General features: G+C 36.5%; 5 protein-coding genes and 3 pseudogenes across 6 annotated transcripts; 7 read left to right on the top strand and 1 right to left on the bottom strand.

Annotated features, from left to right (window-relative positions):
• Positions 1–131: 131 nt before the first annotated feature.
• Positions 132–2,052, top strand: LOC125197183 (stemmadenine O-acetyltransferase-like). Its single transcript, XM_048095894.2, has 3 exons — positions 132–403; positions 601–814; positions 1,045–2,052. The coding sequence occupies exons 1-3, from the start codon at positions 192–194 to the stop codon at positions 1,894–1,896; spliced, it is 1,278 nt and encodes a 425-aa protein (XP_047951851.1). The 5' UTR covers positions 132–191; the 3' UTR covers positions 1,897–2,052.
• Positions 2,053–7,851: 5,799 nt separating this feature from the next.
• Positions 7,852–9,588, bottom strand: LOC148927113 (uncharacterized). The gene is given in 2 exon segments (XM_089056020.1): positions 7,852–7,889; positions 8,424–9,588. Coding segments are annotated over 2 exon segments (1,203 nt in total).
• A 7,401-nt stretch (positions 9,589–16,989) lies between these two features.
• LOC125197837 (protein NRT1/ PTR FAMILY 6.3-like) lies at positions 16,990–20,723 on the top strand. Its single transcript, XM_048096353.2, has 4 exons — positions 16,990–17,373; positions 17,445–17,484; positions 17,786–18,363; positions 19,755–20,723. Exons 1-4 carry the CDS (start codon positions 17,069–17,071, stop codon positions 20,608–20,610), a joined length of 1,779 nt encoding a protein of 592 aa, XP_047952310.1. The 5' UTR covers positions 16,990–17,068; the 3' UTR covers positions 20,611–20,723.
• Positions 20,724–30,581: 9,858 nt separating this feature from the next.
• LOC125197836 (cytochrome P450 714C2-like) lies at positions 30,582–32,531 on the top strand (annotated as a pseudogene).
• Positions 32,532–34,076: 1,545 nt separating this feature from the next.
• Positions 34,077–34,861, top strand: LOC148927112 (uncharacterized). The gene has a single exon (XM_089057738.1). The coding sequence runs from the start codon at positions 34,095–34,097 to the stop codon at positions 34,569–34,571; it is 477 nt and encodes a 158-aa protein (XP_088913864.1). The 5' UTR covers positions 34,077–34,094; the 3' UTR covers positions 34,572–34,861.
• A 7,596-nt stretch (positions 34,862–42,457) lies between these two features.
• On the top strand, positions 42,458–45,068 carry LOC125196746 (cytochrome P450 714C2-like). Its single transcript, XM_048095360.2, has 5 exons — positions 42,458–42,743; positions 42,815–43,041; positions 43,550–43,800; positions 43,868–44,222; positions 44,474–45,068. The coding sequence occupies exons 1-5, from the start codon at positions 42,476–42,478 to the stop codon at positions 44,897–44,899; spliced, it is 1,527 nt and encodes a 508-aa protein (XP_047951317.1). The 5' UTR covers positions 42,458–42,475; the 3' UTR covers positions 44,900–45,068.
• On the top strand, positions 44,971–46,814 carry LOC125196748 (cytochrome P450 714C2-like; annotated as a pseudogene). The gene is made up of 4 exons (XR_016128661.1): positions 44,971–45,102; positions 45,464–45,568; positions 45,658–46,011; positions 46,362–46,814. The product of XR_016128661.1 is annotated as a cytochrome P450 714C2-like (transcript).
• Positions 46,815–54,339: 7,525 nt separating this feature from the next.
• LOC125191939 (cytochrome P450 714C2-like) lies at positions 54,340–62,529 on the top strand (annotated as a pseudogene).
• Positions 62,530–72,089: the final 9,560 nt, after the last annotated feature.

The raw sequence follows: 72,089 nt of genomic DNA, 5'->3' as shown, positions 1-72,089 counted from the left end.
ACATTTATTTAATTATCTCCTAGCAAAAACTTCACTTGCATGCTAGCTATGTGTATGTTATTAACATTACATATATAAAGGCTGCTTTTGTTCACTTTTGCTTCTGTCTATATAAACGTCCCACGCAATGACAAAAAATATAAAAAGTAGATCACTCATCTACTATAGTAAACCTCAAGAAGCTAAAAGAAATGCAAGGTGGTGTGCAAGTAATCTCCAAGGAAGTGATGAAGCCAACACCTCAATATCCCTTCAAAAACCTCAGACTTTCATACATAGACAGATCATTACCATCTATGTACATTCCTCTCATCTTCTTCTACAACGCCGATGAATCAACCGGCCTCAACACCTCCAACCATATCCAAATATCTCAAATCTTGAAAAACTCTCTCTTAGCTACATCATGGGCGTAGCCACCTTATACCCACATGGGGCAATTGCCCCTCCTCATCCACTCAATTTCTTATATATTTATATATAAATTTTAAATTATATGCTTCAATCATACTAAATGCCCCTCCTCAAATATATAAAATTTCCCATGTATTATATTTGTGCCCCTTCTCCGATAAAATCCTGGCTCCGCCCCTGAGCTACATTGCCTTCTTTCTACCCATTAGCCGGTAAGCTCAAACACAATACATCCGTAGATTGCAACAACGCCTCCGCTGGCTCCGAATTCGTCCAAGCCAAGGTTCACGCTCAACTCAAAACCGCCTTGCAAGGATCCACCGTGAAAGATATGAAGCTTCTCCTCCCTTCGGAATGTTGGGCGTTCGACAATGCTCGACGCCCACTTCTCGTCGTGCAGGTACACCGATATGGGATATTTTTTTATATTTATTTTATAAAGTTACATATATTTTTCTATTTTGGTCTAGATATATTGTTAAGTCTGGTCAGTTAAAGTTTTAGTTCAATTGACATACTCATTTTGATACTAGTAAAATAATGTACGATGTTCCATCTTAAAATCAATTAGTTTTATATATCTAACTTTACAGTAACGCGAGATATTGTTATATTTATCTGTCAACGCAGGTCACCTACTTTGACTGCGGAGGGATCGCCGTCGCTATCTGCGTCTCCCACAAGATAGCCGATTTCGCCTCGGCAATGTCGTTCGTGGCCGCCTGGGCGGCCAAATGCCGAGGCGAAAAAACGGAACTCCCTCCGCCCATAATGGGCTCATACCCGTATTTCGGGCCCATGAGGTACATCCCGTTTTCGGTGTTCACAAACTATTTCAAGGTAACCGATGACTTCGTGACCGACCGGTTCGTTTTCGATAAGGAGAAAATCGAGATTCTGCGACGCGCGGCCACGGCCTGGCCGGAATGCGCCACGAAAGACCCGACGCGGGTGGAGCTGGTGTCGGCGTTCATATGGAAGCATTTCATGGCTGCGAAGTCGAAGAACAAGCTGTTCGCCGCTATCATGGCGGTGAGCCTGCGGCAGAGGACGAACCCGCCCGGGATTCTGGAAAACGTGTTCGGAAACTGCTTCATGTCGCCGCTGGCGTTCGCGGATCCTTCAAGAGAGTTCCACGAGCTGGTGAGCAGGCTGAGGAGGGCGATAAAAAGAGTGAGAGACGGATACATTACTAATGTGATGAGTACAGATTGTTATATGAGGGAGCTGGTGATGCTGGCGGTGCTGATGGTGACGGGGAAAATGGAGTGGTGCTACTTCACGAGCTGGCGGGGTTTCTCCGCGTACAAGGTGGACTACGGGTGGGGCCAGGCGTGCCGGTTTGCGACGCCGTCCATGCCGGTCAAGAATATGGTGATTTTGGTTAACAGTGGAGATGATATTGAGGTCGTAGTTACTATGCAGCCGGAGGTGGTGCAGGAGGTTGGGGCACAACTCAAGCTCATTTCGATCCCTAAATGAGAATTTAGGTTGATGTTTTTGGATCATTAATTTGGTTGCTACATATCTTAGTACATTCCATAATGTCCACGGATCATTGTGAATTAATTATTTTACTATTATGTACGTTGTTGGAGTGTTAAATTTGAATAATGCAATTTCATTATAGTGCCCCTTTAAGGCGTGTACGGACATCCCATTATAACATTAAAGTGGGGTTAGGTTCCTTTCATAAATAATACTGCTAAAATGAGATATTTCTATGATTAAATTAGTTATAAAGGTGGGAGTGAGATGGTTAATAAGTGAGAGTAAGAAACTTGAGTTTCTCTATCGATTGATTTCATTTCTCTCATATTTTGTTCATTATCGAGAGCGACTTGGCATCACTAAAGTTCCGATTCATTTAAATAAATGATAAATTACCCTATACTGTTTTTTTATATCTATTTGAAAGCTAATCTTTATTGGGAAATTCACTAGGTGGTAATAGCGGTGGTTGGATATATTTATGCTCATCAATAGGGTTTCTCAATCCTAATCCTTTCAGTACGGCCGACTAGGTAATTCGGATATTGGATTTCGGGTTTTACCTGACGCGATCCAACCCGAGACTAGCCGAGTATCAGGTGTCCGATACACATTAATGTGAGTCTCGGGTATGGGTAACCTGGTCGGGTATCGAGTATTACGTACCCTCACTGAGCCGTCTCCCTCTCGCGACTGCGTCGGTTTTGTTATCCTATTCCATGTTACCATCATGTGATGATGTTCCAAGATCGATGTTGTGTAATTTGTTATGATGAATCTCAAAATTATGTGACACACACCTTGTTCTTGAAAAGGATTTTACGGAGAGATTGATTTGCAAATATTTATGTAGGCCACTTTCAATAATGGATACCAGCGCCAGCTATTTGTTGCAGAACAACTGCATTACAGATAGAAATTACTTATCTTAAAAATATGAATTTTTGAAAAAGAAATGCATTCTTAAAAACAAAAATTAAAAAATAATAATTAAAGATTATTAGTGGAAAATGAATTTCATCTTATTAGAAATATTTTTTTCTAAAATAAAAATTATAATTTTAAGGGACATTAAAATAAAAATAATTCTTATTTGTAAGAGATATGAAATATTGTTAAAATAAAATTAAAAATCGGGATTTAGATATTTGATTTGGTTGGGCTCAGAATGATTTGACACCTAGAATAATATTTGGGTTGGGTATCGAATCGAGTTGATGGTCCAGCCCTTTTTACGCGTGGTATCTAACACGCCTAACTTTTAGTTGAAAATAGATTAAGCAAGTTAGATTGTTTTAAATTCATCTTAAAATTTATCAAAAACCTTGACAACATTGCAATTCAATCCGAAGAAAGAATGGATTAATATTATACTCCCTCCGTCCCAAAGAAGATGGCATATTTAGGAGATGATATGGGATTTTAGGAGATGTTGTTTTGTGTATTAAGTGTTGATGGAAAATATAATTTTATAGTTGATGTGAGAGGAAATATTTTGAAAAACAGGAAATGTGACATCTTTTGTGGGACAAACTAAAAAAAAATTATGAGACGGAAGGAGTACTCCGTGCTACTTTCTTTTTCTTATACTCCATGAACTAATTATCAATGGTAAACATCAAAACTTGTAATTTTGATGAAAGTGAAGCAAATTAATAAACTTGTAATTTTGGTGATCGCATCAAAACTCATGTAGTTGTAAACTTGAAAATATTTTATTAGTATTTTTATTTTACCATTTCATTATCTCCTTTACTTTATTTCTATGTAAATAGTTTGAAAATGCGAAAGGCCACTTGTATAGCAAGAACAGCAATAATAGCTACAATACCTTGTATCATTAATAAAACTAATTTCTCCACCACAACCTTTAAATTATAGTACTAAGATTTCGGTAAATCCTGATTACGATTTTAAATAAAACATTAAATAGTAGTATAAGTTTTTAATTATCTTATTCATATACAAAATGACATTTTGATGATACTCAACACAATAGTATTATTTTATTAAAATAATAGAAAAAAACGTAAGAAAATAAAATACGTATTTTATTCAAATGAGATCGTTTGAGTGTCAAAAGGACATAACACTATACAGTAGTAGTAATTGATAAGAATTTGAAATATTGACAATTTAATATTTTATTTTTAAAATTTTTGTACTATAAATTTAATACTCCAAATCTATTATTCTTGACAATAGTACAAGTAATAGCCAAAAAAGGCAGCGCCAAAGCCTGCAGCCTCATGTGTGCGACGTGTTCGATTCAATGCGCCTAGGATGCCATCGCCATCAACAGTGTTAAAGTCTTAAGAATTTTCAACCAATTCTTTAAATTTTTTGTTGAATTTAGCAAAAAAAATTCGACGATAGTAATGCAGATTGTGAAATTGGTTAGCAATTTCAAACAAAATAGGCCCAAAAATTCAACCAATGTTTGAAATTGAATACCAAATTCGACAGCTTGAAAGATCAATTACCAAAATGAGATATTTCGACAATGCGGCAATTTTAGCTAAACAATAAGTAACAAAAGTTCAAATTCCTAAATCAACAATCAATGATACTTCATTTGGTCCATATTCATTGTATCACATTGATTGATGTGATTTTTAAAAAATTATTTAATTTTATTGAGAAAAGTAGAAGAAAAAATAAAGAAAAAAAATAAACAGAACATATGGTTTACATGGGAAATTGATACGAGTAAACTTGTATCAGGGGATAACTGCGAGAGATCGCGGAGAAGATATTGGTTCGTTCGCAGGGAGAATCCCGTCGAGCAGCCAATTATCGTTCAACTAGGGTTTTGAGCAAGAAAATAAATTGCATGTGATAAAAGAGATCGAGATCGGTAGAAAAGAGTTTGTATTATTTGCTTCTGCTTTGATTTAGATAGGTACAAGGATTATATAGACTTAGGAGTATTCACATAAGGAAAACCTAATTAGCATAATTACAGTGATTGATATCTTCTAAGTATGGTATAGAATAAATCAATATCCTCTAATTGTGATCTTCCGGATCTCACATGATTTTCTTCCAACACTCCCCCTCAAGTTAAGTAACGGGATTACCGATACATAACTTGCACAGTACTTCACGAAAGGACTTCGAGTTTACCGCCTTCGTTAAAATGTCAGCCAGTTGATCTTCGGATTTCACAAATGGTATTTCCACCACTTTTGCGTCAATATTCTCCTTAATGAAATGTCTGTCCACCTCTACATGCTTGGTTCGATCATGTTGTACTGGGTTCTCCGAGATACTGATTGCCGCCTTGTTATCACAAAAAAGTCTGCATGGTTGTGACGAGTGGAGATCTAATTCAGTCATAAGTCTTCTTAGCCACAATATCTCTGTCAGTCCACTCCTGATTCCCCGAAATTCAGCTTCTGCACTAGATAGTGCCACCACCTTCTGTTTCTTGCTTCTCCACGTAACAAGGTTTCCTCCTACAAAGGTGAAATATCCGCCAGTCGATCTCCTATCAACCGGATTTCCTGCCCAGTCAGCATCTGTGAAACCATGTATCTCCATATGACCATGTTTCTCAAATAGTAACCCATGTTCTGCAGTTCCCTTTAAATACCGTGCATAAACTGACTCACTACTCCTACAACATAGGCAATGTCTGGTCTCGTATGAGATAAATAGATCAATTTACCTACCAGCCTTTGATATCTCCCCTTGTCCGCCAACTTTCCTTCTTTGCGAATCTGAAGTCCATGATTTTGCACCATCGGAGTCTCCGCAGGTTTGCAATCTAGCATCCCTACTTCTGCCAAAAGATCAAGTACATATTTCTTTTGATTGATAAAGATTCCTTTCTTCGACCTCAATACTTCGATCCCCAGGAAGTACTTGAGCTGCCCTAGATCCTTCATCTCAAATTCTCTGAAAAGGTTCTTTCTTAGCTCAGCTATTTCTTCTTCGTCATCTCCAGTGATAATCATGTCGTCTACATAGATGATCAAACAAGTGATCTTGCCATTCCTCTTCTTGAGAAACAAGGTATGATTCGAGTTGCTTTGCTTGTATTCGTACTTTTTCATCACTTCAGTAAATCTTCCAAACCACGCTCTCGGAGATTGTTTCAACCCATACAATGTTCTCTTGAGCTGACAGACTTTCCCATCCTGAAACTCTTCCGAAAAACCAGGTGGAGGTTCCATATACACAGACTTCGGCAGTTCTCCGTGTAAAAAGGCATTAGTTACATCGAACTGATGCAATGGCCACTCCTTGTTGGCTGCAATGGAGAACAGGACTCTCACGGTGTTTATCTTTGCCACTGGTGAGAAAGTTTCGGCATAGTCTACGCCGTATGTCTGGGTGTACCCTTTCGCCACAAGTCTGGCTTTGTAGCGATCTATCGTGCCGTCTGGTCTCCGTTTGATCGTGAAGACCCATCTACACCCGACAGTTTTTGCACCATCTGGTAGCTTGCCTTTCACCCATGTACTATTCTTCAATAAGGCCTTCATCTCAATAAACATCGCCTCTCTCCAATGCTTATGCCTCATGGCTTCCTCTGCTGTCTGTGGAATTTCCTCATCTTCATATAGTGCTGCCTCAAAGGCTCGAGCCATCTTGGTCAGGTTTCCTTGCACAAAGTTTGTCACTCCGTATCTGCTTTTCTTTCCAATCTTCTCAGGTGAGTACCATTTTGGTGGCACTCCCCGTGTACTCCTATACGGAAGTCTGTACTGTCCTGTGTCACTATCAATAGTGTTGTCTTCTTCTGTGCCAACACGATTAGTGGAAACCGTATTCTCACCAGAGTTTGAGTCTAGAGTTACCTCGGATATCGTCTGAGGAGGATCAGGGGGAGATGGATGAGCTGACTCAGGTGGAGATGAGACGTGCTCGGCGGTAGTGACGACCACTGGCTCGGTTGGTTCCTCAATAGAGGGACTTGGCAATGGCACGACCCAACTTAGATAGTCCGTAGAACTACCTGAATCACTCTCCCCCTGACTACTAAGGTGGGTGAGGTAAAAGAATTCGGTTTCCAAAAAATTGCAATTCATGGTGGTGATGATTTTTCTAGTGACAGGGTCATAGCAGCGGTATCCCTTTTGGTTCTGCCCATACCCCACAAAAACACATTTGGCTGCACAAGGGGATAATTTGGATCGTTCATGTTTTGGGATGTAGACGTATACTGTACATCCAAAGACTTTGGGTGAGAGGTTTAGGTGGTCAGGGATTTTGGCCATTTTGGATAAGGTATCGAGGGGGGTCTTTTTGTTTAGGATTTTTGTCGGTAATCTATTCATGAGGTAGACAGAGGTAGCAATAGCTTCAGGCCAAAAATGTTTGGGTACCTTGGATTCGATCATTAGGGCACGGGTCATTTCTAGAATCGTTCTATTTTTCCGTTCAGCTACCCCATTTTGTTCGGGTGTGTAGGCACAAGAGGTTTGGTGGTGTAAGCCCTTTTCCTTAAAGAAATCGGTCATAGCACTGTTCACAAATTCCCTCCCATTATCGGATCTGAGTGTTTTGATTGTGGTGTGGAATTGTGTTTGGATCATTTTAAAGAAAAGGATGAACCTATCAACTACTTCAGACTTATGTTTCAAAAAATAAATCCATGTCATTCTCGTGCAATCATCAATAAATATCACAAAATAACGAAAGCCATTCACCCTAACAATAGGTGCAGGTCCCCACACATCAGCATGTACTAAAGAAAATATGGAATTCATACGAGTGTCTGTAAGTTTAAAAGACTGTCTGTGGCTCTTGGCCAAAACACAAGTTTCACAACAAAAATCAGAAGGAATAGATAGTTTTGGAAAAAGGAGCTTAAAGTAACTAGGAGAGGGGTGTCCTAGTCTTCGGTGCCATAGCCAAGTCTCTTGTCTCGTGGATCCGTGAGCCAGCATTGCAGTACCAGTTTGAGCTATCTCGTCCACGTAGTAGAGTCCTTGGTTCTCAGTGCCACGCCCAATAATCCTCCTCATCCGAATATCCTGTAAAATGCAGAAACTGGGTTGCATTAGAAGTGTACAATTCAACTCTCTCGTTACATGGCTAATAGACATCAATCTCTGTGACAAGGTCGGGACATATAAACAATTCGTAAGTTTTAGAGTGGGGGATATTTCAATGGTGCCCGACCCCTCAACTATAATCAAATCACCACTTGCAGTTCTAATATATGATTTTGTTATTCCACCCAGGCTGCTAAAATCAGTTTTAAACGGAGTCATAGTGTCAGTTGCCCCACAATCAAAAATTCATCCCGTATTAGTACTCTCAGCCCCGTTTTGAACGTGAAATGCAGCGGAAAATTGTTCTAGTGGTGCAAAGGGGTTTTTGGATTCAAATATACTAAGCCTAGGGGTCAATTCATGTTTTTCAAGAGTCTGGGGTTCAAATTTTAATTTCAGCAAGTCTGGGGGGCGGATATTCATAAAATGGGGGTGATATTTGAGATTTAAGTATATTTGGGGATTTAAAAGCAAAAGGTGAAATAGGGTTTGGTTTATAACCAAACCCTTTACCTCCGCCGCCGCCACTCCCCCTTTGTGAGGATTCTCCGGTCACCATCTCCGTCCTCTGGGCCAAATTTTCGGCTCCCCACACGTTGCCCCCACCGGGATTGCCTTCCAGATATGTCGGCATTCCCTGTCCGCCGCTTGGTTCTCTGTTTCCGGCTGTGATTTGGCGCGGCTGTCCTGCCCCGTCAGCGACGGCGAACTTCGCCATCGCCGCCCTCGCCTTCTGCCTTTCCTCCCACCATTCAGGGTATCCTACCCTCTGAAAGCATGTTTCCCAGGTGTGTTTTTGTTTGCCGCAATGGGAACACCATAGCTTGGATGTATCTGGGCGATTTCCCGGTCAATTGGTGGTTCACGGTCGGTTGGTGGCGGTGGGGCGCTGAGACGGTCTGCTCCGTTGCGGCGGGCGACTGTTCTGGGCGGCGAGACCAAGTCCGATTTCCCCAAGTGATGAGTTCCCGGCGTTATCGCCGGCGGCATCTATGGTGGGCAGAGGCGATGCCGGTGGCATGATTTGACGTTGAGCCGCCTCCGTCTTCACCCACCCGTAGGCCGATTCAATTGATGGGTAGGGATCTTCTTTGAGGATATCCCGTTTGATCGAATCATACTCTCGATTGAGTCCAGTCAGAAACTTGATCAGCCTCTTCTCATTCGAATGCGTTCTATATTGGTTAACTCCTTTGTCGCAACACGTAATGGGCTGCTTCTGGCAGCGATCGATGTTGATCCACAACCCTTGGATCCTCCGGTAATATGTTTCCAAGTTCAGGTTCCCCTGTTTTAACTCGATTACCTTTTCTTCCAGGTCGTAGATCAAGTACTTGTCTGCCTTGTTCTTGAATGTCACAGCGAGACTATCCCAGAGTGCTTTTGATGTCTGGTGGTGAGCGAAATCGGCGATAATTTCGTTCTCGATGTTATCGACGATCCATGAAAATACCACCAAATCGTCTTCTTCCCAGTCGTCGTACCCTTTGCTCCCGGGTACAGGGGGTTCGTTTCTGATATGCGAATAGGCCCCTCGGCCTCCGATCTTGACTTTCATAAGTCTTGACCATAATGGGTAGTTTTTTCCATTGAGCTTGAATGCCACGATGACATTCTTGCTATTCTTCAACTTCGTTGGCTGTTCTGGATCGTGTTTGGTGTCTTCGGTATCTGACATATTTCTGGTATTGTAGGGTTCTGGCTATTCTGGTCGGTTGGGCTTAAAAAAAAGGTCGAGATTGGTATTCTCCGGCTATGATGAATGTTTTCTGAGCCAAAAAATTTCCTGCTCTGGCGCCATGATAAAAGAGATCGAGATCGGTAGAAAAGAGTTTGTATTATTTGCTTCTGCTTTGATTTACATAGGTACAAGGATTATATAGACTTAGGAGTATTCACATAAGGAAAACCTAATTAGCATAATTACAGTAATTGATATCTTCTAAGTATGGTATAGTATAAATCAATATCCTCTAATTGTGATCTTCCGGATCTCACATGATTTTCTTCCAACAGCATGAATGAAAGAGATGATAAAAATAAGATAATTCTGATATATTGATTGAATAGAATAACAATGTCTACTATTTATAATAGGAGTATTCTAACTTAATGAGCAATAAAATAAACCTAACTTACTGAAAAAGAAATAAATATGCTAGAAAGATATGATAGCTAAATAATTAATAAGATATGAGGGATATTCTTGAAGATATTCCCGTATCAGAAATGCATTGGTAGAATAGAGTGTCTACTTATATGCAATTTTTATTTTTTTTGGGATGTCCAACTAAAAGCATGTTATTTTCTTTTTTGACAAAAATATAAATAAGACATTTAATAAGAATCTAATGAAAATGATAAAAATGAGATAACTAATATGGACCGCATTATATATTGGTGAAACAAAATGTGTATTTAAAGCTTCTAAATATGATGGGTCGAACAGTCTGGGCCGTAAGAGCCCGTTTGTTTATGGGCATCATGATTGTAGCTCGAAATCTGATGGGCTGAACTATTTTGGGTCTATTTTTGACAGCTAATGACAATAATCACGTTGAATGCTTTACCACTAATAGAATTAAGACTAGAAGCAATCATACAAAAAAAATTATTGAAAGCGGCAACAATTCTTCACAAATTTTTATTAACTTAACACTAGAAGTCTATAACTCTTAGATCGATGCACTTAGAAAAGTTGGGATTTTACCCATTCAGATTTCAATTTCGAGAAAAAAAAAACTATACAACTACAATTCATTCATATTTTATAAAGAAATTTGGGTTTTTGGTAGTTGGGCTTGTGTGTGCGAAGCCTAGTTATTGTGTATCACTATTTAAATACGTTCAAGACTAGCGTAGTATTTTTAAATACACCAGAGAGATATATAATGACATTTTTGGACTTCATATCTCACCATAAAAAAGAATATAAACATTTTTTTGTTAATTTGATTCATTTCTATAAAATAAAAGCCAAATTTATTGTTGATTTAGAGTTATATTTCTATAAACTTATTGTAGCATTTTATCCAAACTTATAATAAAGGCTGAATTGGAAGCTAATTAGAACATGTTGATTTAGAGTTATATTTCTACAAACTTATTGTAACATTTTGTCCAAACTTATAATAAAGGCTGGATTTGAATCTAAGAACATTTTATTTATCGCTCATTTTCTTTGGTGTTCATGTGTTATCTTCTCAACTTTGATATTTGAATTGGGTTTGTGTGCACTCTTGCTGCTATAGAGCTGCCGTTTTTTTTTTTTTTTTTGAAAAATAATCTTGTTGTAATGTTTTTTTGCTTGCTAGTGTTTAGTGCTTATTTATTTTCTATAGGACTATGTGGTTTTGCAAACTCTTGCTTGCTTTTTTAGAACTAAGAATTTTCTTCTTTTCTAAAAAGGCCTATTAGTTCATGCTATATATATATTTTCAAATTAATCACCATATTTCCTTTTCTCTTTTAATTTTACTTTCTTTCTCTCTTTCTTGGAAGCTATAGTTACCACTTCATTCAATTATTAGTTGTAGTTCATCATTCACCAATCACCATCATCCAATGATGTTTTATTTTATCATTTAAGCACCATGTTGGTGCAAATTCTTTGCAAATTCAAATTTCTTAATCATGCCACGCGGGATAGCATAATACGTGTGTTTCTTTATCAAGAATCAATATAAAATTATTATTTTAATGATTGAGATCTGAGACGAGGAAATTGGGATGGATATCCTAAAACAAATTATTAGTTGCATGTTCGGAATAAGATAAGATAGTTGGCAATTATTTGTATCATTTATTAAAATTTAATTAGGAAATACTAAAGAAGATAAATAATTGCCGACAAATTCCAACACCCTCGGGAATTATATAGACAAGATTGGAACATATTTTGGCCCATAATTTAATGCAAGTAACACCTACACCGGATATCTGTTCAGTAATTAATTATACGATGAAATAATTAAGACCTACACTACACCAGCTAATGCTTCCCAAATTAGAAGGTCAATTCAAATCTACGCATGTGTCATATTTTGTATGGAATCGAACGAATCACTTTATAAGAAATGGGAGGCAGAGAAATGAAGAAATAGGGATAATAATTATTTAAATCAGATAATATAGTCAAATTCCGATTAATTATATATAGGGTTCAAAAACAAAATACTTCGATTTCCTCTTATATTTTTTTCACTATTCTCTATTCAGTATGTGTCGATGTAAAATATCTCAGTTATAAACTCCTTTAACCATGTACCAGTTATAAATTATTAAATTTACATCTGTATATTTTCAGAGAAGAAATTGGCATGCAATTTTTTTTAATTAATATTTACACTCTTCGATTTTAATTTCACAACTTTAGCGTGAATAGTGTCGTGAATCGAAAGAAATTAAATATGCAGCTAACAGGTAAAGGTGCATGCATGTCGCTTTAGTATATGGTTCATTGTTATTATTTCAGGTTTCAATTTATTCCACTTATATTCAATACAATATGATGTGACATGGTATATTAAAATAAATAAGAGATATTTATTGATAACACAAAAAAATTTGTGCTACGCTATTTAATATATAGGCTCAATTGTTCCAAAATATACGAACTTTCACCTAATTAAGGTATTACCTATGAACTAAAAGTTACAATATATTAATTCATTGAACTTTGAATGTTTTGATTTTTCATATGATTTGTAAATTTTCAAAAAATTACATTGTGGTTAGGTGAAGTAAAAAAAGTCCAACTGCATCATTTAGTTCATTAGCTATTTAGGCATGTAAGCATTCCAAAAACATAAATATGGATTAATTCTTGGGCAGATAGTCATATGAAAATCAAAACAATAAAATATTGATGCATTGTGAATCAGAATTTAAAAATTCACTTATATATTAAATAAAAATTGGGTGAAAATTAGTAATTTAATTTGTGAAATTATCACTTAAAGTTCATCTAGCATTAATTAGATTTCAATTTTTTATGTAATTTTGGGGCATGGTATAGCATTACCATGACAGCAGCAAATATTTATTCTGCAGGTGGTCAGTCCTCATTTGTCTCAATCTGTCAAATGCTGATATTTACCATTTTTTTTCAAAAATAATCCCAGATAATTTAAAATGAAGCCAAATAATTATCAAACGTGCTTGAAAGAAGTGAATTATCCAAAGTTTTTCTCGTTCCCCAATTAACGTTATTGTTTGCCAGAGATATATATTGGCCTTTGGAGATGCTCAAGGAAGGCCGACAAATTGTTATATAATTGATGCTAATAGATTCCGAAGTTGTAACATTCTTTAAATCAATTATTGTTGATTAAATAGTTGGGAAATGAAATTAAGAGGGTCGCTTAATAGCTAGTATAAAAAAGCTCATTTTGGCTGTGCGTACAGCTGGGGCCACAAGTCCTGCATGAATAAATCACGTGATATTTTCATTTATGTAAACATTATTTGTGGTGGTTTAATCTTTAAACCCACAGTATTGGTGGTTATGGTATATATATGTTTAATCACTAATATTGTTTAATTAACCAATATATTCGTGATCATCTTCTATGTTGAAGCTTCCCAATTGCTATTCTGCTGTTGTGAGTTTGTGATATCAAATTAGTTACTTCATTATATTAGTGGGTAGTTATAAAATGCAAACTCATATAGTACAAACTCCAAACTTTTTAACACAGTATCAACATAATGTAACACAATGTCAACACAGTGTAAAATTTCAGGATTTTGATGTCAACATAATGTCAACACAATTTCAACACAACATAAACCGTTAACATTTTTTGTTTTTATTATTTTATCATATTTTCTAACGATCCAGATCATAATTTAAAAATTATACAATATTTAGAGTTTGCATTTGATCACGTCGTTAGATACACTATATTATATAAGTTGAACTACTCCACTATTTATATACACGTATGTCAGTATGTCATTACTCCCTCCGTCCGCGAATAGGAGTCCCGGTTGAGTTGGGTGCGGGTTTTAAGAAAAGTTTGAGTGTAATAATTAAAGTGTGTGATAGTGGAATGTGGGACCCATTTATATTATTATTTGCTTTATTCTTTGGAATAATGAAATCTAACATTAAGAGAGAGAGTGAGAAATTGCAATCAAAGTGGATTAAAATTAATTGCAGCTTCTAAATTAAGGGAACAATGAGGTCATTTTTTATACTCCCAAGATAAAATGTCTAACCGGGACTTCTAATGGCAGACGGATGAAAATGGCCAACCGAGACTCCTATTCGTGGACGGAGGGAGTATAACTCAGCAACGAACCTCATTATATGCAAAATGTTGGAATCAGTAATTTACTATGATAGCTGTCATTTTTACCATGAATTCGAAAATGCATTTACATGTACTCCCTCCGTCCCAAAGAAGTTGACACACTTTCCTTTTTAGTTTGTCCCACAAAAGATGTCACATTTCTCTTTTTGGAAAAAGTTCTCTCTCACATGAATATAAAAATTATATTTCCTCTCTCCATTTAACACACAAAACAAAACCTTCTAAAATCTCGTGCCATTTTCAAAGCATGCCAACTTCTCTGGGACGGATGGAGTATAATTTTATAACATTATAACTAATTGATGCGAGCCTGATTACTGAGTGAAACAATGCCCTCAAGCATGGGCGGACCTACGTGTAAAGAGATAGGGGATTGGTTTAGCCCTTGATGAATCCAATTTTTAAATATTTTCTATTATAAAGTTTATAAATTTATTTATATTTTATACATATTATTATACAAAAGCCCTTATTAATAACCTAAATCATCTGAAAATTTATTTAATTTTGAAAATTTACCCCAACTAATATTCATTTCTGCATCCGTGAATTGAATGAGAACCAAATAACAAAGACAAAAGTGAGATGGGAACTAAATCCGAGATCAAGGACACAAGATCGAGCCGAGAGAAGGCATGCATCAGACTGACCAACACCCAACCGGATGCGCATTGTGGGAAGGCAGGGGGTTATACCCGACCAAGTGAGAGCTGAGATATGGCTTGATCACCCAACCGGGTGGAGATCGTGTGACGATAGTAAGGGCCACTCAAATGTGTGGTGCGAGGGAAACAAGTACCTGACTAGTAACTCACGTCGGGGACATAATGTGCCACCTGACTGGGTGGCTCGAGGGATAAAATTCACCCGGCCGAGTGGAGCTTCCTGATGCGCATTTTTTTAGCATTTATGGCCTTATATTCTTATCATCTTTAATTCTTTATCCCTATCCCTTTTCCATTCGTGATTAGCTTAGACTTTGATTAATATTAAAAATTACTATATTCCTCCAATTTGGGTTGATATTATCTATCAATTCTATTTTGATGGTTGTTTAAAAATTACTACATTCTTCATTTCTTTTTTTCTTCACCCATTACTTTTTGTTGAATTTGAAGTCTATCTTTGCATTTTTGGATTGAGCATATAAGAGATAGTCTTGTGCAAAACATAAACATGGAATAAAGAAGATTCACATCCATAATTATTTTATTAATTAATATAATTATTATTGACGCTTAATTAGGATTAATCAAATTCGATTATAAAATTACATCAATCTTAACCATTCCGTATTTTAATACCGAGACTTGATATTTGATCTTAGTTCGGATATAGAAAGTTATTCCGTATTTTAATCCTATAGCTTCTTTATTAAAATTTCTCTTAAAATCAATGTATAAGATAAATTCATAACTTAACTTTTCTTACAAATATCGAAAAATTCTATTTTCGTGTATATGTTGTACTCCTCCATTCCTAAAAATATAACCTCTTTTCTTTTTGGTCCGACCCTTAAAAATAAAAACTTTCTACTTTAGGAAATGTCTTTCTTTCTAATGAAGTGAGACTTATTTTATACTAGGAGTAACATATTCTTCTTTCTATTTCTTTCTTATTTTATCAGTTTAATTTAGAGGACGAATGGAGTAGATGTATGACAATATATACTTTTTTTTAAGTCCAAATAATAGTGAGGCAATGACCAAACCAACAAAGATGTTTAAATCATTACTTTATTTTTCATACAAATGACAGAAAAACACACTACATTAATGAGCAATGACCAAACCAATAAAGAGGTTTAAAATTCTAAATGCATGTTTGATTAGATGTATTCATAATCTAACACATTATCGTTAAACAAGATAATATCAAATCTTAGGTCAGTCATAATGATCATAATTAGTTTATATATCAATTGCAAGTTTCGATGGATTCATATGCATAATCTAACTAATATGTCAACCTTCCAATAATATGAATTATCTAGATTTGTTCAGAGCCATATGATCGTTACTAGATTTCTCATCTTTCTTATCTAGAAGGTACTTGCACAGTTTAATGTCACGGAACTGATACAAGTGTATGTCTTTTGAGGCCTCAAATTGACTTACAGTTATGAGAAGTACAGTAAATGTGAGCAAAAATAAATTAAATAGAAAAATCAAATCGAAATTGACATTTTACTTCGATTTTTCTGGCTAACGGCTCAGTTTCATTTTTATTAATTCAAGTCGATGTTGTTCGGTCCACGTTTGAGTTTCAGGTAAACAGTTAATCCTAACCGACTAAGATGGAGTAACGTTATATTTCAGACGTACAGACTAATTAATTTGACACTTATATACTTCTAATGTTATTAATCATTAATATTGTCGATAATTTCCATAATGAAGTTTCGGGTCAGCCCATAGACTAACAGAATTGAAATATTATCGATTAGGAGTTTTCAACTCTAATTTTTAAATTTAGCGGACTATTCGAGCTAATCCAATGAAATTCACCTTCTACAATACCATATTGTTGACTGCACTTTTCCTAATAAAATAAGCAAAAATCTCCAAATTATTTCTTGCCCCAGGATCTGCCAGCAGGTATCATGTTCATGTACATGACAATACTACTAGATATGTTACATTATTATATTGCCATTTGCCAATCATAGTATCCACCTATCATACACATACAAAATATTTACATCTACTAATTAATCTGGTCCGTCCAAACTGCTATAAAAGCAACACACAGCCTCCCTCCCTTAATACTCAAACACCTAAAAACCTCTCTTTCTCTCCAATCCTTCAACTCATCACGGGCTCTAAAACCACATCCAACCAAATGGCTTCCTCTCTCCCTCAAACTAAACACGAGGCGGACGACACAATCCCCGACGCCTGGGACTACAAGGGCCGCCCCGCCCTCCGCTCCTCCTCCGGCGGCTGGGTCACCGCGGCCATGATCCTAGCCGTCGAGGGCTGTGAGCGGCTAACGACGCTCGGAATCGCCGTTAACCTCCTCACCTACTTGACCCGCACCATGCATTTGGGCAATGCCACTTCCGCTAACACCGTTACTAACTTCCTCGGCACCTCCTTCATGCTCTGCTTGCTCGGTGGCTTCATCGCTGACACCTATTTAGGAAGGTATGTACAATTTTTTTAAATTAATCATTTTTTTTTGCATAATTTTAATTATTTTGTTTTTTTTTTGGCAGGTATTTGACCATTGGCATCTTTGCTGCTGTTCAAGCAACGGTAATAATTTTACTCCTTATGCATTTTTTTTGTTTATTACTGAAGTGTGATATCTTTGGCCTCGGGCATTAATAATCATACGTTAATTGTGATATCTTGTTTACTATTCGAGTCTGGTATTTTTGGCCTCGGGCATTAATCACACGTTAATTGTGATATCTTGTTGATTAGCGTGTTACAACTAACACAAACCAAACTTACGTGTGATATATAAAGACTCTAATTCGACATATGTGTGACAATTTCAAAATTATTGGGGTCATATTGTTTGACTAATTTGGTGAAAATTGACTGGATCCAGGGTGTGACGATCCTGACAATCTCCACCATAATCCCGAGCCTCCGGCCGCCGAAGTGCGAGGCCGGGAGCCGGTCATGCATCCCGGCGAGCGACAAGCAGATGCTGGTCCTCTACACGGCACTCTACCTGACCGCACTCGGCACAGGGGGTTTGAAGTCGAGCGTGTCCGGGTTCGGGTCGGACCAGTTCGACGAGTCCGACCCGAAGGAGAAGAAGCAGATGATAAAGTTTTTCAACTGGTTCTTTTTCTTCATCAGCATCGGGGCGCTCCTCGCGGTCACGGTGCTGGTCTACATCCAGGACCACCTCGGCCGCGAGTGGGGCTACGGGATCTGCGCCTGCGCGATCCTCGTCGGCCTCATCGTGTTCTTGTCCGGGACCAAACGGTACCGTTTCAAGAAGCTGGTGGGGAGCCCGCTCACGCAGATTGCGTCTGTGCTTGTGGCGGCGTGGAGGAAGAGGAACCTCCAGCCGCCGTCGGATCCGTCGCTTCTGTTTGACGTGGATGACGTGGCGGCGGAGGAGGGAGAGAGCAAGAAGAAGAAGAAGCAGAAGCTGCCGCACAGCAAGGAATTCCGGTGAGTTTTTTTTTTTTCATTTTTTATTTGATGCATATAACTGAATTAACTGCTTTGCTTGATTTATAGCTTTATTTTGTTTAATTATTTGGAGTGGGGTAAATCCAGAAATTGACAAAGAACATAACATGAAAAGTTAATACTTTGTTGGTAAAACACATTCTAAAAACATAAAAATATTTCTAGGATATATAGCATGTTGACCTTTGATTTATGTGATTAGAAATTTTGAAGTATAACAAGTTAACTGCAAACATTGAATAGCAATAATTAATATTTATGGACACGTACGATACTTTACGTTTATTTATGCATTGAATAATATCATAAACATGTGCATAGTTTATTACTTTAAAATTGAAAAATTTTCGTATTATTTTTTTTAAAATGGATAAGATACAAATTACTAAAACATCCAAAAAATATTTAAGTCGACCAAGACGGTGGAGATATTTGGAATTGAGTTGTGCATTATTTGAGCTACTAAATGATATGCATATGAGTGAGAGTCCGACAAATGTAATTATTTATGAGATGCCAACAAATAGTGTTTTAACCAATTTGATATATGCAAGTTGGATAATTTTCAATTTTAATTTTATGAACTAAAAATTTTGACTTTAAAAAAATTTAAAAGAAATCTTTATGTGCATTACACTCGGGCTTTGATGTAAAAGATATTGTTTTCTTTACTTGGAAGAGTGACATAGTACCATCTATATAATCAAATTACAAAAGATGCAGGAATTTTTTAAAGTTCCAATATGGATCTTCACCAATGAAGTATGTAATAATTATATGGTTTGAAAGGTTCAAGAAATTAAATTATTGAGTAGTAGTATATGCTATAACAAGTACTCCATATAAATTCAAATAATAGTCTTCGGTTAGTAAAACTGAGTCATATGCTTGTGTGCAGAATCCTCATAAATATATATTGCACACATTCATTCACAAATCGAACTGCCACAGATGAATCTTTCTGATGTCTCGAAAGGTCACTCCATGTGATTCCTTTGTGTGTTCCTCACATCTTGCTAACAACAGAATCTTTCAAATAGATCATATCAATACTTATTTTACACTATAATATATATGTACGTGCATGTGTGTGTGTGTGTTCACATCGAGATGCATGAATTTGAATACTATAGTACTAGTATTACTTTATTGCTAAATAATTGAGTTACATCGGTACCTATTTAGTCGGTCACACATTTTTCTTGGTGTCATGCATAGTATCAAGAAAAATGTAACTACATAGAAAATCCTATTTTGTTCCCCACATCAAACTATTTATACATGTCACGTGTAAATATATTTGATTTTATCAGAATCAATCAATCAATTAGCTTATCAATTAATTGACACTTGTTTCTTTTTTATTAAAGTTTTCTTGACAAGGCAGCTATCAAGGATCCTAATGTGCAAATGGATGTCTCCAACAAGTGGTGCATTTCGACATTAACAGATGTTGAAGAAGTGAAATTGGTAATTAGAATGCTCCCAACATGGGCCACAACGGTAATGTTTTGGACTGTTTATGCCCAAATGACAACTTTTTCCGTGTCACAAGCAACCACTATGGACCGTCGTATCGGGAAATCCTTCGAGATCCCGGCTGCCTCACTCACCGTCTTCTTTGTCGCCACCATCCTCTTGACCGTGCCAGTCTATGACCGGATAATCGCGCCAATTTGCAAGAAATTGCTCAAGAACCCTCAAGGCCTAAGTCCCCTTCAAAGGATAGGTGTGGGGCTATTTTTGTCAATATTTGCCATGGTGGCGGCCGCTTTGACCGAAATCAAGAGGCTTAGGTTTGTCCAGTCACACGGTCAGACGCCACATCATGTGCCATTGAGCGTCTTTTGGCTTGTCCCACAGTTCTTCCTAGTGGGGTCCGGGGAGGCGTTTACGTACATGGGGCAGCTTGATTTCTTCCTAAGAGAGTGTCCTAAGGGGATGAAGACTATCTCCACAGGGTTGTTCTTGAGCACTCTTTCACTAGGGTTCTTTGTGAGCTCAATCTTGGTGAGCATTGTGCACAAGGTGACTGGTGAGAAGAAACCATGGTTGGCTGATAATCTCAATCAAGGGAGGCTTTACAACTTCTATTGGCTATTGACAATCTTGAGCATTGTGAATATGGTTGTGTTTTTGGTTTGTTCAAGAAAGTATGTTTACAAGGAGAAGAGGCTTGCGGATGAGGGGATTGAGATGGAAGATAGTGAACCAAGTTGCCATTAATATGGATTTGTTTCTCTAGCCTTAAATATTTAATGGCTTTGTAAGTTGTTTTCATGTTTAAGATTGTGGAGAAAGCACATGATATATATATATAAAAGTATATATTTTATGTATGCAGCTTGTGGGGTAGGGCCATGATATAAGAAAAAAAAATCAGAAGTGATTTTTCTAATTTTGTTTTAATTAATAAATTCCCTTTCTTATTTAATTGTAATATACATAGCCTACAAAAATAATGGAATTTGTCTCATCAGCATTGGGCCATCTTGTACTTCTCTTTTAATGTCCATCTTTATGTGAATCATTGTTAGTATTAAATTATACTCTCTCGATCCATCCATCATAAAAAAAAAAGTCTCACTGCACAGGTTTCAAAAATATAACTAAAAAGAGTAAAAAATTCAAATAAAATGTGTTTTTATTTTTTATTTTAAGTTTATAGTTATAAATTATGAATCGGATAGATCAGTGAAATATAGGGCCATAACCAAAGTTATACTAATAAAGTAAAATAGGCATTTAATAATAAACCTCCTAAATTAAAATTACAATATGACGTACATTTAGTGACAAACACAGAATGTATAGACCAACATATGATCAAATGTGAGTAAAGGCCAAATGTGGTCCCTAACATATGACCGTTTTATCAATTTGGTCCTTAACATTATCATTTTGATTATTTGGTCCCTCACAAATAAACTCGGACCCGAATCGGTCCTCACCTAACAGAACAATAAAAAAATAGACGGTGATTGCAATTTGACTATATTAAATTACTAATGGTAATTAATTATACCTAATTATAATTCTTAATTCCTATTAAATTACAAATTATTCATTTCATTTTGCAACTGATACTATTTTGCTAATAGGAAAAGAATTATAATTAGGCATAATTAATTACCATTAGTAATTTAATATAGTCAAATTGCGGTCATCGTCTATTTTTTGACGGTTCTATTAAGTGAGGGCCGATTCGGATACGAGTTTATTTGTGAGGGACCAAATAATCAAAAAGATAATGTTAAAGACCAAATTGATAAAACGACCATATGTTAGGGACCATATTTGGTCTTTACTCCTAAATATATAATCTCTTCTGTCTTATAAAAGATGTCTCACTTTCTTTTTAAATTTAACCTATTAAAAATATCATATTTTCATTTTTGGAATATATTCACCCTCATATTAATATAAAAATAACTTCATATTTTTTCTTTTTCACTTAGCACACAAATAAAATCTACTAAATCTTGTGTCATCTCTGACTTTTTTTTGAGGACAGAGAGTACATAAAATAACCTGCCATGTTGGAGGTGACATCGTATTAACGAAGAGTAATATAAAATGGGATGAGGTAATGTCTCATAAGCCTCGTTAATTTGATTAAAGTAATGTTAATGTCATACAGCGATGTATTGATTCAATAAACTTGGTATTCATTTGATCATGTATTCGTGGAAATGATATCCATCAGTTGTATTTAGGGGTGGGTAGGTACGATATACCTTACCAAAACCACCATACCATATACCTTACCGTAAATATGGTATGCGAAAAAGTCATATCTTTACCTTATCAAAATTTTCGGTATACCGAACTTCGGAATACCTTATTTTCGGTATGACGAATTTTCATACCGATACCGTACCTCATTTACGGTATACCGTACCGAAGTTCGGTATACTTTACTTTTTCGGTATACCTGACTTTCAACATCAATTAAAATAGAAAATTAGAATATTATTTATTATTTATAATTTTAAAAATAAATTAAATATTATTTATTATTTATAATTTTAAAAATAAATTAAATATAATTTATTCATATTTATATTTCACAATAGATTTTATAATTTAAAAATATATAAAATATATTTTATATATAATTGTGTTTATATTTTTGTGGCATGTACCTTAGTTTACGGTATATACCTTAATTTATGGTATTTATCGAATTTCGGTATGCAGCGGTATACCGCGGTATTTGAAAATTCATACCGTTACCTTACCAGAATATTTTGGTAAGGTATCATACCGTACCGAAAGTCACGGTATACCGAAAATTTGATATTTTTGGTATTTTTTTCAGTACGATAAGGCCGGTATTTCGGTATTTTTTCCCAGCCCTAGTTGTATTCAATAACTACGAAAGTCAAAAAAGCATATAAATCTAATATATGTTGGTGACTTATTGACTTAAATTTTTGGCCTAAAGGTCTTTAGAATGGTGAGAATCATTAAACAAGAATATAAATCTAACGTCATTTTGGTTAATTAAATTACACGCTTGATTTTTCAAATATAATTTACGTGTTCGTGTGATTTATAATCTACGAATAAGATTTGCTCAGGGTGCGCTCTTCCATAGCAAGAGTCATGCACGTATATTCCCTCCGTCCGAGAATAAAGTACTTCCTTCGTTCCATATTAATAGAGAAGTTTCATTTTCTACACTCATTTTGAAAAAAAATAATTAAATAGTTAAAGCGAAAAAAAAGAGAAATAGTAACTTATTTCACTCATATTTATTATAAAATTAATATACTTAAAAATTGGGCTCACATTAAAATTTTCAATTTATACATTTCTTCTTTTAGTTTACATTTCTTCACATTTTTATAAAAATCTCGTGGTAATAAGAAAGAGGACGAATGAAGTATATGGCTTGAATACAACATTGAAATTATGAATACTAGTGGGGTGTCACTTGTCGTAGCCATCTTTTAATGTATTTTAGATCTGAAATGTGATCTATCTCATTCAACTATCATTATCATAATCGCAATTATAATGATCTTTTCCATCACGTCGGCATAGCTTAAGTATGACTTTAATTAATGTGATTGGGTACTTGAAAACACTTTTGGACAATGGGGATTTTGAAAGCACATACAAACCAAACAATATATCCTAAAAGTGAAAACGACTAAATTAGTTAATTAGGGGGTGTTAAATTGCGTGAAGTTTAAATAAACATGAAAGAATCCTAACATGCATGTGTTTCAATTTTCAATGATGTTTTTGTACCATACTCATTGATTATGCAAACATCAATAAATTTACTACAAACTGAAAGTTGAAGACATCATTAAATATTTAAAACACTTTGAATCTAATTTATAACAAAGCCAAATGTTCCAAATTTTATATACATATATGTTCATCGAACAAAATTAGGCAAGTAGTGTTGGAGTGGAAGCTTTTCAATCCGAAGCAAGTGGATTTTGTGGTCTTAATCAGAGAGGTAGTTTAAATTGTAACACCCACCACGAATTTATCTTTTCGTGACTCACTCTCATTATCATCAAAAATGTCATTAATAAAGCATGCATGTTTCTTATTTTTTGGAAGACCTGATAGACCTTAATAATTTAATAAGCAGAACTAATACAGTCCACTAATTTTATAGAAACCAAAAGAAGATTGCGTGAACTTTGCATGCATATATATAAAGTTAGTGCAACTAGATTCGTGAATGTGACAAGCCATGCTATGTTAGCCAGATTGCATATTAGCATTAATTTACTACTATCAAATTGTGAGTTCCCTGATTTCAATATTAGGATAGAGGAAAAAATCGAAAAGGAAAAAGCAAAAGTACTTATTTCCGAAGTGTCGTGTCCAAAAGAAAAAAGGGTCATTCCACTTAGCAAAGGGTCTTAATTAGGTTATCAAAAATCAACTTAATAACATATCATATGATCTACAATAACTTTTGTTTTTGTTTATATATATGTTGATTTTGTCAGTATTTCTATTCTGGCAAACTGCGACTATGTTGGTCGTCATTTCCACAACTCAAGCGTTTATACCGAAAATATAACCTTAATTAACATATTAGGCCTACACTGTAACATATTTCTTGTACACAATGATGAAATGAATAAAAATTCCGAAGAAAACTTATAATACTATATCAATTTGTGAGAAATTTGTACGTTGTGAAAATCGCATTTACTACATTTTCTTTTCATGCAAAATGTGAGAAAAACACAACTCGCTAATGCAGAAAATGCGCAGGGGATACGATTGCTTAAATATGCATTCATGTAAATTAAATTACTCCCTCCATCCCAGATAATTTTGTTTCATTTTTCATTTCAGTAAGTCTCATATAATTTGTCTCATTTCACTTTTACCATTTTTGGTAGTGAACCTCATATTCAACTGACTCATTCCTACTCACATTTTATTATAAAACTAATATATAAAAGTAGGACTCACATTTCACTAACCTTTTCAACTCATTTTTCATTATATTTCTTAAAACTCGTGCCCGGTCAAAGTGAGACGAATTATCTGGGACGGAGGGAGTATTATTCAGCATGCGTAAACTGCTACGTGTTATTTCTAAAACTATAAATAAATAAATAATTACTCTTTCCAATCCCCATTAAATATCCTATATATATTTGATTGGTGTTAGTTTTAATAAATTGTTTGACTTTGTTAATATAAGTGGGTAGAAAAAGTTAGTTGAATTGATTTTATTTTTATATATTAGTTTAATAATAAAATGTGAGTGATAATGGGTTAGTGGAATGTAGGGTCCACTATCAAATATACTAAAAGTGATATAAGATATTTATTGAGACCATCAAAATTAAATAAGGAAATACCATTTTTGATAGAGGACCTTATATTCCACTAACTCATTTCTACTCATATTTTATTATAAAACTAATACTTTAAAAGTAGGACTCACATCCCACCAACTTTTTCAACTCACTTTTTATTAGATTTCTTAAAACTCATGCCGGGTCAAAGTGTCCCGAATTATCTGGGACGGAGGGAGTATTTAATAAGGAAATAAGAAAAATGACATTCGGAAAATAAATTTTAGTAAATTCAAAAGGCCCATCTACGAAAATCCATTATTGAATTAAAGTCACGAGTTTTTTTTTTTTTTTTAATATAGTTATTATTAATTTTTTATTACTTTCGAAGCTTAAGTGCTAGGTTCAATTCCTTTCTGCAATGCAACAAGATTTTACATGAACCAAAATCTGAGATGTGAATACCACAATCAAAGTTCGATTCAATTTAATTTTGCCAAAGTTAACTGTGAAACATACAAGGTCAACAAATAAGTACATCTAATATCATAATTCATAATCAAATTTTAAAAAGAATATGCAATCCGTAGTTACTTAATTGGGCTAATTATTTCATTGATATTATTACACACGCCCAAGACCAGTCCATTTAAATGAAATCTAGAAAATGTTTGGTGTTGGGCCACAGATTAGGCTGCCATATAAAGTAATACGCCATATATGAAAATAGGTTAAAGTTCCGTGTGGTTTATTTGACCTATTTTTTTTTTCCTTTTTTCCACGATAATAAATTAATAATAGTGGTTGCAGAAATCTATTAAGCTTTATTTTCTTCTTTGGAATGCAAAACAGCACCCATTTCGAAAAGTATGCATATACATATCCCAAGATTTCAGCTTTAACTATGGGCTTTGGACTTCAATTTCAGGGAACATATACATATCCCACGATTGTGTCGAGGCCCACTTAGGAAATTAGTACTCTCTCCGTCCCAAGGAAGATGACCCATTCCTTGGATAACACAGGATTTTATGCAATTATATTTTGTATGTTAAGAGGAGAGAGTAATTAAAGTAAGAGAGAGGGAATAAAGTAGAGATAAATGTGTTTCTATTTTAAGTAATGGATCATCTTGGTTGGGACAAACGAAAAAGGAAAGTGGGTCATCTTCAATGGGACGGAGGGAGTACTTAATTGGTCAATTACTAGTCCCTCCGTCCCGCTTAAGATAACACGTTTTCCTTTTTAGTTTGTCCGAACTAAGATGACACATTTCCTTTTTTGGTAACTTTCTCTCCTCAATTAATACACTCAACCACTTTTTCTCACTCCTATTAAACTATCCATCTTCTTTTATCTCTCTACTTTAATACTTACACTCACATTCTCTTTCCAATTAAACACTTTAACCAATAACTCCTAAAACCCTGTGCCGGCTATGTGTCATCTTAGCCGGGACGAAAGGAGTATATAATACTATCTTGATTATATTATATAAATAACAATTAAGCATGCTAATATAAAAAAAAAGTGATGTATGATTCAGGGCAGAGATGTCAAAGTTCACCCTCACGCGATACCCTCACGCGATAGATGGGTTCAAGTAACGCCTTGATACCCGGCCAGGTCCCTCCATCTGGCCCCTCTGGCTTCTCATATTGGATTGATCCTTTTGCCTATGTTTTCGAGAGTGATCTTAAGAGTGTATAATAGTTTGCATATGGCCGGTGGCACAACCACAAAAAGTTGTCAAGAGTTATAAAACTTGTCCAGTTCAATAGTGAATTTGTCTACAATAACAAAATGCTGTCCACAGTCATAAAAATTTGTCCAATCCAATAGGGAAGTTGTGTATAGTCACAAATCATATTATTTTACCAATTATTGGTATATTTTTGTTCAATTCAAATAAAAATTATCAGACAATAATAATTAGAAAAAACACATAATTTAATTTTTTAAAAAACACATAACTATCTCCACCTTGCATATTGAGACAAAAAAAATATAGAGAGTGGAAAAAGGGTGTAGATGTATGTGAATGAGAGTGAATATGGAGTGTATTTATAAATAAAAAATTAAAAAAAAAAAAAAGCCATCAGATATGTCACGGCTCGCCGGGCACAGCTATAAGCAGGGACGGATGTACATGCATCCTACAAGGGGCAAATGCCCCACCTCAAAAAAATCCATTAGTGCTATTTTGATCATTATTTTAAAAAATTTTTGAAATACCATTATAAATGCCCCTTCTAAAATCCTTAAAATGTCTTTGTATGGAATTTTGCCCCACTTACACAGAATTTCTGGCTCCGTCCCTGGCTATAAGCCGCCGCGGGCAGCGCCCACGGCCCGGTCACACCAATCCGTCCCCGCCACCTACTAGTCGCACCCGCATCTCCCCCCAAGCCGCGGCTGGACGTGTCCAGCACTATACGGAGCCGCGTCGCCACCGAGGAGACGGCAGCCACTGGGGCTCTCTTTAGTGGACATCCTTAGAGCATCTCCAATGTCGGCTAGCCAACCGGCTAGCCGATTCGCATAGCTAGCCGGTCGGCTAGCCGAACCATTGGAGTAGGCCAGCGGGAAATCGGCCAAATTTTCGGCGTGGGCTGGCCGATTGCGTGTCGCTGGCCGATGCGCTGGCCGCCATTGTGGCGTGTCGATCGACCAACGCCGAATTTTCAATTTTTTTTTTGAAAAGCTATATAAACGCGATTTTGGTTTCATTTTCATTTGCACCACTTGTTTTAACGAGTTTTCTCTCTCTCTAAATTTCTGTACAAGAGCATCATCGAGCGATGGATCACAACAACGAGCCCAATCCAGCGACGAGTGGATCTCAGACTCCCACGGGTACCGTGGGATCTGGATGGGGCCAGATGGACGGGCAGATGGGCCCAGGGTTTAACGTCCCTTGGAATCAGCTGATGGGGATGATGGCCGGAGGGCAGAGGGGTGGGAACTAGGGGGGATGCTGTGGGGTATGCCGGGCGGCGGACAGGCCAGCGGCGGGCAGGGGTGGGGAGGTATGCCCCAGATGCAGCAGCAGATGATGGGTATGCATCCCGGGATGCAGGGGTCACCGGGGGGGGGGGGGAGACACGGTCTATCGTCCCTCTCTGGATTTTTTGACGGCTTCGTCTCACACGTCGACCCCAGTGGAGACGCAGTTCACTGGCGATGACCTTTTGTCATTGCATGACTTGGGGATCGATCTCGGCGATCCAGACACTCCCGTTCCAGCGGGGCGGGCCGCGGCGAAGAAGATGAAGACGAAGGGAAGGCCAAGGCGGTCGGCGAGTCGTCGCAGCCCGTTGTTGACGACACCCCGGCCGGAGGAAGTGGACGGAGGATGAGTACGCCGGGGTGGTCAGGGGGTGGTTGGAGGTGTGCGACGATCCGCTGGTTGCGAACAACCAGCGGGTCGTCAACATGTGGGCGAAGATTAGAGCTGCCTACAGGAGGCACTGCCCGCACGGGAAGGACTTCAGCGGGGAGGAGGTCCGAAGGGGTGGGAGCGCATCAGGGCCGCGGTCGGCCGTTTTTCGGCGTTGTACGCCAACGCCCTCCGTCAGCTCACTAGTGGGCAGAATGAGGAGGACGCCCGGAGGATAGCCGTGAGTCAGTTCCCCTTGGCGGGGAAGTACAAGGAGTTCCACTTCTGGGAGTGCTATGTGTTGTTGAAGGACTCCGAGAAGTTCCGTGCGGGGTGCGACGCTGGGTGGCCGAAGAAGTAGAGGTTGAACTATACCGGCGACTACAGCGGCAGCAGCGGCGGATCCCATGACCTCCCCCCGGATGCTGAGGAGTTTCCATCCCTCCTACATTTGCTGGCCACCCTCGCCCGGTTGGACAAAAGCGGGCGCAACGGGCTGCGAGGGGAGGATCCCCCCTATCACCCCATGAGGTCCATTCCGCCGCCCTCCCATTCGCCCCACTCAAGTACACTCTCTATTCGCGTAACAAAACGCGGGAGCAGATGTACAAGGTCTTCCAAGATTGGAAGACCGCCACTGACCCCACGGAGAAGATGTTTCTTCACTCGATGCTCAAGAGCATGCGGGTTGATTTGGATACTGCGAGGGCACAGATGGGGGGTTCCGACGTGGGCTCAGATACCCCGGGTGGCGGCAGCGGCGGTGGCGACGGCGAGGACGGCGGCAGCAGCGGTGGCGACGGCGACAAGGAGTAGAGAGTGGCGGGGCTCGTGTGTGGAAGCCCTTTTTTTAAAAAAAAATCATGTAATTTTTTTTTAAATCTTTGTAATTTTTTTGAATGAAATGAATTAATTTTCCCGTATCTGTGTCGTAAATTTAATCCGTAATTTAATCGTAATTTTAATTTCATAAATATAGTATTTTTTGAATTTTTTTTATTGCGGCTGGCCTATGGCTGGCCTAAATCTGATGTGACATGTGGATTTTTAGTGCTGCTGACGTGACAGGGAGAGAGAGTGACTGGTCTATGACTGGCCTATTTGCATTGGAGATGCTCTTATGGCTCGCTCCTCCATGACTTTGGACTCCTCCACTTAGAATTAAATTTTGGATGAGTGTACTTAATGCTCTCATCCCAAAAAGAAATAGTTCTATTTTTAAAAATATGTCAATTTAATATGAGATATTAAAAAAAGAAAAATGGTTTATTTAAAGTAAAATGAGGAAGTACTAAGTTCCACTAAATATGAAATACTCTCTCCGTCCCAAGATAAGTGACTCATTCTTTTTTGGGATGTTCCAAGATAAGTGACTCATTTCTTTTTTTGGTACCTTCTTTCTTACTTTTTCTCTCTACTTTATTAAACTCTCTTACTTTATTCACTTTCCACTCTACTAATAAAATCCTCATTTCCTTAAAATCTCGTGCCGAAAAGTTTGTGGTCACTTATCTTGGAACAGAGGGAGTATTTATTTTTGACACATGATATTATATAATGTTGATTTTTTAGATAAATGGAGAAAATAAAGTAAAATAAAATGAATAAAATAAAAATGATGTTATTTCCAGAAAATATGTTACTTTTGGTATAAAAAAAAAAAGTTTAATTTCTAAGGACAGTGAAAGAGAAAGAACCAACTATTGTATATTGAATTTCATTCAAATAATGTTTTGCTTCTCAAACAATTAAATCGAAGAAAATAAAACCGAATATCACCATTACTCTCACGTAGTCAGTCCATGATCGAAATGGTAAATATTTTTTAATAAAGTGCATAAGTATCACGGAGTACATAAATCTTGAATTAGTAATTTTTATTTTTTCTGTGGAAAATTTCAAACCATGAAATTGCGTTTGGATTCATCTAATATAACATTTAAAAGACTACTAGTAAATGATGACGATTTTTTTGAAGAAACAATGTCTATATATTCCTATAATTTGTTGTTTTCTTTTTTCAAATTAAGATGTTTGTCTCTACAATTGTTGCTCTGGTGCTCGGATTCATTGCCCATCTCTACGTTTCTCTGGTGGCAAAGCCTACTAAGATACAAAAAGTGTTGAAGAAACAAAGAATCAACGGCCCTCCACCAAAAATCCTCCTCGGCAACATCCTCGAGATCAAGAAATCCAGGGCCGCCGCCGCCAATGCTGCAACTGAGTCTGGGGCGCCAGCCCTCCACAACGCCGCCTCCGTATTCCCATTTTTGGAGCTATGGAGGAAGCAATACAGTATGAATATGAATTAGGATCATGTCATTCTACAAGGAGCTTTTTTAGTATTCATGCATGCAAATTTAACCATTTTTTTTCTTTTAGGTAAAATGTTCATGTTTTCTCTGGGAAGTATGCAAGTGCTATACGTGAGCGATCCGAATGTGGTGAAGGAGATCACGACAACGACGTCGCAGGACTTCGGAAAACCAACTTACCAGCAAAAAACATTTGGCCCTCTTCTTGGGCAGGGCATCTTGTCATCCAACGGTGCGATTTGGGCACGACAAAGAAAGATCATGGCTCCCGAGTTGTTCATGGACAAAGTTAGAGTAAGTAAAATAGAGAAAACACCCACTTTCCTTAGTCAATTTGTTACACTCAACTACTATGGGATTTATGGACGTTAACTATTATTAAAATTACTACTAGATCATAATTTAGAATGGATAGAGTTTTTGTATTTATTTATTTTTGGTCAAGAAAATACTAGTAGTACTAAGTCAGGGATGGTGATGCAGGGGATGATGAGCATAATCACTGAATCGGCTACCATAGTAGTGAATACATGGAAGCAAGAAATCGAAGCCAACAACGGTGGAGTTCTTGACATCGCTGTCGACAGTTACATGAAGAGATTTTCGGGGGATATTATTTCTAGAGCTTGTTTTGGGAGTAATTATAGTAAAGGGCATGATATTTAATTTTCTTGAAGCTTGGGGCTCTCCAAAAACTCGTGTCCAAGAAATTAACCTCTGCCGGCCTTCCCGGCTTAAGGTATGATTGATGATTATAATGACTAATTATGGAGCAAGCAGAAAATAATATTTCTTGTGTGTATGTATAGTCATCTTCCAACAAAGAGTAATAGGGAGATATGGAGTTTGGAGAAGGAAATCCGGACATCAATACTGAAGGTAGTAAAGGAGAGAGAAGAGACTGGATACGAGAAGGATTTGCTGCAAACTCTTGTAGAAGGAGCAAAGGGGACTTATTCAACATCGTCTGCGATGGATCAGTTCATCGTTGATAACTGCAGAAACATATACTTTGCTGGCTTCGAGACATCTGCCGTTTCAGCTTCTTGGTGTTTAATGTTGTTAGCCTCGAACCCCAAGTGGCAAACGCGCATTCGGGAAGAAGTGGAGCAAGTGTGTCGGGGGCAAGCCCCCGACATAGACATGCTTCGTATGATGAATCAGGTTAGATACATGATACTAGCATATATATAAACTAATTAGATTCTAGTTTGATATTTATATTTTTTATGTTTGCAGCTACATATGGTGATTCAAGAGACAATGAGGTTGTATCCGTCGGCGCCAACTCTAGGTAGGGAGCTGGCGAAAGACATGAAGATAGGGAGCGTGCACGTGCCTAAGGGCGTGAACGTGTGGACCATGGTGACCACGTTGCATACGGACCCTGACATATGGGGTCCGGATGCGCTGCAATTCAAGCCAGAGAGGTTCCAAAACGGAATCTCGGGTGCTAGCAAGAACCCGAGTTGCTACATGCCTTTCGGGTTTGGACAGCGCGTGTGCATCGGGCAATATCTGGCCATGGTGGAGCTTAAGTGCCTCATGGCTCTCATCATCTCCAACTTCTCATTCACCTTGTCTCCAAAATATGTCCATAAGCCAGAGATGACCATGATGATAGAGCCTAAGCATGGAGTTCACATTTTAATTAACAAGTTATAAATTAAATCAGTACAAGTTGCATTTTTGTATTGGTTATTCTTTCGAATAAGTTCGTGTGACATTATAAGCATTCTTTTTATTCTGTAATGATAGAAGACGGCTGCCAACTCGAAAGGCTATGTCATCTTAGTTAATCAAGTTAAGCAATTCAAAATTTCTTGTTGTCTCTTGTATTTGAATCTGAATCATCCTAGTATCCCTCTTGTTGTCTCTTGTATTTGAATCTGAATCATCCTAGTATCCCTATTAATGCATAACACGAACAAACTAGACATTAAGGGCCTGTTTTGTAGCCTTGACAGGATTATGTGGGATAGGACTTTAGTGTGGATTATATAAGTGGATTTGTCATGATTATTTAAAATTTAGTCTAGTGTTTTTTAAGTGGGATTCGTATCATGTTAATCCAGTCATTTGTTTTGTGTATATGATTGAAAGTGGACTAAAATTTGACTAGACAAGGTTGCCCCCAATTTTTTTTTTTCACATTTTCACCGTATTCTTCTTCCCCCAAATTTTATTTGGCATTCCCACCATAAATTTCTTTTCTTCCCCCCAAATTTTATTTCACGTCCCGCCTCATCCTTCTTTTCTCCCTCTCTTTTTTTTGCTGAATACCTAGCCACTGCATTCTTTATATACCCAATTCGAGCTCCATATTATCACACTCATCTTGATCATATCTGCAATTGCCAAGGTAACTAGCATCTAAATTATTATTTTGAGTTTGAAGAAGGTGGTTCTAATTGTTTGTGTCCTTGCATTCTTGACGTAGCTCGAAGATGGCTCATTCTCTCAGATCAAATGTTGGTCAGCCACTGGGGAACGGACGCCCACCACTGGGATACAGACGCCCACCACTGGGGAACGGACGAGCAGGTGTCTACAATTTCCTAGCTTTTCTATCACCATGTGTTGTCTAGTTCGATGTTACCTTTTTTTTTCTATCAGAACCTCCTTTATAGATTTCTAACATTGCAGGAGAAACTCATGGTCAAACACGGAGGCAATCGAAGGCTGATCGGAGTCGTCGAACATGGAATGAAAGAGAGGAGGTGTTTCTCCTAGGTACGTTGAAAGATCTTATTGCTCGCGGATGGAAGGCTGATAATGGATTTCGGGGCGGTTACCATCAAAAAATTGAAGCCGAAATGCGCCGAGAATTTCCAGGTACTGATATAAAGGCTAACCCTCACATCCAGTCTAAAATTCACACTTGGAAGAAGAGCTATGGCTCCCTATCACAAATTCTTTCTGCAAGTGGTGTTGGCTTCAATCTGAATGGGGACTACAAGATCGATGTGGATGACCAACAATGGGACCAAATTGCAAAGGTATCTCTTGAGGATTTGGAATCCATTTTGTATGTGTTACTTTGTATAATGGATAATTGAGTGAAGTCTGACTCTTATGACTTGTGTAATCTGATTGATGACAGTATATTTTCCTAATGTGCAGTCTGATCCCAGTTTGCGTGGCCTTCGATACAAAAGTTGGCCCTATTACGAAGACTGGAAGGTTGTCTTTGGAAAAGACCGCGCAACTGGTTTAGGCGCTGAAGATATGGTAGATGCAGCTAATGAAATGGGTTCGCAATCAAGGCCAAACACTGCAGAAGCCTACGAGAACAACTACGACTTTGATGAGTACTTCGAACAAGAAGGAAATCCAGATGTTGTGCCGCATGAAGAGCCTACTGATAGTGTTCAATCCTCTAGTGCTGGAGTGGCTGGGAAGAAGCGAAAAGGTCGAGATGCTTTGGATGGCCTTGTTGAAGTTATCGGGAAAATGCATGAAGACACTAATGCAAGGCTGCAATATCTAGCTACTCGAATTGGATATGAATTCGATTTGACTAAGGCCCGCAAAGAAGTTTTCGAGCTTGTAGGGGTCATACCTGGCCTAAGCTTGGAACAAGCCTTGGATGGCTCTGAGTTTATCCTTGCAAAGGTTGAGAGGCTCGACTTTTTCATGAGTTTGCCGGAAGGGGCACGACAAGTCTATGTGTATCGAGCCTTGGAGAAACAGAATGTCATGTGATGGGGTTGGGACTAGAATGATGCTTTTGAAAGCTTTTATGTAGAAGTAGTAGTTAAATGTGCAAGGGAATTTGTAATTCATGATCAAATTATGTAGTTGGCCATCCTTTTTGGTGTGATGGATGCCGCTACTCCCCATAGTGTAGGGGAATTTGTCATTCATGATCAAATTATGTAGTAGGCCATCCTTTTTGGTGTGATGGATGCCACTACTCCCCATCTTTTGATCTACTGATGTATATTTTGGTAGACTTAAATGGCATCATTATCCATATGAGTCACTAATGTAAATTATTTGGTGTGCATTGATTGTCTAAAGTAGATATCTGTACAAGATTAAATGAACTAAATTATAATTAAAACACTCTCTTTCACCAAACAAGAAAATAGCTTATTCACTGCACTACAAACCATCAATCAAATTTTTTTTAAACGTTCTTAGTTAAATGACAAAAAGGGAAAAAGATAACTACTAAGACATGAGTTGATTTATACTACATACTAGTGGATCTATAGATGCAACCATAAGTTTTTTAAGCATGCTTAGTTAACTGACAGCAAGGGAAAAAGATCTATACTAAGACATGAGTTGATTTAGACATAGTAGTAGACGATTAAGTATATGTCAACCACAACATCAACTGAAAACAAAATTAAACATTTTAAGCCATTGAAGTACCTTGGATGGAGCCAAACTCAGTGTTCATTGAAGAAATAGAACTGGACGACCCGATGATCAATCATCTGGAAGTTGCACCGATTCCCTACCTTCAAAATGTTTTTTTGAACAATGGCCTTCCAACCATGCTTCGCCCAACTACCAACTTTCAAGAGTCTCACGGTCCATGACACATCATATGGAAGCTCAACCCCATGCTTGTTCACCCATTCAGGACAGAGTTTTCGTAAATGACAAGACAGTTGACATATTTATATGAGCTTGAATTGTAAATTATAAGTCTAACTCAGAAAAAGATAATCTCAATGGATGCAAAAGATGGTCAGGAGACTTACCAGTCTATATTTGTTATTTGTCAAAGAGAAGCTCTTGAGGAAGCTTGGCTTATTGCAATGATCAAACATCCACGAATCTGCAGAAGAACTAATAGTCAGATGTGCGTAGTCAGGACGAGCAAAATATTATTCGGAGAATTGATGTTTGCGGAGGAGAAATTCTTTCACCAAGGTCCTCTTACGAACATGGAAGTGATTATTTTGAAGGAGAGGATCTGGACTCTTCAACTAAAAACACGTATTTGAAGTTTGCATTTAATATGTGGTGTGTAACAGCTCATGAAACACCTTTTTCAGAAGTGGATGGGGTGAATTAAGTAGCTCATTTGTGAAATATCAGGAGTAGTTTGGATCCAAGCATTAATAATGTTACAATTGGTGGTTCGAATAGTAGTCGGCGGTATTTACTAATGTCTTGAAGACTAATTCTAACGTGTTGAGGTGGTGAAAAGAGCATGGAGCCTCAATCCTACTGCATTAAATCTCAGTCTCTGTCAACTATGAGCTCATAAGGATGTTGAAGAGGTTGCAGAAACTAATTTCACAAGTATTTAAAGCTAACAGTGTTATGGTTCAAATAGTAGTCGGCGATATTTATCACACCTATTAGATGGATCTTCATGTATAAATAGATGAGACTTGAGCACGTATCCAGGCATTCCCTCAAAAAATCATCCTTGAAAATGTCTATGAATATTCCAAAGCAAGATGCGTTTTTCTACAAAGGAAGTTGGTCAGCTGAAGTCGACGACAAGCTGCTGTCCGCGATAATACGTCTGCGACGACGTGATCCTTGGATTGGGGACGTGATACCTGGATGGGCTATTATCGAAGCTAGCGATCTCTTTTATAGGGAGTTGGGCAGTAATTTTACTCTCACTGAGATTCACCAACGTGTGAAGCTCCTCGAAAGACGATTTCGAACGTTCAAGGAGATCCTTGACACCCCAGACATTATCTGGGACTTGAGCCACAAAATCATCAGAGCCAATGATGTAGTCTGGAATAAGATCTTTCAGGTTCACTTTCCATTATTTAATACATAAAAATTTGCACATTTAACTATTTTTCAAGTAGTGCATTATTGTAGAGCGAGCAAGTGCAATAACTTTTCCAATCTGTGCAGCAAAATCCATTTGCAGGTGCGTACTATCATAGAGACGAGCCAGAATTCTCTAGACTCGTATCCCTGTTCAAGTTATCTAATGTGCAGGTTGAGAATGAGCCAGATGTTGTGGTCATCTCGAACTCTACTGCATATGTGAATCATAGCCCAACCAAGAAAACTGAAGTTGTGGAGGACTTGGAGGAGGTAAACTCTCCGCTGTTTGGAGGGTCTTGGAAGGCAAAACGAAAGTTATTCAACGACGATCTGGAATTAGGAGATGGTGTGAATAACTCACTAGACCGTGAATCCACCACGAACGTGATGACCCATGCCCCACGTTTTGATGATCTCAAGAACAAGATCGAGAACCGCCCTCGCCGGCGATATCCATCTCCAGTTAGGCGCTTACCACAGGCGTCCCCAAATGGTAGTTCATGTGCATCTTGGAGCCCCCTCCCAACCAGTCGAAAAACAGCTCCGTAGTTGCAGTGGAGGTTGAAGCATGAACCGAAGGAATTATTATCTATATTGGTAGTCATTTTTTGCATGTAATGCCCATTATCCTTCTTCGGTTCTCTGTTGTGTTCTTGCTTTTGTTAATGCTTTGGTAAATGGAAGTTTATTAGTACTTAGTTATCTATGGATTAGACGATAGATCTCCTAGTGATGTACACCCACTTTTTTTGGTATATGATATCATGTGGGCTTTGTTTTGTGTCATCTCCTCAACTAACAATTACAAATCTTAACTTATGTCTCCTTATATATAGCGTCTTAAATCCATATTACTCTTTAAATTCCACTGATCAATCATAGCATTAACTGAAGTGGGAGATTTAGAAAAAAGAGTAAGTTGCTAAAAATTAAAATAAATGTACTTGTATGTAAATATATCTTAGAGGCATTTCAACAAACATATTCTATGTGAAATGTTTTTTGTGAATAAACAATGTGAAAAACCCAAAATATCTAAGTTATACGTATTACTTTTAATTAGATAGTAATATAGTACTATTACTTAAGTTATTTAATGTTAGTAAGTTAAATATAATATCAGTTTAAATTCGTGATTGTTAAATTTTGATTGAAATCAATTTAAAAAAAAAATAATACTACAAATCTTAAAATGTCTCCATTTATAAGTTATATTATTCTCCAATTCACAACCAGTTTTCGTAAACCAAAACCAAAAAGAGGCAGTGCAACAAAAAATGACAAACTGTAACATATGTCTTCATTGTTAAATCATATACTATCCAATTCAAAACAAATATTTATAACCCAAAAGAGAAATTGCACCTACAAAATACAAAGCTTAATTTATGTCTCCGTTTGGAAGTTAAGATAATCTAAGCATACACTTTAGTTAAACACTAGAGTCTGCATTATGCTAAAGTGTTTTTGCTTGACTAGTACAAAACAAACTTTGCAAAAATAACAGAAGTATCAATGCTTCGACGATTCCAATCCAAGTACATTTTTTGCATTCATTGATCTCCATAAATCAGCTTCTCAATCTCAGTAGCCGTGCTCTTGGTACTGGATATATCAAGCATGAAACAAATCACAAGATTATGAAGAGTACATCAAGTTTTGAGAATCAATTATTTGCATTTAAATGGCATGACGTACCGTATTCCACATTGATTCAGCCAAAGTGTCCCGCATCACATTCCATTCTGTTGATGGTTCAACTCCATCAACGAATTCAGTGTTAACACCTTCATCTATAATTTCAGCCCCATCCCCTCCATTCATCTCCAATTCAATAGGATCGTCAGGCATGGCGGATCTAACATAGTTATGTAATAAAAAGCATGCCATAATTAGTCTAATTTGAGTCTTCACAGGGTAATATGATGCACTTCTGAGAATGCCCCACCGCATCTTGATCACTGCAAAAGCACGTTCTATAACATTACGTGCACGTGTGTGACGCAAATTGAACAATTCACGAGGATTTTGTGGAGCCTCAGTTCCGGGTCCCCATTCCTTCAAATGATAACGCACACCTTTGTAAGGGGTAAGAAATCCCTCAGAATTTGCATAACCGTTATCGCATAAATAGTAATTCCCTGCATGGTTTTTACAAAAATCCAGATTAATAATACATATACAACAACTGTAACAAGATAATCAACTAAAATCAAAGACACCTTGAGGGACCCTTAGTCCATTAACCCTGTTCATAGCATCACGTAGCACTCGAGCATCACCTGCAGACCCTTCCCACCCCGGTAGCACATATACAAAGTTCAGATAGTGATCGCACACTGCTAATGTGTTTGTGCAAATTTGTCCTTTCCTCGAACGGTATCTTGGCTTCGCATCATTTGCTACTTGAACATTGATGTAGGTCCCATCTAGTGCCCCTAGACAGCCCTAAGAGGTCATCCGATAGTAACTCCCATCAATATAATATGCCCACAAATGATATTATTCAACTGTAAATTACACAAATAAGTATTGATATTAATACAAACATAGGGGACAGTTTTTTATGTATTTTTTTTACCTTAAACCACTTCCATCTATTGTCGTCGCAGTCATTCGGAATGGGTATTGGGTGGACCATTAGTACGCCCTGCAAGCGGAGAATGGCTCGTAATACACGGTGTACATAGCGTGACACTGTGTATGAAGACCTCCAGAAATCGAACCGTACGACACGATTCTTCTTGTGGTGTGCAAGAATCCCCAAGAACATGGCGACTTGTTCCTCGACAGTCACAAATCTTCCATCCACTAAATCCCCTGATTGCTTAATAATTTGGCATAATCTACCGAAGGCATTTCTATCCATACGAAGATTATCCAAACATGACACATCAGTCACCCCAAACAGCCGATTCTTGCGTCTGACCTGCTCAGGGATCCTCATAAGATGTCCATATGCCGCCCGTATGTTTCTCTGTCCAATCCGTCGACCTTGTCTCTTGTTGGATAGATATATCAAAATTACAGACACCAAGTCAAGATGATGATTTTGGAGCACATCCTCCATCATTTGAAGCAGAATTGCAGGCGTAGAAACACGGCTCGCCATGTGCTGATCTGAGAACCACACTAATTCAACTTACTATGCAAATGCTAATAGAGTAAAATGCTTGAGTCACCAAAACAACATACATAGATATAAACAAATGAACTAAACCTCAAGTGGGTAGCCCAAATATTGAATTTCATGCTCAGAGCGACATAATTTAAACTCCTGGAGAAGCCAGGAACAAATAAATTCAACCTCAGACAAGTATATAAATAAGTAAATATGCATTGGTTTATCAAATATTTCATCCGATTAAGACATGTTATATATACATGGATGCCCTCATTCATATTTCATATCCCAAATGAATATCCATTCATTCAAAACAAGTGTTTCTATATGAGCTTCTAAATTAAAAGCTACTACCTACTTGCAAAGTTAAAGGCTCTCAATTCAGAAAGAGGCATCGTGCATAATTTATTTTCAAATCTCAAACAATAAATTACCATGCTCATAGGACATATTTTAACCTCTTGTATAAGCTAGGAAGCAGTAAATTCAACCTCAAACAAGTAATTATGACAAGATTTTTATTCTCAAACAATCAAACGCCTATAACCAATTGCAAAATATGCATCACATATAATGGCCGGTTGCTATACCTGAGAGAGACAGAGATGGCGGCTGGCTTTGAGAGAGACAGAAAGAGTGTTTGGCTTGCAGCGAGGGTTTGTCGGAGCTTGTTGTCAATTACACCAGATAAAGCCTCATGATACAGCTTCGTCAATTACTATTTGACCTTCCGTTTCTTCGGCAGATTTTGGCGGCGGAAGAGGTACCCAAATTATTTTTCAATTTGCAATTGAAAATTTGAACGGATGAAAGGTAAAAGCTTACGTTTCTTCGACAGATTTTGGCGGAGGAAGAGGTACCCAAATTATTTTTCAATTTGCAATTAAAAATTTGAACTGATTTTGTAAGGGCAAAATAGAAGGATAAATATGGAATATTGTGCATTAGCTGTGCTACGAATTCCAAGATGGGTTTTTAATCCATTTAATTTTGGTGGATTTTAAACATGCATATATCCATTAGGAACAGTTAAAAAAAGCGGGTCAATGCCTTTTCTCCCGGGTCATGCGGATTATTAATCAAGTGTACAAAACAGGGTGATTTCTGTGGATAAATCATATAATCCAGCCCAATCAAGGCTACAAAACAGGCCCTAAGCAAAAATGTCTCTCCAACTTAAGGTCAAAAGGAAATACTCCCCCCCGTCTACGAAAAATAGATAAGTTTTGTCATTTTTTGTTCGTTCACAACCCTACACATCATTCTAATTAAATGTGTACCCCACAATCCAGTAACACTCATTCCACTACTTTTTCTCTCACTCTCTCTTACTATTTCATATATTTCTCTTATTTTACCAATTATACATTAAAATCTGTGTCGTTTACAATTTTATCTATTTTTCGTGGACTGAGGGAGTAACTGATTTAGAAATACTCAGAGTCTTAGAAACTGTGTTGGATATATCATGACCTTTATTCGTAGGAAGCTCATGATATATCTGAATTTCGAATTTCATGTTTAGTGTAGTATGGAGTATATTTTATGCCTAAGTTAAATTAGAGGCCATGTTTCAAACATTTTCAAAATTGTTGAACACTTTCAAAATTGTTAACGTGGTTAGAAGCTATAACTTATAAGGTTAGTTTTCGTTGACAGCTCTTAAATCTAAATAAGGGATCTGAGCGCATTAATAATGTTATGTGTATTCGAAAATTCTTAACTTAATTAAAAAAAAGCAAAAATTATTTTCTTGCAGATAAACTGCATGCAAACTAAAATCTGGATTATTAGATTTCCATATTTGATGTTAGCAAACGTTAATAAAAAATGGTAACACCACGTCAATCGATTAACATTTATGTTTTTAAATTGAAATAAAAATAGGTAAATATGTAATAATGTTGATACTCATATTCATATAAATGATTAGTGATGAAGTACTTAAATCTTTAACACTATTTAAAAGGTTTGACTACTGCGGCGGCTGCTGCTACTACTACTACGTCAATCAACATGAGGGCTAACACTGCACTCCAATTGGACCATACCAATATAAAAAAACCCATTAATACAACCCCAATAAAAAAGAATTTACTAATTTGTCAAATTGTTTAATTAACATGACGGAAAATGACTGCCATCCATACAGACCAATTATAAAACAACAACCTTAGCTGTCTCTTATAAATAAAAAAAATCAAATAAATTAAAATAAATTAAATTAAATTAAATAAATATATACTCCCTCCGTCCCACTTAAAATGCAACATTTGAGAATCGGCACGAGATTTTATGTAGTATTGTTTTGTGAGTTAATGAGAGAGATGAAAAAGTAGAGATAGAGTTGTTTCCATTTAAGGAAACATTTCATTTTTAATGGGACAACCAAAAAAAGAAAAACATTGCATTTTTAATAGGACAGAGGGAGTATTATTTTATTGGATTGTGAGAGGCAGCAAGGCTGCTCCCAATTACAAATGGATTAATTTCTACTACTACTATATGTCTATGTCAATCAACACATGAAGACAATGACTGCCATCTAGGACCATTCCAATATTTATATTAAAAAAGCCATTAAAAAAGGATTCACAGTTACTATGTTGAATTGTCAATCAACACAAAGTCAAATGACTCGCATGATCCAACTATACTATGCCATTATTTATAATCTAAAATCCCATTAATATGTATACCCATTTTGTAGCAAGGAAATTATAAGATGTTGATCTCTACAATTGCTGCTCTGGTGCTGGGATTGATCGTCCACCTCTATGTTTCTCTAGTGGCAAAGCCCACTAAGATACAAAAGGTGTTGAATAAACAAGGGATCAACGGGCCTCCACCAAAAATCCTGCTCGGCAACATCCTCGAGATCAAGAAATCCCGGGATGCAGCCGCCGCGAACACGGCTTCCGAATCTGGGCCGCCAGCCCTCCATAACACCACCTCAGTGCTCCCATTCTTAGAGCAATGGAGAAAGAAATACGGTATCAGTATGATGCAGAACTCATTCTAGATAGCTTCATGCATCCAAATTTAACCTCTTTTTCCCCTTTAGGTAAAACGTTCACGTTTTCTCTGGGACATCTGCAAGTGCTATACGTGAGCGATCCGAATATGGTGAAGGAGATCGCAACAACGACGTCCCACGACTTAGGGAAGCCTGCTTACCTTCAGAAAACACTTGGCCCTCTTCTTGGGCAGGGCATCTTGACATCCAACGGTCCAATCTGGGCACGACAAAGAAAGATCATTGCTCCCGAGTTGTTCTTCGACAAAGTTAGGGTAAGTAAAATAGAATAGTGATCTCGACTTTCCCTTTTTAGTTGTCTCATTATAAGTGATCAATTTCATTTTTTAAAGTAATACTTAATTACTCTCTCGTACTTTAATTTCTCTGCACTTAATTCAATAATTACTCCCTCCGTCCTAGATAATTCGTCCCAGTTTTCCATTTCGGTCCGTCCCACATAATTTGTCCCACTTCACTTTTACCATTTTTGGTAGTGGACCCCATATTCCACTAACTTATTCCTACTCACATTTTATTATAAAACTAATATATAAAGGTAGGCCCCACATTCCACTAACTTTTTCAACTCACTTTTCATTACAATTCTTAAAACCCGTGCCCGGTCAAAGTGACCCGAATTATCCGGACGGAGGGAGTATCATTTACTGTACTTAAATGGGGTAGTAACATATTCATCACTTGAAATGGAACGGATAGAGTACTATTTTGCATTTTTAGGGTCAAGGAAATACAAGTACTAAGTTAAGGATGGTGATGCAGGGGATGATGATCATAATCACTGAATCGGCCGACACTGTGGTAAATACATGGAAGCAAGAAATCGAAGCCAACAACAGTGGAGTTCGTGACATCGTTGTGGACAGTTACATGAAGAGATTTTCGGGAGATATTATTTCGAGAGCTTGTTTTGGGAGTAATTATACTAAAGGGCGTGACATTTTCTTGAAGCTTGACACTCTCCAAAAGCTTGTGTCCAAGAAATTTACGGCTGTTGGGCTTCCCGGATTAAGGTATACCATATATATAATGACTAATTAATGGACTAAGCAAAACATAATCTTTCTCGTGTATACATAGGCATCTTCCGACAAAGAGCAATAGGAAGATATGGGCTTTGGAGAAGGAAATTGGGACATCAATATTGAAGCTTGTAAAGGAGAGAGAAGAAGCTGGATACGAGAAGGATTTGCTGCAAACTCTGATTGAAGGAGCAAAGGGGACTTATTCAACATCGTCTGCGATGGATCAGTTCGTCGTTGATAACTGCAGGATCATATACTTAGCTGGCTTCGAGACATCTGCCATTTCAGCTTCTTGGTGTCTAATGTTGTTAGCTTCGAACCCCGAGTGGCAAACGCGCATTCGGGAAGAAGTGGAGCAAGTATGTCGGGGCCGAGTCCCTGACGTAGACATGCTACGTGAGATGAATCAGGTTAGATGAGACCATAGTTTTACATTCCGTTTTGATTCGTTGTGAGTTTTTAAGAAATTGAATGATTTTGTGAAGAAAAATGGATAGAAAAGTTTATAGAATTTGAGTTCACATACTCAGCAAAGTATGAGTCCACTTACTAAAAATATAAAAAGTAAATGAGTCTTTAAAATTAAATATTGTAAATAAGTCATTATTTTGTGGACATAGGGAATATTAGTTTGATTTTTATATTTTTTTTATGTTTGCAGCTACACATGGTGATTCAAGAAACAATGAGGTTGTATCCCCCGACGCCATCCCTGAGTAGGGAGGTGGCGAAAGACACGAAGATAGGGAACGTGCATGTGCCTAAGGGCGTGATCTTGTGGATCATGGTGGCCACGTTGCATACGGACCCTGACATATGGGGTCCGGATGCACTCCAATTCAAGCCAGAGAGGTTCCAAAATGGAATCTCTGGTGCGTGCAAGAGCCTTAATTGCTACATGCCCTTCGGGTTTGGACCACGTGTGTGTGTTGGGCAACATCTGGCCATGGTGGAGCTTAAGTACTTCATGGCTCTAATCATCTCCAACTTCTCCTTCACTTTGTCTCCCAAATATGTCCATAAGCCAGAGTTTACCACCATGATAGAGCCTAAGCATGGCGTTAACATTTTAATTAGCAAGATTTAATTAAGATCAGAAAGCACAAGTTAGCTTTTTGTTTATGCTGGTTTTTCTTTTTAGTAAGTGTGTCCTATTGAGTGTTGGTTAACATTTTATGTGGATATTTTATGTGGATACTACATGTATGACACCGGAATAAATGGAGGCACCTAAGCTCTGTATTGAGTATCTCAAACGTGTTGGGCTTCATCTCTACGCCGCGCGCCGCGGTAATTTTTTCTACTATGCAATTTTGAATTTTTAGGAATCTAGAGCATCCATCTTTTAACTATTTATAGGCAACACCACTTTCAATTATTTTTTATTCCGTATTTTAACTAAGAAATAACACCTACAGTAGATTATCGGAAGAGTCTCACTATTTCATTTCTTCTTTATTTTATTTTTTTAATCAATTTAATTTTAATTATATAATATACACGATTGTGATATAGCGGGGCCCACTTAGGAAATTACTTAATTGGTCAATTATTACTAATAAATACGGGGAGAAATTTTGAATATCAAAATTTTAACTCAAACTATTTGATATTCACTCCGTTCCTTATTAATAGATGCATTTCTTTTCAGCATGGAGTTTAAGAATAGTGAAGGGCATGACATTTTTGCCAAGCTTGAGGCTCTCCAAAGGCTTGTGTCCAAGAAATTCAATAGTGTCGGCCTTCCCGGATTAAGGTATAATAACTATATTAGTACTAAAAATTAATGACTAATTAAGCAGAAATTAATATTCCTCTTTACACATGTGTTATATAAATATATAGGCATCTTCCGACAAAGAGCAATAGGGAGATGTGGGCTTTGGAGAAGGAAATCCGGACATCAATACTGAAGGTAGTAAAGGAGAGAGAAGAGGCTGGATACGGCAAGAATTTGTGCAAACTCTTGTGGAAGGAGCAAAGGGGACTTATTCAACAACATCTGCGATGGATCAGTTCATCGTTGATAACTGCAGAAACATATACTTAGCTGGCTTCGAGACATCTGCTGTTTCAGCCTCGTGGTGTTTAATGTTGTTAGCATCCAACCCCGAGTGGCAAACGCGCATTCGGGAAGAAGTGGAGCAAGTCTGTCGGGGCCGAGTCCCTGACGTAGACATGCTACGTGAGATGAATCAGGTTAGATCCACTACAAAAAACACAAAAATTGAGATGCAAGTAATAGTGTTTGAATTTTTTTTTAAAATAACCATGATTTAGGACGTCCCTAAATTGATGGCAAAATCATCTTAATCTTTTGCTTTTTAGAACCTTCTATTTGCGTACCTTAATTTTAGTTGGGACACTAACACTAATAACACTTTATGAAGTGTTGGTAGTACGTATAATTAACCACACAAGTTAGCAACCTTTAATAACATTAAAAAGCTTCCTTATCCATTTTTTTTTTAATGATCAGACCATTATTTTATAATTAGATACTTATTAGTTTGATTTTTTTACATAGATATACTTTTTTATATTTGCAGCTACACATGGTGATTCAAGAAACATTGAGGTTGTATCCCCCGACGCCATCCCTGAGTAGGGAGTTGTCGAAAGACTGGAAGATAGGGAACGTGCACGTGCCTAAGGGCGTGAACGTGTGGACCATGGTGGCCACGTTGCATACGGACCCTGACATATGGGGTCCGGATACTCTCCAATTCAAGCCGGAGAGGTTCCAAAATGGGATCTCGGGTGCTTGCAAGAGCCCCAAGTGCTACATGCCCTTCAGGTTTGGACAGCGCGTGTGCGTCGGGCAACATCTGGCCATGGTGGAGCTTAAGTACCTCATGGCTCTAATCATCTCCAACTTTTCCTTCACTTTGTCTCCCAAATATGTCCATATGCCAGAGATAAACATTTTGATAGAGCCTAAGCATGGAGTTCACATTTTATTTAACAAGTTATAATTAAGATCAGTACGTACAAGTTGCTTTTTTTTTTTCTTTCTTTTACTTATGTTTGGGCGCAAATGAGTGTTTTTTTTCTCCTTCTTCTTTTGTAGCCATTTATACAAATGGTTATGTGGGTGATTCAGAATTGTAATAGTATTTATTTTTTCTATACTTTTTTATGATATATCAGAATGACAAATGATAGATCACGACTCAAAACACTAGTATTATTCTAGAATCAAGTTAACAATTCCTAAGATACAAAACTTCACGCCAAATTTTGAATCTCTCAACTTTATTGATAAAGGTGTCAAAATCTTCTCTTTCAAATTATAGTACGCATCTCTCGAATATTGTACTAAAATCCACATAAGTTCAGTTATTTAATTCGTAATTTTGTGTTATTTTGTAGAAGCAATTTATTTAAAATATTAAGTATCCTTTTCCACAAACCCGGCCCAAACACAAATCAAATGTCGGCCAGCCCATTAACTAAGGAATGGAAAGATTCAATATCAAAACTCTTGAAAGGCCCAGTATCAAGAATATATTTTACTTTACTCAGAAATTCTTTATTATTCTCAATCATTTTGAACATTCTCTTCATTTTCTATCCACAGTGCACCCACAGAGTAGTCCAGTCAAATGGTGGTACATAATTATAAGAAATAAGATTATTAAAATTTAAAACCATCAGTTTCCAACACAATTTATTTCCTTTTCCAAATTCCTGCATGACTACTATAGTAATCTTATTATTGGTTCATGTTGAACCATATGCCTGTTTTCCAAATGCATATATAGATGTCAATAATGTAACATTAATGTGTTTTAATATATATGCCCTTGTATGTGATGTAGATATAATTTTTTTACTAAGTGATAGAAAGTTATATCCATTTTTCAAGGGTTTAGCAATCTATAAGGCTAGGGTGTAGTACCGACTCAGTAACACAAGGTTCACTAGGATAATCTTGTGGGTACTATACCCTGACCCTATGGATAATTTAACCCTTGGTTAAAATTTGTCAAATTTTAAAACATGTTACTTCTGTCAATTTATATATATTCATCGTGACTGTTGATCTAGTACAATATAATTATGTTTGTGTATTGAATTAGTAATTAATGGCGTGCCAAAGTGTAAACGTGATTTGGTATATCCTAGCTACCATTACATTATTGACAAATAAAAGTAAAATACTCGCTGGGGCAGCTCAGTTGGCAAAGGAAAGATCTTACCGCAACAAATAAAAATAAAATAAAGTTCTACTTTCAACTAGATATATTAATTGCAAAAACATAGTTAATTTTTCTTAAAAGAAGCAACATATCATTATAGGGAAATGCTAAGATGACAACGCTCTTTTGGGTGACACTGTACCACCAACTAGAGCTGTTGGATTTTGGACCAGATTCATTGCTAGCCTGCCACTTGGCAGAGTCAAATTAATAAAAAAATTAATTAAAAAATGCAAAAGGATATATCTGGAAATCACATTCAAGCAGTTTTTGCTCAAACATAAATCACGGTCTTTCTTCTTCTCTCTTTCTTCTATTTCGGCATTAATCAATCAATTCTATAGCAAAAAATCGCCATCACTATTCTCGATATCTGTAATTCATTTTCATCCATGCGCTACTTTCATTTCGTTCAGACTTCAATCTCTATAATTCTTCCTTAAATCTTCAATCATCACTCAATCCATGGAGAATGATGGTTTTGCTGCTTTTCCAGACGGTAAGAAACACGTTTAATCGTGAATTACATAGATGAACTCCCTGATTAATCATCTGTAATCGTGTAACTGTGCATTTACAATTTTATGATTTCGCTATGTGATTCAGTTTCATGTAATTATGTAATTGTGAATTTTGATATTTGAAACCAAATTTCATGAATTTGATATCTGAACTACCTAATTTGTATCTTCTCGGTTAATTTCGTAAATGTATTGAGTTGTGTCATGAGTTGTTTTCGTACACCATGGAGAGTTCGTAATGCTTGGTTAAATAATTAGTATTGCTTACTTATGGATCATGAATTGCATGGTAGTGTTATTCGTTAAATTAGCTTAGGGTGCTTTCCTCCTTCCCTCTTTCTTCTGTTCTCAGAATTAATCTATCAAATCTTTAGTAAAAAAACCTCCATCGTTATTTTCAATCTTTGCAATTATTTTAATCTCATGCGCTATTTTCATTCTGATCTCTGTAATTCTTCCTTCAATCTTCAGTCAGTAGTCAATCCATGGAGAATGGTGTCCATTTCACTGATTTTGCATACGGTAAGAAGCACTTTCATTCTGTTTCTTCAATTTCAGTGGATATTCAATCTCTGTAATTCTTCCTTCAATCTTCAGTCATCAATCAATCCATGGAGAATGATGCTCCCACTGACGTCCCTTTCACTGATTTTGCAGATGGTAAGAAGCACCTCTAATTGTGTACTTACTGCACTTCTAATTGTATATTTACAGTTTGTTGGTTTTTGATATGTGCTCCAATTTTATGTAATTGTGTAATTGTGAATTTTGATATGTGAAATCGATTTCAAGAATTTGATATATGAAGTATCGCATTTGTATCTTCCTAGTTGAATTCGTAAATGAAGTTTATGAATTTGTGACTAAATCTCAGGGAGTTTATATTTGATGTGTTATAGTAATTTAGAGTATGATCTGTTGTATTATTCCATACAGAATTCATAAGTAAGATTGCATAGTTAAATATGTTTTGTTGCTTACTTATGGGGCTGAAATTGCATGACAGTGTTTGTTGTTGAAACCATTGAAGTATTTTCAGTCGTAATGCAAGATTTTGGGAAAAGAATAAAGAGCAACTCCCCGTTTTTGCATGTTACTGAGAAAAGGAAAAGAGTTGAAGATTTCTATTTCATTGGAAGACCGAATGTAGTTGAAGTTCAGCCACTAGATGTGGTGAGGACCAAAGGTTCGTGCAGCGACTCTGGCAACCGTCTTGTGTCGCAAAAAGAGAAGCCTATTATGTTGCAAAGCAAACCAAAGCGTAGTTGTGTGAATGTCGTGAATTATGTCACCACGACTCTAAGAATTGTGGCAAACAAAAAGAAAAAAAATAGTCAATAATTACATTGAACTACGTATATCAGTTTGCTAAGTTACTTTAGTTTTATTGCTGACCATTGAATGCGCAGTTGTATATCATTGTGATAGATTACTTTCTTAATTTAGTTTTTTGCTTTCTTATTTAAATTCAGTTGTAGAATATCAGTGAGCTTGGTTACATGTTTATTATTGCTTAATTATTAGTTTAAAATTACTTATCAGTGGTCTGTATTCCGAATTCGTCAATAATATTCTAACCAAAATGATTAATCACATATTGCATGACATTTTATACTGTATTGGTTTTTACTAGAGGTCTTTCACATACTATCAATACAATTCGACTACCCATTAATCTGGTTTAATACGGCTTTGCTTCATCCCACTTTATGATTAACACAGAAAATTTATGCAACAGATTACTTGTATTAGAAGGTATTAGATATTTCTAATATCATATTGCTTGGTTACATTTATTTTGTTGCTTGCTTCTTCTTTTCGAATTGTTTAACATATATAACATGTCAATTTGTAATTAATTCTATTTGACTAGTGCTTGATGTACTTTCATAATCTTCATTGAATTCGTGTTACACAATGCTTGGTTTATAAGTTTATTTTGCTTGTCTACGTTGTAGCATTTGCTTGGTTTGCAAATCATTAGTACTTTATTTTGCTTGCCTATATTTAAGTGTTCCAACATATTATTCTATGCATGTTATTATGCAAAAGGCACAACCAAAAAAGAAATTCTAAAGCCACCAATGACTACACCAAAACAAACCAATATCCCTAACAAATTCAAAATAGAACAAAGTTATTTTCATTTTTCTAAAACAAAATCATTCACCATTCAAGGTTTGGGGTACTCTGCAGCCATCTTTTCAACATCAACGGGTCCCTTCTTTTGTGCCTATTCAAGGTGGCTTGTTGTTGTCCTCGTCATGTAATCCACGAACTTGTTTTCATTACTATAAATCATAGCTGTGAGGAATTTTTCAAGCTGCAACTAGAATGACTTAGATGGCTTGTTAGTAAGGTCGCACTTCCAATCATTAACTTTAGTCCCATATACGTCTCCATATGTCGCATAGTGAACACTCCACACTCATTGGTAATGCCTTTTGTTTTCCACTTAAGTTCAAGGTGTTCAGGTATAGCTTTTCTCAGCATCCGTCCATAGCTCACACACTTGCTGTGCTCCAAAAACTGTATAAAAAAGGTGGTCTGCAAGCAAGAAAAAAAAAATTAACTCAACATGCAAATTGCAATATGCATTTTCATCTTAATTTTTTTGCATGGCGCATACCGGTTTTTCAACCACAATGTCATATCTAGTTGCAAAAAGCCTCCACTTTGTGTGCTGTCAAGCAATCACACCTCACCAGATTTACAAATTGTACTGAATCTATTGCCAACCAAGCAAAAAACATAATAGAACAAATCAATTACTAAGACTCAATCAAGCGTCATAAGTTTGTTGGAGCAATTACTATGGCTCAATCAAGCAGACAATATATTAAAACCAAGCAATTACTACAACTCTATCAAACAAACAATATAATAGCACACAGCTTGATCAAACAAACAATATATTAGAAACAAGCAATTACTACAACTCTATCAAGCAAACAATATAATAGCACCCAGCTTGATCAAGCAATTACACGGCTCGATCAAGCAATTACAAAGCAATTACTAAGGCTCAACCAAGCAAACAATATAATAGAGCCAAGCAATTACTAATGCTCAACCAAGCAAAAAACATAATATAACAAAGCAATTACTAAGGCTCAATCAAGCGTCATAAGTTTATTGGAGCAATTACTACAGCTCGATCAAGCAAACATTATATTAGAACCAAGCAATTACTACAACTCTATCAAGCAAATAATATAATAGAACCCAGCTTGATCAAGCAATTACACGGCTCGATCAAGCAATTACAAAGCAATTACTAAGGCTCAACCAAGCATACAATATAATAGAGCCAAGCAATTACTACTCGATCAAGCATAATTAGTTTGTAGGAACCATACCCAACATCATCCTGACTTTCAAAACAAGAGACATATATCTGATAAGAAACCATACCAGACGAGATTTGCAACACAAGAATCTGACCCAGTACGAATAAGTTCTAAATGTAGCAATCCTTTGATCAAGCAATTTCTACGACATAACAAGCAAAAACCGAGTAATACAAATGCAATTCAGAAACTGATTAATTATACATCAATTATAGATTCTAAAATAAGCAACCACAAACAAAGCAAATACTAGGAATAAATAAGCAATTTTGAATACATTAATATGCAAACCAACAACGGTCCGTTCTGGCAATAAGCAATTAACGTGGCTATAGAAGCAACAACCAATCAACAGAATCAATAAACAAACACAACATTTAGATTGCTTAAGCAGTTCGAAAATAAGGAATATAACAACAATCAATACTCAATAAAACTTAAATAATCACTAAGTAATCAGACTAAGCATTAATTAATCGGAAATCGAACCAAAGGATCATTCGCAGGCAGCAATGTCGGACGACGAATTTCACGTGACGGAAAAAAAAACAATGCAGAGCTTCATTGCAATGGAAGTCAAACTAGTGATGGATATATATACCGCCATGCTCATTCGGCGCCGCCAGCAAAAAGTGCCGCAGTTGAGTGAAACAAGCATCAACCTAGGGTTTATTGTTATTTAGGAATGAAATCGGTAGGTGATTAATGATGTGGAGAGAGAAAGGTCAATTGGGGATAGAGAATGGTCGATTCAGTTTTCAATTTAGTGGGAGAGAGTTATTGCGGAGTGGATACCGGGATTTTCTATTCCCATATCAGTTTTAATTTCAGCTAAAAGACAGAATTACCCTTGTAAGCAACAATTTGTGAATAACCAAGCAATCCGTACTCTATTCCTACAATTCAATCTCAACCATCTATATTTGAGATCGGATGGCTATAAATGGTGTTATATTGTCACTTTAATTAAGGTGGTACCATAGTGTGCCCCAATCATTATAATATAAACTATACCAAAATGTTGGAAATTACGTACGTACATAATATATATATATATATAGGTTTGTGTTAAAATAACAACCCCTCTTAAAATGACACTGTGACACCACTTATACAGCAATATTATAAACGCTACAAAACAATCTATAGATTGCTGTATAGCGTGTTGGATATTGCTGGACCATCAAATTGCTGTATAAAGACCATCAAATTGTTGGCCGAGTTTTTCAACTTTTTTTTTTTTGCCACGTGGCAGCTTATTATTCGTCCACGTGTATAAATGATTGGCTAGGAATAGTAGTATGGTGTTATTTTAAGGGGTGGTGGCACCCTAACATGCCTCTATATATATATATGATATATATATATATAGGGGAGCATTAAACTACTTTCACCCCTTTAGATACTATTTCCTTTTAAATATCATCCATTGGATGAAAGCAGTGGAGGGTCCAGATTAAAAAATCGAATTTAATCCCGTCCTGCATTATTGGTCTAATTTCGTGCATTACCAGAGTATAATAGTAAACATAAACTGTCTGGAAACGGAAGGTCCGATAATTAAGCGGCAATTTGATAGACCTTTCACCTTCTCGCTCCTCTGTCATTCCATCCATCACACCACGATCAAAAAACTTCCTCTCCTCTTCAACATCCGTCAAACCCTAGCCGCCGCCTTTGAAAACCCTAGGACTTCCGCGACTTCGATTCACACCGTGAAAAGGTTCGACCGGCGACGATTCCGAGTGTTGAAGATCCCGCTGCAGTTCGTGCGCGCCCTTGGTCCACTGTTCATATCGGTGTTCCATCCACGGTACGCTTAAAAAGTTCCAATTTTTAGCGCGATTTCTTAGATAAAATGTGAAATTGTGAGTATTAGATGTTGGGTTATGCAAAATTGGAAGTTTATTGTTGATTTGTTAGTGGTATGTGTTCTGACAGTAAGTTTTGGGGATGAAATCGACATGAAATTGGTGTTCTTGTTTTTAATCCACGACTCCGAAACTAAGGTGTTAATTTTGTTGGGTCTGCAGACTAATTTGGTGTGGTTTCTGTGGTTTTTGCATTAATTAGATATTTATCTGCATTATTCGGTTGGATACCAACATTATTGATGTTGGTTGCAAATCTTTAAGCATTATTCAATACATAATTTGAATTATTTGTTTGGATTTCATCATTATTGTTCTTTATTGCTGCTAGAAAAAAGTTTCATGCATTATTTAATAGTCTTGGTGCATTCATTTGATGTTTTTTGGCATTACAACTGTATTCCATAGCTAATTTAATGTTTGTAGAAGTTGTAAACGTATTTTTGAAATTTTGTAGAGCATTTTCTGCATTATTGTACTGGTCATTAACATTATTATAAAGTCCGCTATGTATATTAGTCAGTTATTATTATGCATTAATGTAAATTGTTTACTTATTCGTTTTTGCAGCGACCAAACATCCAAGATTGGCTATAGATGAGGCTGTGGACGATGTTCTGCCTCTAGCAATTGCCCACAAATTTAGGGAGAGACTTAGGGAACAACAGACAGTAGAGGCTAGTACATCTAATGAAGATGGGGAAAAGAGGAAGGCACGAGGGAAAAAGGTTGACCACCTATACAGGGAATGCACGATGGACATTGAATTTGTGGGTTCGAATGCTTTGGATATCTTAGAATGTTTTGGATTTCTTGGTACTAAATATTTTGGATACTCCTGAACTAGGTGTTTTTAGAAAGTTTTGGATATGTAGGTACAAAATGTTTGCTTCACAAAACTGGTAATTGCTTCAGATAACTTAATAATTATAAATTATTGCCTAATAATGTACAATATACAGGGAATAATGTATAAAAAACCATAGAACAAATTAATGTTATACATTGTGCACACTAAAATGCATATAACTAAACAAATAATTTAAAAAAATTAATTTATAATGCACGATTTTACCACCGGATTTTTACCGAAGAACTAACGTTGAAAGATGAAAGAGAAGAAAGAACGATGAAAGAGAAAAAAAAAATCTGGGAGAAGAAGAAAAAAACCGATGCAATATTTGGTGAGGAGAAAATTATGGACTTTCCATAACCACCAATATTGTCATTCCCTAAAAAGCCATTTTCCATATTTTTAATTAATAAAAAATGTATAATCAGGCCTTAATTTTGGGCATTGAATGTTAAGAATGAATGGTTGAGATTAAAAAGGAAAAAACATATAAAATAGGAAAAGCATATGAATACACCTCTCTATATATATATATATATATTATACACACACGCGTACACGTGAATACACGTGAATAATAAATAAAGTGATCATATATTACGTTACACATTTCAAATTTAATGGTTTTTCTTTTCCTTAGTATATATATTATAATCTACATGAACAAAATATATGATCACAGCTTAAATTCTGTTAAATTTAAATTAAATTTACTATATGAATAATTATAATAATTATTATTATATTTTTATAATTGCACATTCATCAAATGATGGCATCCAACTAGACCAAGGCAAAATAATTTGAAACCCCATTAATACAACGCCTATATATTTACATACACACCAACAAAATTTGTTGGTTCTAAATTTTTACCAAGGGAAGATGTTGCTCTCTACAATCCTTGCTCTGGTGCTCGGATTGATCGTCCACCTCTACACTTCTGTGGTGGCAAAGCCAAGCAAGATACAGAAAGCGTTGACTCCTAATTTTAAAACATGTTGCTTCTGCCAATTATATTCATCGCGTGGCTAAGTTGACTTCAAATTTTAAAACATGTTACTTCTGCCAATTTATATATATTCATCGTGACTGTTGATCTAGTACAATATAAATTTGTCTGCGTATGAATTAGTAATTAATGGCGTGCCAAAGTGTAAACGTGATTTGGTATATCCTAGCTACCATTACATTATTTGACAAATAAAAGTAAAATACCCGCGTGGGCAGCTCAATTGGCAAAGGTGCAGATCTTGCTACAACAAATAAAAATAAAATAGATTTTCACTTCCAAACTAGATATATTAATTATAGAAACATAGTTATTTTTTCTTAAAAGAAGCAATATATCATTATAATTAAATAGGTAAACTATACCAAAAGATTGGAAATTACACGTGAATAATAAATAAAGTGATCATATTCCGTTACACATTTCAAATTTAATGGGGTTATTTTTTGCTTAATATATATTATAATCTACATGAACCAAAAAAATGATCACAACTTATGGGGTGTTCGTTTTGCAAGATTGTATCCCGAGATTAAACTAGTAATGTGTTTGGTTCATGAGATTTAGTCCTCCAACTCAATCCTAGATGGATAATTATGGAATAGTTAGTCATAGCTAACCCCCTATGACTAAAATAATCTCACGACTCAATCATAGATTATATCTTAGTATTATTTTATCTATTAAACCGAACACCACCTTAAATTCTGTTAAATTTAAATTAAATTTACTATATGAATAATTATATAGTATAATTATTATTTTATTTTTATAATTGCACATTCATCAAATGATGGCATCCAACTAGACCAAGGCAATATAATTTTTTTTTTTACGAAGAAACAACGGCAGATTGATTAAAAATATTCAACGATACAATCTGGAATAAAAGACCACAACATAAAGGGAGGGTACAAAAAGGAGTTACGAGCTAGTAATTGTTGACATTCCGATATGACGGCTCCGTATTTGGACCAATCGGGTGATGTGTCCATGATGGAGACTACACCTTGTGCATCTGTGTATATGATACCTAGCCCTGGACCGTGTCGAGAAACATACTTACTAATAGTACAATATTAATAATTTAAAAATACATATATGAAAATCTTAAAATAAACAAAAATAATTTTAAATACACAAACTATATGGAGTATTTCATATGTAAATATGTTAATAATCATGGGCTATTATGTAGGTGATCAAGTCATTGCCTAATATTTTGATTATATAAAATAAATCATAATGTATATTTTCACTACACTGATGATTAATTAACATAATAATAAATTTACCTTTTATGTTTATGTGAATATTTTTTTATAATAATAATACTAATACATTTTTATTAAAATTGTTAACTTTTTAGTTTAGTATACTTTAATTTGATTGTAGTTTTATTATCACAAATAATGTTACTGCGTTATATTATTTTTATTATTACATTATATATTTATTTAAGTAGTACTCTCTCCGTCCCTGAAAATTTGTCACTTATTTCCATTTTCGTCCGTCCCTCAAAATTTGTCACCTTTCACTTTTTCATTTTTGGTAATAAACGCATATTCCACCAACTCATTCTCACTCACATTTTATTATAAAACTAATATATATATATAAGTGAGACTCACATGCCATTAACTTTTTCAACTCACTTTCTACTACATTTCTTAAAACCCGTGCCGGGTCAAATAGTGACAAATTATGGGGGACGGAGAGAGTATATTATTTTATGCTATGAACGTTGATATTGCTTATTTTTCGATTAACAAAATTTAAATCAGACATTTTGTGCATCGCACATTTGCTACACTTATGCTATGTTTAGGTTATAGGGATATACTAATATGCTAATTAATTTTAAAGTGCTAACGTACATCCTATCAGATGCTGCCACGTGGCACAAAAAAATGCAATATTCTAAATACAAAAATGCAATATACATTTGTAAAGGTGATTGGTGAATTTTGACAAATTGCATTTTAATTATAGGCAGATTGCATTTTTTATTGTTGAGTTTTGCATTTTAGATATTGACTGTTTAATATACATTTTATATATAGACGTATTGCATTTATATATAGTTTATTTTGCATTGTAGACAATTTATGTTAAAATGCAAAAATTAGCAATATAAAATGCAATTTATCTATAACTAATATGTAACCTGCGAAAATGCATGCACAACTTAACCATTAATACAACTCCTATAGACAATTTACATACACACCAACAAAAAAGTTAACTTTTATAAAAGTTAACTTTTATATACTCCCTCCGTCCCTGAAAATTTGTCACCTATTTCATTTTTGGTCCGTTCCTAAAAATTTGTAACATTTCACTTTTACCATTTTTGGTAATGGACCTCACATTCCACTAACTCATTCTCATTCACATTTTATTTTAAAACTAATATATAAAAGTAGGACCCACATGCCACCAACTTTTTCAACCCACTTTCTATTACATTTCATAAAACCGTGTCAGGTCAAATGGTGACGAATTTCGGAGAACGGAGGGAGTATTAGTTTTACACTTCTAATAAAATATTAGTGAAATTGAGTTAGTGGAAAGTAGGGTCCATTACCAAAAGTAGAAAAATGGAAGTGGGACAATTAATAAAGGACAAACCAAAATAAAAACCTGTAACATAGAAGACGGAGCGAGTTTAAATTAATAGTTTGTGCATCAGACATGTGTTACACAAGTTGACATAACGTTTAGGTTATATGGATAAATTAGTTAATACTAAAGTTGACATAACGTTTAGGTTATATGGATAAATTAGTTAATACTACTCTAGGGATGTGATCAAATAAAAATTCTAAATATCGTACAAACTCAAAATTATGATCTAGACCATTGAAAAATGTCAACAGATCAAAAAAAACATCAACAGAAAAATGTTAACAGAATTTCAACGATAGTCAATGATTGATGCTGTCTTGATACTGTGTTGACATTAAAATCTTGAAATTTTATACTGTGTTGATATTGTATTGAAACTGTGTTGAAGCTGTGTTGAAGAGTTTAGAATCTATACAATATATAAAAGGGGAGTTTTGAAGAAATTTACAAGACTGTCATTTAATTTAAAAAATTATATTAAATCAAATATATACTTAAAGGCCATTAAATGTATGATAATATACGTGATTAAGTGCAGTGAGTGAGATATTTTATTCACGTATAACTGCTCAGTGAAGCTCATGATTATTGATAGATTGGAAAACATAGCATGGAATCATTCTTTCATCGTGTATGGCAATATTGTAGCAGTGAATTGTTCTTGCATTTCGTTTGGGCTGTTGAACAAAATGGTTATGATGTATGAGTTGGATGATGTATGTGTCTTTAATCCAATTAATTCTGTATAGATAGCTTTGGTTTAGGTCTTTATTGGAATTTGGTAACATGCAGACTGCAGACGGCGATGCTCTTTATGCTTTTACATGAAATTGCTGATCTGCAGCTCTTGAAACTTGTGCTGCTATCCCAGCCTTAAGATCCGATCCTCCTTGAGGCAGGAGAAATGTTCCTCTGATGACATTGGGATCTGATTTTCTGGATCATTAGAAGAATATCCCAATGGGAGGCCATACTTAGATCTTATCTTCAACGTCAAATCATGATAAAATCCAGTAGCCTCAGAGAGGAAGGTCTTAAACCGAGTTCGGATATTTGTAACTCGATCAGGTGTAGCACGAAGTGTGCCTTTACCATTTTGGGGTGCAGGTGATCCTGCTGAAACCGCTGTAGCAAAGAGGGCCCTTAGCTCCTCAATCCTCCTATAATGCAATTGCGATAGAGCATATTCTATATCATGTTGTTCAGAAAAAAACATGGTCATCAAGGAGAATTCTTTCATAATTTTCACACATATTCTGCCATGTGTTAGGTATTTTATTTATCCTTTCATCGAATGCATGTGGTGTGAATTGTTCGATTGTGTACTTTCATGGGTCTCATCTTATGCTTTACTCTACAGATTATCGTTTTAATACATATTGATTATTGATTTTGTGCATTGCTAATTGATTTTGTTCCTTATTTTATTGTAGTTTTAGGTGAGGCGGACGATATTAAAAATGACAAACGAATTATTTTACCTATAAGTTCCGTTGAAGAGCGACGATTGTGAAGAATTGAAGGTTTTAGTTTATAATAATGTGATTGATTTTAATTTTAAAGTTAATTTAGTGTATAAATAAGTTTTAAAAATGTCCATTGTGTTTAATTCTTTATTGTGATAGATTTTTATCTTCCTACTCATTAATATTTAAATATTATATTATGTGATTTGTTTCAAATTTATTCTGTATAGATTTTTTATTCTCATATAACTAAAATTGTTACTCATATTGTTCATGGTTAATATTGATTCTAATTTTATTTAATTAATTTAAAATATAAAAATTAATATTTTTAAAATATATTAATCTGTGTATAGCACATGCGTGATATTAGTTTGTATAATATATAAGTTTTTATTTTATCATTACCTCCGTTCCATATGTTGTCATTAGTTCTGTCGCTTTTAAAATATTGAAAATGATTAATTACTTTTTGACAATATTAAAAGATGAATCATTACTACCACTGTATCAAATTGTCAATCAGCATGAAGGCTGTCAAATTGTCAATCAGCATGAAGGCATATGACGGCGTCCAACGCCTATATATTTACATACACACACAAAAAAGTTCATCACCAAATATATTGCTAGCATTTGTTGTTTTCTAATTTCTAGCAAGGGAAAATGTTGCTCTCTACAATTCTTGCTCTGGTGCTAGGATTCATCGTCCACCTCTACATTTCTCTTGTGGCAAAACCAAGCAAGGTACAAAAAGCGTTGAAGAAACAAGGAATCAACGGTCCTCCACCAAAGATCCTCCTCGGCAACCTTCTCGAGATTAAGAAATCCCGGGATGCAGCCGCGAACGCAGCTTCCGAATCTGGGCCGCCAGCCCTCCATAACACTGCCTCGGTGCTCCCATTTTTAGAGCAATGGAGGAAGCAATACGGTATAAGTATAATATATGATGCAGCAGTCATTCCTAAATACATCCACATTAAATTTAATTTTTTTCCTCTTTAGGTAAACTATTCACGTTTTCTATGGGAAATCTGCAAGTGGTATACGTGAGCGATCCAAATATGGTGAAGGAGATCGCAACAACGACGTCGCAGGACTTAGGAAAGCCTGCTTACCAGCAGAAAACACTTGGTCCACTTCTTGGGCAGGGCATCTTGACGTCCAACGCTGCGATCTGGGCACGACAGAGAAAGATCATTGCTCCCGAGTTGTTCATGGACAAAGTTAGGGTAAGTAGTAAATTACAGAAATCACCCACTTTCCTTAGGACACATAATTGGAATTAGAACTATACTTACTCCCTTTGTCCCTTAAAATACATGAACTAGTATATCATTTTAAAATTATGAACTAGTATCTAATTTAGAAAACTATTTTCTCTCTAATTTAGGATGGAAAGAATATTTTGTATTTTTGGGTGAAGAAACTACTAGTGATGCAGGGAATGATGGGAATAATCACTGTCGGCGGACATAGTGGTGAATACTTGGAAGCAAGAAGTCGAATGCAACAATGGTGGAGTTGTCGACATCGCTGTCGACAGTTATTTGAAAAGATTTTCGGGAGATATTATTTCAAGAGCTTGTTTTGGGAGTAATTATGCCAAAGGGCTCGACATTTTTTTGAAGCTTGAGGCTCTCCAAAAGCTTGTGTCCAAGAAATTCAATAGTGTCGGCCTTCCCGGATTAAGGTATAATTATTATATTAGTACTTATAATTAATGAGTAATTAAGCAGAAAATACTAACACGCATGCATGAGTTATATTATATATAGGCATCTTCCGACAGAGAGCAATAGGAAGATATGGGCTTTGGAGAAGGAAATCGGGACATCAATACTGAAGCTAGTAAAGGAGAGAGAAGAAGCTGGATACGAGAAGGATTTGCTGCAAACTCTTGTTGAAGGAGCAAAGGGGACTTATTCAACAACATCTGCGATGGATCAGTTCATCGTTGATAACTGCAGAAACATATACTTAGCTGGCTTCGAGACATCTGCTGTTTCAGCCTCGTGGTGTTTAATGTTGTTAGCATCCAACCCCGAGTGGCAGACGCGCATTCGGGAAGAAGTGGAGCAAGTCTGTCGGGGCCGAATCCCTAACGTAGACATGCTGCGTGAGATGAATCAGGTTAGATCCGACGATCATTTTATAATTAGATACTTAGGCCCAGATAATATACTATCTAGTAGTATTGAGTTATGAGATTATTTTAGTCACAGTGGATTAGCTATGACTAATTATTCCATGATTATCCATCTAGGATTGAGTTATGAGATTGAATCTCATGAAATAAACACAGTAAATATTTAATCTGAGATTCAATTTTGAAAACCGAAGACCCCCTAATTAGTTTGATTTTTATATATTTTTTTATATTTGCAGCTACATATGGTGATTCAAGAAACAATGAGGTTGTATCCTCCGGCGCCAACCCTGGGTAGGGAGTTGTCGAAGGACTGGAAGATAGGGAACGTGCACGTGCCTAAGGGCGTGAACGTGTGGACCGTGGTGGCCACGTTGCATACGGACCCTGACATATGGGGTCCGGATGCTCTCCAATTCAAGCCGGAGAGGTTCCGAAATGGGATCTCAGGTGCTTGCAAGAGCCCCAAGTGCTACTTGCCGTTCGGATTTGGACAGCGCGTGTGCGTCGGGCAACATCTGGCCATGGTGGAGCTTAAGTACCTCATGGCTCTAATCATCTCCAACTTCTCCTTCACTTTGTCTCCCAAATATGTTCATAAGCCAGAGATGACCATGATGATAGAGCCTAAGCATGGAGTTCACATTTTAATTAACAAGATATGATTAAGAAGAGTACGAACAAGTTGCTTTTTGTGTTGGTCATTTTTCAAATAAGTTTGTACGCATATAAGTGTTTTTTCTTCTTCTTTTGTAGCCATTTATATAAATGGTTATGTGGGTGATTTAAAATTGTACTAGTAGGGGCATGTTAGGGCGCCACCACCCTTTAAAATAACACCATGCCATCATTCCTAGCCAATCATTTGTACATGTGGACGAATAATTAGCTGCCACGTGGCAAAATAAAAATCTGGAAAAAGACGGTCAACAATATGCTGGTCTTTAACCAGCAATATTTCTTGTCCAGCAATATCCGACACACTATACAGCAATCTATAGATTGCTATGTAGTGTTTGTAATATTGCTGTGTAGCGTTTATAATATTGCTGTATAAGTGGTGTCACGTTGTCATTTTAAGAGGGATTGTCATTTTAACACAAACATGTACTAGTATTTATCTTCTTTATACTTTTTGACTATATATCGGAATTACAAATAGTAGATCAGGACTTAAAACACAAATCTTCTTCTAGAATCAAGTTAATTATTCGTAAAAGCTCAGGTCTTTTGACTTTATTAATTAATAAAGGTGTCAAAATCTCTTCTTTTAAATTATACGCATCTCTCGAATATTGTAGAAAATCCACATAAATTCAGTTATTTAATTATTTATTTTGTGGAAACAATTTATTTAAATTATTAAGTTTGAGTCGAGAATTTCTATAGGTTCATTTCGGATTATTTTTATCGGTTCTTTCCCTAATGTATTATGAGGTCGAATCGCATATGGTCCTAATTTATAAATAAGAGAATTGTACTCTCTCCGTCTCATTGAATTCCTTTTTGGTTTGTCCCACCCAAGATGACTCATTACTAAGGTAATATCTTTATCTCTATTTTATTCTCTATAATGTTACTTTACTCTCTCCACTCAATACACAAAATAAAACTGCATAAATTCATGTATCGTCCAAGAAAAAGGAGGTTATCTTCCTTGGGATGTAGGGAGTATAACTTAATAGAAATCCTTGGAAAGTCTTTTCTCACTACTGATGTGAAATCATTCTTTACTAATAATAATTTAATTATTTTTCTCTCTACCTTTCTCTTACTTTATCAATTTTACATTAAAATTTGTGTCGAACTCAAAGTTTATATTTTTTGGGGACAAAGGGAGAGGGAGTAAGAGTTGAGGAAAATCCTTTGCTAGGAATTTGTCAAAATAATTGTAACCTTGGAACAAATTCGTCATATTGATACTTTTCCACAAACCCCAAACACAAGTCAAACGTCAGCCAGCCCATTATCTGCGACCATATTTTCTATTAAATACTCCCTCCATCCCCCATAATTTCACCATTTGATCTAGCATGCTTTTTAAGAAATATAATAGAAAATGGGTTAAAAAAATTGGTGGCATATGGGTCATACTTTTATATACTCCCTCTGTCCCATTAAAAATGCAACGTTTTCCTTTTTTGGTTGTCCCATTAAAAATGAAACCTTTACTAAAATGGAAACAACTCTATCTCTACTTTTTCATCTCTCTTACTTTACTCTCTCTTCATTAACTCACAAAACAACACTACATAAAATATCGTGCCGATTCCCAAATGTTGCATTTTAAGTGGGACGGAGGGAGTATTAGTTTTATAATAAAATGTGAGTGAGAATGAGTTAGTAGAATATGATGTCTACTATCAAAAATGCTAAAAGTGAAAGATGACAAATTTTTAGGGACGGACGAAAAAGGAAATAAGTGACAAATTTTCAGGGACGAAGGGAGTAGTACATAAGGAATGGAAAAGATTCAATATCAAAACTTTTGAAAGGCCCACTATCAAGTATTCCCTCCGTTCCATAGTAATGGAGGCGTTTCTTTTCGGCACGAAGATTAAGAAAAATTATGTTAGGCGAGTTAAGTAAATGTAGAATAAAGTGGAAAATGAGATGAAGAGAGAAAAAAGTAAGAGAGAGTAAAGTAGGTGTGGAAAAATATGTTCACTTTTACTAAAAAGGGAAATGACACTGTTACTATGGAATGTATAAAAGTGGCAAAATGACTCTATGGGTTATGACTTGGGATGGAGTAGAAGAACAATCTTTCGATAATAGGGATTCTCGGAGACAATACTCAATTAATCAACGGTCGATTATGCAAAATCGAGTTAAGGTTCTTACAATACGACATAGCACACATCAAAGTTTTTTTGGAAATAGAGATTTCAGTTTATGGAATAAAACATCGAAAGCGACTGGAACGCAGTTACATGTAGGAAGACATAAACTTCCAAAAGTAGTACACAATAGTAAGGTAGATTACTTTATTCGGCACACAGTAGTAGGATAAGATATTTGATACAGCATACTCCACTCCATCAGAGCTCAACCTGCACATTTAGAAATATGTGCAGAGCTGAGTACAAAGGTACTCAATGAACACGTTGCCAAAAAAAAATACACATATACATTTATAAAATAATGTCAAGCCATCATCACAGTAATACTCGGGGAAATTTTTTTCTCAGAAAGGCTCAAGCTTACTAAATTCTTTTTCTTGAAAATTCGACTAGCCAGTCTTAGTTCCTTCTGTAATTCGCCATATCTGAACATTCCTCCTTGTGCCGGGAAAGTGGCCACTTTCCACAGGAACTGGACCGGCCAACCTTACTGATGACACACAGTCCACGTGTACACTAGTCCGAGTAGGGACTCTTGACTCAACTTATTTTTAACACAAGTATACCCGCAAGTGTACGGGGTTAATGTAACAAATAGTAAGCAAAGAGTATCGTATCCACAGAGACAATCAGTGTCAACCTAATTACCACGAACCAACCTCAACTACTATCTAGATGAATCGGAAAGTTTTGGTTTTTCTAAATCTATTTGAAAGCAAAGTAAAAGCAGTTAAAAAAAACTAGAGAACTAAAAGCAAATAAAAGAACGGATGTAGATCAAGGATGAGGGATGTAGAATCCTACGGGATCGATAACAACTATCCTATGCTCAACTAATTTTCAAACTATGCCAACAAAGGGTTTCAAGGGTTATTAAGCTATCATTAAGGTAAAACTATATCTTCTTACGAAGCATATAATTTGTAGATTGCTACCTAGAACCGAAGTCTCCTTCCTAGAACTAAGGTAATAACTCCTAATAGCTCCTAAGATACTTAGCTTCATTCAAGGGTTCAAATTTCTCGATTATATTGGCAAAGACGTCAATTTATTCTCTTTCAAATTAAACTACCACTTCTCAGCTCTTGATGTAAATTCCATATGCATTTATTAGGTGATCAGTCAAATAAATGTATAAGCACAGAAGAAATCAAAATAATCACATGAGCCAAGGCATAAAAAACGGAAATCAATTAAACATAAAAATCATTGTATCTCTCCCGTAGAAATCTACGGAGGATTTAGCTACTCATGCTCATCACAAAAGTCAGAGAAATATTCAAAGGAATAATCAAAAACATTGTCGAACAAGAATAAAACTAAAAGTAGAAACTCCTAGAATTGGATTGGGCGGATTGGAGGCCTCGTCTTCAATCTTGCGATGAATACTCGTCCTCTGCTCGTTCTTCTCTTTTTCCTAGGTGAAAAACCGGTATTTTGGGGGTAGGAAGCGTGTAAGTTGTGTTTGGATGCGTTTCCTAGGCATATATATACCTAGGGTTGACTTTGGCGCAAAATAAACTGCCAGACGAAGCTGGCGGGTCGCCAAGTTGGATGTGCGTCGAAGCTGGCGAGTTGTCAGCCGCCTACGGCGTTTTTCTCGTGTTTTGCTGGCGGGTCGCCAGGTTCGTTTGCATGCGAACCCGACGCGGGTCGCCAGCTATGTCACTGCTCCGCGCAGTCTTGGTAAAATGGTCATAACTTCTTCTACCAAACTCAAATTGAGACATTTAAGATATCCATGCGAAGCTCTTTCGAAGACGAAGAGAATGGTATACTTTATGTAAGAATCAGACTTCAAAATCTCTAGAAAAACTGTCTCGAACCAAAGCTGCTGCACATCCACATATTTTGTACATTTTTCTACACATTCTTCACAAAATGGTCAAAATACAACATAATAGAGAAGTAGCTATAACCATGTCTCAAAGTACACAATATATGATAAAAATCGAGTAAAACTACCCTCTAAAACCATGTAAAATCCAAGTGAATCAGTATTCTAGATTAATTCTTCCATTGTGTCTTGCTCTTTTTATTCCAACATAATCTTCCTTAAATTCTTGTAGCTAGACCCGACATCTTTGACAGATTCCATGGCCATGCCTCTCAACATTAAAGCATGTTTTCTAATCTCCTCTCCTTTTTCTCCTTCACCCATCACAACATCCAAACACTCCCTTAATTCTTCTCTATTTAGCACTTCGTCTCCATTCGTGCTCGCTCTGACCCCATTCCCCCACACCTTCTCCACAAGCATAGCGTTCGTGGTCTGGTCAGAAATATGTGGGCACCCGATCATCGGGACCCCACAGACCAGACCTTCAAGAGTCGAATTCCACCCAAGAGTCTTCATTCAGTCTCAGTCTGGATTCGTATCCCTAGACTAAAAGGATAAGCGCCAAAGGCTCAACACCCCGACTCGTCTTGCTTAACCAAGAAAAGAGGTAACTTTTTGCTTTTTGAAAAGAAAGAGAAGTTCATAAAGTTCTATTCAGTAGAGGAAAAGGAAACGTATTCCCTTTTTAGGGACATAATTCAAAGAAAAGGGAAAATAAGTTTTGATAAAAAAAAATGAGATTTGAAAATTTGAAGTTATAATTATTTCTTTGAAGTTAAAGTGTTTTGAAGATTTGAACTAAGAGTGTCTCCAATGGCGGACGTGCCGACGTCCGACCGGACGTCCGCCATAATGGCCCCGAAGGGCGCCCGCGCCCGTCCCGAATGCCCGTCGCATGGGCTCGCCCCTCCGCTCCACGGGCGAGCGGACGTCCGCCGCTGTGAGCTCCACTCGGACGTCCGACATTTTAATTTTTTTTTTTTTAAAAAAACTCTATAAATATGGCTCGTTGAACTTCATTTCATTCACACCACTTGTGTTGACAAGTTTCTCTCTCTAAATCTACAAATTTCATTTCTACTACAATGGAGTACAATAGGAACTCCCCCACCACGAGTGGAGGAAATACACCCACGATTCCCACCGGAATGGAGGGAAACTTTGCGGGGATGACTCCCCAAATGTTCTACAATATGTACCAGTTGATGAGTCAGATGGGTGGGATGATGCCCGGGGGCAGCGGGGATGGGCGGTATGCCGGCAAATATGGCGGTGGGTGGGTTGATGCAGCACAGGAGCCAGAGGACGCCTAGGGAATCTGTCTATCGCCCATATATAGATTTGTTGGCCGATGATTCCCCTAGTTCTGTTCCGGAGACTCAGTACGCCGGCATCGAGACTTTCTCTTTTGAGGAGTTGGGAGCGGAGTTGGGGCTATCGCCGATCCGTGAGACTCCCGATGAGGCGGAGCCTGCTGCAAGGGGCAGGGGCAAAGGCAAGGGCAAGGCCAGGGGTGGGGGTAGGGGCAAGGGCAAAGTCTCGAGCTCTCCCTCGCACATGGTGGCAGAGGAGGAGGAGGAGGAGGATGAGCAGGAGAAGAGGACGATCTGGACCGTGTGAGAAAATGTCGTGCTTGCGAAGGCCTGGATCGGTGTAGTAGAGGATCCCTACAACTTACCGAACCAGTATGTTGACCGATTGTGGCTTCGCATTAGTAAGGCCTACCTCATAAACAAACCGTCTGGGGCGAAGCCTCGCACTCCCGAGCAATGCCAGAAACAGTGGCTTCGGTAGAGGCCTAAGCTCAGTCGTTTTTCCGTCCTCTACCAAAACAACATGCGCATGACGACCAGCGGCATGTCTGAGGAGGATGTGAAGAACCGTGCCTTGGCCCAATATCCCGACAGAGATCTGAAGTTCAAAGATTTTGACCAATGGGAGGCCTTTCTCGTGGTCAGAGAGTCGCAAAAGTTTTGTGTGGATGTCGAATCGGGCTGGAAGCGAACGAAGATCAACTCTTCCGGTGAGTACAGCAGCAGTGCTGGTTCGCACGAGCTCCCCGAAGCTGAGGAAGTGGCCCCGCTACCACGATCAGACTCTCGCCGTCGTCGTCGCCCGATGGGGCAACAAGCTGCGCAGCGGATGGCGAGGGGAAGCGGCAGCGGCAGCGGGTCCTACGAGGTCGAATCGGAGGCCCCTGAAGGTCCAGTTATGAACGACCGTCTCGCCCGCGCGTAGCTAACGAAGACCCTGATGCAGAGCATGAATAAGTGGTTTAGCACACACGATCCTGTGTACAAAAGGATTTGCAAGGATGTGATCAATGCATGTCGGCGCGATTTAGGAATACCACCCATTGATGATTATGGCGTCGAGATTCGGGGCGGGGACGTCGGAGGCGGGAGCGGCACGGGCGGCGGGGACGAGGACGAGGAGGAGTGAGAGCCGAGGGTTGTATTTCTCGACTTTTTATGATTATGTAATTTTTAGGTATTATGTAATTTTCTTTTTAAATTATGTAATTTTTTTTTAAATTATGTATTTTTTTTATTATGTAATTTTTTATTATTATGTAATTTTTTTTTTTTATTTTTAATGAAGTATTCGAATTTTCCCGTATTCCGTGTCGACATTTTAATTCCGTAATAAAAAAAAGTCTGTAAATTGAATAATTGCGGGAAGTCCTAGTGGGTAGTCCTAGTTAAAATGTGAAGTCCTAGTGATGACGTGGCATGGATTTTGTGTGGGAAGTCCTAGTGGGACGGGCGCCACCGGAGACACTCTAAGAAAAATAGTTGATTCTCAAAGAGAAGTTTTGGCAAAGGTGTTTCTTTTCGATCGAAAGTTTAAAATGTTTGAAAGAAAAGATTATCTTTTATGAGTTGAACTTTTAGAGCATGAGTCCTATGGAGTAGAGCACTAAGCCGTTCTTCACAAAACATAGAATGCTTTAGGATGCATGCTTTCCTTAAGAAGAATATGGTTCGACTTTGAATCACAATGACTTCACTATCGTATTACTAGAACGATAAAAATAAAAAAAGAACATAGAAAGAAGTTGAGTAAGGAGAAGAACTCAAGTGGCAACAAATTTTAAGCTATGAAAAGGAGATGGCTAACGGGTGCAAACAATTGGTTAATCTAGGAGTTAACAACTACAAAAGAAACGTAGCCCACCCCCATACCAGCATCGAAACTATGACTACAAATAAGCTGCTAAGCTGCTAATTCAGAAATGAGATAGAAGAGTTAACAGAATCTGCAAATATCGGGATGAAATTTAATTTAAGGGGGTAGAATGTAACATTCTGATTTTTCCTCTCTTTTTATTTGAATTGGAAAGGAAGTCGAATAGATAGCTGAAAATTTTTGTTTAATCTTCATTTCTTTTCTCCGATTAAAAGACTATTGAACGCTTAAGATCAATCAAGAGGAATCATAATATATGTTTGGTTTTGGTATAGCACCAAAGTCTTAGATTGTCAAAATTTTATGAAATGAATTTAAATTTCAAGAAATAAAGCATATAAAAGGATTTATTTCTAAAAGCCATTGTGGGCCTAATTTATGAAGGAAAGTACATATCCACTATTAGAAAATCCAAATCACAAAATTTTATGAAATGAATTTAAATTTCAAGAAATAAAGCATATAAAAGGATTTATCTTTAAAAGCCATTGTGCCTTGTGGGCCTAATTTACGAAGGAAAGTACATATCCAATATTAGAAAACCCAAATCACTAAAATAATTCCTGGAGCCCAAAGTATCAAATTCCAAATTTCTTCATATCTATTATCTGTTGTTGCATAATTGTTCCACCTCTTTCTCCTTGATTACTCACCTCATTCAAGCCGCGTAGCCACTGGCGGACACAGTAAGGCTGAGGGAGGGGCTTAAGCCCCTACCCAGCAGCTATTTTTTTGGTTTTCAATTTGTAACTTTTTGAAAGTTTTTAAAACTACCTTGTTCAAGCCCTCACAAAACCAATTTATCTGAGGACTAAAGTATTGAAAATTAAGTGATAGGTGGGGCTGAATTTAAAATTCTGAAATTAATGAAGAGAAACAACAATGGCGGATTGGCTGTCATAGTTTCAGAAAGAAGAAGACATTTAATAATAAAATAAGTTATAATATTATTATAAAAATATATTATGGAATCTGGCCACTTTTTATGAACCCCAATAGAGATTGATGCGTAAGTGTAGGTATTTTAGTTTTTGAAAATTATAAAAATGATATACAAGTAATACAATATAATCCATACAAATTCTCTTCAATATATACAAAATCCCTTAGAAGGCTAGAACTAAGTAAATGGAGTATATAATATTACTCCTCAAGCACTGAATTTTCCTTTTCAATTTAATCATACAAAAGTTTATCTTTGTAAAATTCTTCATGTAGTACTTTATTAGGAGAAATTAATAATGAGTATAAAAATAATTGTTATGGAATTTGTAGTGTAATTTATACTAGGACTTAAGCTTTTTTTAATTTGAAAAACTATTGATTTGAGTTTGAATTGTTGGGTTGAAGTTTTTCAAAGAATAGATACCAAACAAATTCGGAAATATTTTTAGTCAATGAGAACACACAACTTTAGTTGCCATAATTCGAATAAAACAATATAATTATAACATTATTTGTTTAATTTTAGCTAGGTATATACTATATATGTTGTTCTAGTTTCATGTTCATTTTTATAGTTGTTGCGATTGATATTTTTTATAACACAATACTCCTTCATTTCAAGGTAGAAATCACAATTTTTTAAAAAATTTATCCCAAAAGATGTTATATGAATTATATATTTTTTTAAAATTCTCTCCCAGATTAATATATAAAAAAATATTTTTTCCATCTCTATAACACACAAAATCTCTCTGCCATCATATAGGTGCAACACCCCTGGACGAAAAGATCTATATAGCTTACAGTAAAGCCCCTACTGAATAAATTTTCTGCGTCCGCCACTGCACGTAGCCCCTCCACCACCTGCTTGATCAGCGACCAAATCCTTAGAGATATATATCAATCGATTCAACAATATAAATCATTTACTCAAAATCCTAAAGAAATAGATAGAGATGGAGCCGTAGGTTTAAGAAGTTTTCATCCTACAGTTTGAAGTTCTCTCCTTGAAACAAAAGGGTATAGTCCTCTAAATTCTGAATTCTCTTCGTTTCTTTTTCCATGGCATAACATGTAATCAACCATAGAATAATCACATAATTCGAACAGTAGCATCAAATAAACACCAATCGAACACCCTCGCTGATTAATCGAAAACGTGAGATAAGAACATAACTGGAATGTAAAGAACTTATCTTTCGGGGTTGTTTCGGGGCTGGCTTCGAGACATCTGCCATTTCAGCTTCTTGGTGTTTAATGTTGTTAGCTTCAAACCCCGAGTGGCAAACACACATTCGGGAAGAAGTGGAGCAAGTATGTCGGGGCCGAGTCCCTGACGTAGACATGCTACGTGAGATGAATCAGGTTAGATGAGACCATAGTATTACATTCCGTTTTGATTCGTTGT

This window comes from Salvia hispanica, chromosome 4, assembly GCF_029641045.1.
Source record: "Salvia hispanica isolate PSC_SH4W2 chromosome 4, Shi_PSC_v1, whole genome shotgun sequence".
Taxonomy (NCBI): Eukaryota; Viridiplantae; Streptophyta; class Magnoliopsida; order Lamiales; family Lamiaceae; genus Salvia; species Salvia hispanica.
Note: the sequence above shows the minus strand (reverse complement) of the source record. Positions and strands in the feature narration are given on the sequence as shown.

Bases quoted from the DNA above. Each gene is read 5' to 3' on its own strand.
- LOC125197183 (XM_048095894.2), top strand. From the start codon at position 192: ATGCAAGGTGGTGTGCAAGTAATCTCCAAGGAAGTGATGAAGCCAACA. The intron at 404-600 runs ATCATGGGCGTA...CCCCTGAGCTAC, and splicing joins AAAAACTCTCTCTTAGCTAC to ATTGCCTTCTTTCTACCCAT. The intron at 815-1,044 runs GTACACCGATAT...CTGTCAACGCAG, and splicing joins GCCCACTTCTCGTCGTGCAG to GTCACCTACTTTGACTGCGG.
- LOC125197837 (XM_048096353.2), top strand. From the start codon at position 17,069: ATGGCTTCCTCTCTCCCTCAAACTAAACACGAGGCGGACGACACAATC. The intron at 17,374-17,444 runs GTATGTACAATT...TTTTTTTGGCAG, and splicing joins GCTGACACCTATTTAGGAAG to GTATTTGACCATTGGCATCT. The intron at 18,364-19,754 runs GTGAGTTTTTTT...TTTTTATTAAAG, and splicing joins CCGCACAGCAAGGAATTCCG to TTTTCTTGACAAGGCAGCTA.
- LOC148927112 (XM_089057738.1), top strand. From the start codon at position 34,095: ATGGTAGATGCAGCTAATGAAATGGGTTCGCAATCAAGGCCAAACACT.
- LOC125196746 (XM_048095360.2), top strand. From the start codon at position 42,476: ATGTTGATCTCTACAATTGCTGCTCTGGTGCTGGGATTGATCGTCCAC. The intron at 43,042-43,549 runs GTAAGTAAAATA...ATGGTGATGCAG, and splicing joins TGTTCTTCGACAAAGTTAGG to GGGATGATGATCATAATCAC. The intron at 43,801-43,867 runs GTATACCATATA...GTGTATACATAG, and splicing joins GTTGGGCTTCCCGGATTAAG to GCATCTTCCGACAAAGAGCA.